The sequence below is a fragment of the Nicotiana sylvestris genome, chromosome 5 (genome assembly GCF_000393655.2).
Source record: "Nicotiana sylvestris chromosome 5, ASM39365v2, whole genome shotgun sequence".
NCBI classification, from domain to species: domain Eukaryota; kingdom Viridiplantae; phylum Streptophyta; class Magnoliopsida; order Solanales; family Solanaceae; genus Nicotiana; species Nicotiana sylvestris.
In genome coordinates, this window is record NC_091061.1 from 5,683,184 (window position 1) to 5,738,936 (window position 55,753).

General features: G+C 37.8%; 3 protein-coding genes across 8 annotated transcripts; all 3 read left to right on the forward strand.

Annotated features, from left to right (window-relative positions):
• Positions 1-16,413: 16,413 nt before the first annotated feature.
• LOC104217360 (uncharacterized) lies at positions 16,414-21,358 on the forward strand. 5 transcript variants are annotated; one of them, XM_070174227.1, is made up of 5 exons: positions 16,414-16,848; positions 17,962-18,233; positions 18,343-18,426; positions 18,503-18,565; positions 18,646-21,358. In XM_070174227.1, exon 5 carries the CDS (start codon positions 19,381-19,383, stop codon positions 20,332-20,334), a length of 954 nt encoding a protein of 317 aa, XP_070030328.1. In that variant the 5' UTR covers positions 16,414-16,848; positions 17,962-18,233; positions 18,343-18,426; positions 18,503-18,565; positions 18,646-19,380; the 3' UTR covers positions 20,335-21,358. The 5 variants fall into 4 exon arrangements, with proteins under 5 accessions (XP_070030328.1, XP_009765890.1, XP_009765891.1 ...); XM_009767589.2 differs by having other exon boundaries at positions 16,414-16,589; XM_070174226.1 differs by having other exon boundaries at positions 18,343-18,565.
• Positions 21,359-26,066: 4,708 nt separating this feature from the next.
• LOC104236103 (uncharacterized) lies at positions 26,067-47,236 on the forward strand. The gene is made up of 2 exons (XM_070145772.1): positions 26,067-26,648; positions 47,033-47,236. The coding sequence occupies exons 1-2, from the start codon at positions 26,067-26,069 to the stop codon at positions 47,234-47,236; spliced, it is 786 nt and encodes a 261-aa protein (XP_070001873.1).
• A 3,285-nt stretch (positions 47,237-50,521) lies between these two features.
• Positions 50,522-54,745, forward strand: LOC104249682 (uncharacterized). Of its 2 annotated transcripts, XM_070146313.1 has the most exons (6): positions 50,522-50,773; positions 51,986-52,068; positions 52,163-52,255; positions 52,350-52,589; positions 53,438-53,560; positions 54,651-54,745. In XM_070146313.1, the coding sequence occupies exons 3-6, from the start codon at positions 52,253-52,255 to the stop codon at positions 54,729-54,731; spliced, it is 447 nt and encodes a 148-aa protein (XP_070002414.1). In that variant the 5' UTR covers positions 50,522-50,773; positions 51,986-52,068; positions 52,163-52,252; the 3' UTR covers positions 54,732-54,745. The 2 variants fall into 2 exon arrangements, with proteins under 2 accessions (XP_070002414.1, XP_070002413.1); XM_070146312.1 differs by having other exon boundaries at positions 51,986-52,255.
• The last annotated feature ends 1,008 nt before the right edge of the window (positions 54,746-55,753 follow it).

Genomic DNA, 55,753 nt, shown 5'->3' on the forward strand with positions numbered 1-55,753 from the left:
TTTCTGCATTCGATCGTAAGGCTGCTTCCACAGAAAAATGAAACAACCTGGAGGCAGTCTTACACTCCAAAACTAAAGAAAATGATGTTGATGAGAAGAAGTATGCCCGGTTGGAGGAAAGGAATAAGAAGGTCATGGAACATAACAAGGTTTTTAGCTCAATTGTTCTTAACCTTGATATTAGCCTCTGGGCCACTAGATCCGCGGGGGACAATATTTCTGCCAAGGTTGACCAACTTAAAGAAGAAATTCAGTGCCGAGCGGCTTCCCTCATTGTTGAGAAAACACATTCTATGTATAGCATGAGGAGAAAAACCTTGGAAGAATCTAAAGTGGGTGTCATTGACTTTGATGCCGAAATCGCAAGGCCCAGTGAGCTGGAGTTAGCTGCAAAAAGAGGTCTACTGGCCCAGCATGATGCTACCGATTCTTATTGTTCCAGTTCTGAGTTCTCGGGAACTGAAGTGGAACCGAAAGGCTAAAATATTGAACCACCGGCGGATCTGCCCATTTCTCTTGGGGCGTAGGTATTTCTCTTTATCCGAGTTCCGGAGATGCAGCAACTTAGTTTATTGCTTTCCTTTTCGAACTTTTGTACTTGTGTTGTTTGGCACACCTATTGTAAATAATAACACTTTTCTGTATAAGTTATTCTTTCTGCGTACTTTTGTTTAAATATTTGCGCAAGTTTACTTTTTGCATCTAATTATGCAAGGTTTTGGGTGTATTTTCCCCCCGAAAGCATTTGGATTTCGGGCATAAGTTCTTCCTAAATCAACTCTTTAACGTGAGGGTTTTCATAAGATAGGGTTTGCGCATATTTGTTTTTTGTGTCTGATTGTGTAAGGCTTTGGTTGTATTTTTCCCAGAAAGCGTTTGGTAGCATAAATTCTTCTGAAATCAACCCTTTAACGTGAGGGTTTTATAAGAGAGGGCCCTCTTATGTTTACGGTGCTCTTGAAGAGGAAATCTCTTGTTCATTACGGCACTAGCATTTGAAGTACTTGTGTAACTTTCAAATAATAAAATTGATTCATCATTCAGACAAGAAACAAGATATAAATAAAAGGACTTTACTTTATTCTTTCTATTTTCAAAAGTACATAAGCATTCATTGTAATAAAAAGAAATTATCATTTCTTGTGGCTAACTTGTACAACCTGTTTATATAGGGCTGGTCGTGCAGTTCTCGGTCCCGATGATACAACTATGTTTCCGGTTTCGTATTGTTGTCGTATCCTCATATCATTTCCCCTAGTGTTCGAATGCGAAGAATGCGAATGTGAACACTAGAAGTTTTACACCTTCGAGGATTCCACTAGTGAATTTCTAGATAATCTTCAATTTGATTGTCACACCTCCTTTTTCCTCACCCCGAAAAGGGATTATAGGGGAGTTTTTTTCAATTAAAGTGACAAACGAAGCGGGATTATTTTATTTAAATTAAGAGTCGCCACTTGAATTAATTTATGGTGTCCCAAGTCACTGGTTTAGAATACCGAATTGAGGAAGTTGACTCTTGTTTATGGTCTGCGAATACAGAAATCTGGGTAAGGAATTCCGTTAACCCGGGAGAAGGTGTTAGGCATTCCGGGTTCCATGGTTTTAGCACGACCGCTCAACTGTTAATATTGGCCTATTTATTTGATTTTTAAAATATCCTTGAAACCTATGTGCGTTTTATCCCTTTTAACCGCTTTAATAAACCAATTATTATACTAATATTTATTTAATTACACGTTGTGAATCATGTCATGGGAACCGTACCCACGATCTACAACGTGTTGATTTTATTAAACAAAGATTATAGTGTGGTCGGTCACATAAATGTACCCCCAAATTTTAGAAATTAAACATCATAACTACGTTACGGGAACTGTACCCGTAGCTATGATAATTATTTAATTAACGCGCCTAAAGCAAACTACGAGATTTCAAGGTATTTTCTACACTAATTAAGATATCGATGTGAGGGCCATAGACTAGGTGATTGTATATCACACCTAAATTTTATTAAAGGAAAACCATTCAACCGCGGATATTCATATTTAAAGCTATTTTGAAATTAAGTATCACAACTACGTCATGGGGAACCGTACCCATAATTGTGATGTTTTAATTACATGCCTAAAGCAAACTACAAAAATTCAAGGCATTTTTACACTAGTTAAGACAATTAATATGAGGGCCATAGATTAGATGATTCAAATGTGTGAATGGCACGCCTCAGTTTTATTAAAGGAAAAATATTAAACTAAAGAAATATTAAACTAAAGCAAACTAAGGATGTTCTTATTTAAAACTGATTTAAACTTAGTAAAAGCTATAGGCTTTGGTCGTTCCCCAATCCCACGACCCCAACAATTCATTCAATCATCCATACATATCAAAATAGGAACGAGCAATTAACACACATAGGAGAAAAGAAAATGAAACAAGATAATAAAAATAAAAGCAGAAGGGTGGACTAAAATATGATAAAAGTTGCATTTAAAATCCCGATTGTATCACTGACCCCCTAATGTCCCTATTAGTTCTAAGCTTCAAACAAACCAAAACTTATCACTGAAGTAGTAGCACATGGTTGACAATTCCAGAACGTTATATTACCCTTTGAACGAATAAATTCAGCCTCTAAATAAAAAAGAATCCAATTGAAACATCATGTCTTCAACAGAAATGACGTGAGATTAATTTATCAAATGTATCAAATGTGATATAACCTTAAGATTTGCCCAAAAAACTTTATGATTAACATTGAGTAAGAATGAATTTCTAATCGCCTAAATGCATGGAATCCAGCGGGAACAGACACACTTAAAGCAAACTAGCAATGAGAAACACTTAAAACTAACTAAGCATAAATAATGTCTTAACTTGGAGCACTCAAAAGTTAAACACGAAAAGGACTCTAATAATTCAAATGAGGTTCATTTTAAAACACATAGAAAAGTCCATCAAAGATCATACCAAACAAACCATTTAAATCAAACCAGATTCATCTCCAGAGATGATGAGCACAATAGCCTATTTATCTCAGAGGCAACACAAACCAAAGGGACCAAAGCTTAAGCGCAAATAACAAAATGCAACTCCGGCAAAGATCACAAATAAAGACATTGATAACTCAAATAACAATTCAACTGAGGTCCAGTTTAAAATATACAGAAAATTCATCCAAAGGTCATACCAGCAAGCCATTTAAATCCATTTGATATCTCTGTTTGAAAATAATAACACATTTGATTCAATGGCAACATAACCTAAAGGGATCAGATCTCAAACAGAAATAATAATATGTAACTCCGGTATCTTAAACCAAATGAATGAGGCTGAGACCAAATAGAAAATATTACGAAGAAAATTCCGAGATTTAACTCACTCTTAATCTCAGCAGGGCAAGACGTGCCCCAAAGGACTTAAAACAGAGCACATTCATCATTTCAAAAGCTGACAGATTCTAGGCATTTAGTTTGTTTTAATCCAAAAATTTCATTATCATTTTAATAATACATCAAACGGGAGGAGAAGATAAGACAAGAACCTGAAAGATGCAAACTTCTTCCTAGAAATCATCGACAACGCTTCGACTACCAAACTCCAAACAAGAAAAACAAAACAGCTAGATCACAATAGGAACCACGAGCTCGATATCGAACAGCAACCAGAAATTCAAACGACCACCATTTTTGGAACCAAAAAAAATCCCAAACTTGCTATCCGAAAAAAAAAACAGTCAAAGAAAGAGTTGAACTATTTTTGTTTTATTTCTTTTCCTCTTAAATGTGAAATCGGAAATCAAAAACTAGAATAAATTTTTGTTTCTTTCTTCTAATAACCAACTAGAATCCAAGAAGGAAAGAAAATTGGAGTTAAAATCCAGAACCCTAATTTCCTTTCCAAAAATCTCTTTCCCAAAATCTTTCTCCGAAAAAAAACCTAAAAATTCCCCTTCAAAAATTGTCCTCCCCTTAAACAAAGAAAACTTACCTTATATACCAAACTCAAAAATCTCTAAGCCTCTCTCAAAAATCCAAAAACCTCCTCTGTTTGTAAACGATTTTAGGGACAAATGGAAGGCGTGGATTGATTTTCATCCATCCATGGCTCCCATTCATCCAACAAATTGTCCAGAATACAAAAATATCGTGCAAATTTGAGGGAATATTCTCATTTTTTGTCAGAAATCCGTTAGGATTAGGGTGACATGGAGGGATGGGACCCGTGAGAGTGAACTCGTCTGAGTTTCATGCAGTTAGAACCAAGTTCGGGCGAGGGAGAAGGTGTGCAGTGTTGGAGCGCCGCTGTTGGTTTTTTTAGGATTAGGGTTTACTTTAGGGAAATATTATAAATGAGCTTATATATTAAGGGGGAGTAGGGCGGGTAAGACAGGTCGAGACGTGGGTTTTGGGCTGGAGAAGGGCGGCTAAGGGCTGGTTGAGGAGGCTTGGCAGGTTTGGTAATTGCGCTTATTGGGGAATTGGGTTAATTTAAAACATGGCCCAATTGGATTTAGACCCCCCTTTTCCAATTTCGAATTCCTTTATTTTTTTCTTTAATAAAAAATCCTAAATAAAAAACCTAAATTAATCTAAATTTTAAAAAATAACCAACTTCCTAAACTTTGTAAAATTCCTAAGTCCTAAATCAAAAAAGAAAAATCAATAATCTGATAATTAAAATGTAAAATGGGTCATTTTTCTGATTTTCCTTTTTAATAACACAAATAATTAACTAATTAATCCTAAAATATAAAACTACAACCTAAATGCAATGCATGGTATTTTTGTATTTTATGATTTTAATAAAAATCAAACATGCACAAAATGCAAACAATTAATACAAATTCTCAGAAAATCCTATAAAATTGCAAAAAATTGAGAAAAAGTTATTTTCTTAGATTTTATGGGAGTAATTCCTATAGGGCAAAAATCACGTGCTCATATTGGTAACAAACTTTGCTTCCTCTTAGGAATTTATGCTATCAAGCCAAAGATTATCTAACAATCCCCCATTGGCTTTCACTTATGAATGGTTAGGTAATCTCTATTCGATAGCAAACTTAACTTCCCAGTAGGAACTTTGTTATCGAGTAAAAGACTAACTAATCGCTCTGTAGTGGTTATTTGCTTGTGTGTCTTGTCATTTAAAGGTCTTATTTGTTATTGCTGAAACTTTCTTCGTAGTATGTTTTTCGTTGCTGCCTCATTAAAAACCTTACCAGAAAAACCCAATTGGGACAAAAACTGGACGAAGGAAAAAAGAGTCCAGCACATATTTTTAGTGTAGGTGATGGTCATCAGCAATAGTATCTTTTGAGGCGTGCCACATTCCAATTGCTTGGCAACTTTTCTCCATCTTGATTCTCTAACTCGTATGACCCTTTTTCGGTGATAGTTGAAACCCAGTAGGGGCCTCCCATGTTGGACCTAGCTTCCACATGTTTAGTTCCTAGATGTTTTGAGTCACTTTCCTTAAAACCAAGTCTCCTACTTTGAAATAGTGGAAGTTGGCTCTTCAATTATACTATCTCTCTATTCTCTGTTTTTTGGGCTGTCATCCTTATATGCGCCAAGTCCCTGCATTCGTCGAGCATCTCCAAATTGACTAACATTCCTTCATTTTGTGCTTCTTAGTTTGATCGGAAGTACCTTAGGGTAGGATCACTTACTTCCACCGGGATCAAGGCTTCTGCCCGTACACAAGATAAAAAGGAGTCTCCCCCGTGCACGATTTGGTTGTTATTCGGTATGCCTATAGTACACCTGGCATCTCTTCATTTCGTTTTCCTTTAGCTGCTCCCAATCTCTTTTTAAGATTTTGTATAATCACCTTGTTCGTTGATTCTGCTTGGCCGTCTGCGTTGGATGATAGGGTGATGATGTGATCCTCTTGATTTTCAAGTTTTCGAGGAACTTTGTGACCTTTCCTCCTATAAATTATGGTCCGTTGTCGCAAGCTATCTCTTTTGGTATCCCAAATCTGCAAATAATGTTCTCCCACAAGAAGTATACCACTTCATGTTCGCCAATCTTCTAATAAGGACCTGCTTCAACCCACTTAGAAAAATAGTGAGTTAAAATCAAAAGAAATCTTACCTTACCGGGGGCCGGGAGCAGTGTATTGATGATATCCATTTCCCACTTCATGAACGGCCATGGTGACAGAACTGAGTGCAATGGCTCTGCCAGTTGATGTATCAATGGTGCATAGCGTTGACATTTATCACATTTTTCAACATAAGCTTTGGTGTCTTGTTCCATTCGGGGTCATTAGTATCATGCCCTTATTAATTTTAGTACTAAGGAATCTGCACCTGAGTGATTTTCGCAGATCCCTTTGTGGACTTCTCGCATAACATAATTAGCTTCGGAAGCTCCCAAATACCGGGCCAACGGGCCTTGGAAAGATTTTTTGTATAGTTGACCCCCCTTGAAGTTATATCGAGTTGCTTTAGAGCACAGTGCCCGAGATGCCTTAGGATCTTTAGGCAATTTCCCCTGTTCAAATGTAGTCAATAATTTCATTTCTCCAGCCCCAGACCAAATTAGTCACGTTTACCTCGTAAAAGCTATCTGTGTCGGGTGCATTAGCTGTATGACCCTACCGGAGTCCAATCCTTTCATTTCGTAGATGAGCCAAGGTTAGCTAGTGCATCTGCTTCGGCATTTTCTTACTTCGGGATGTGCATGATCAAGCACTCCCAGAACCGAGCGAACAGAGCCTGAACCTTCATTATGTATTGTTACATGCGTTCCTCCTTGGCTTCGAAGATTTTGTAGACCTGATTTACCACAAACTGGGAGTCACATTTGATTTCTATGACCTCGAAGTCCACTCCCCAGGCCAATTAGAGCCCTGCAATCAAAGCTTCATACTCTGCTTCATTGTTAGTTAGAGGAACAATTCTTATGGCCTGCCTTAGGGTTTCTCCTGAAAACGTGGTTAATACTATTCCGAGCCCGGAACCTTTTACATTAGAAGCTTCGTCTGTGAACAAGGTCCACCCTCCTAATGTCGATTCTGACACCATTACTGCTTCTTTAGCAGTCAGAGGTAAAAGTCCTGGACTGAAATTAGCCACGAAGTCGGCCAAAACCTGTGACTTAATTGCAGTCCTAGGTTTATATTCTACGTCAAATTCGCTCATTTCGATGGCCCATTTGGTTAGCCTACCTGAGATTTTAGGATTATGAAAAATATTCCGCAGGGGAAAAGTGGTCACCATAGCTATCGGGTAACATTAGAAATAAGGCCTTAGATTCCGAGCGGTGACTACAAGGGCTAAGGCCAATTTCTCCAGATGTGGGTAGCGAGTTTATGCTCCCATTAAAATTTTACTAACGTAATAAATAGAAGATTGTGTACTTTCGTCCTCATGGACAAAAATGGCACTTACCACTACCTCCGAGACTACTAAGTAGATCAACAATTTTTTGCCTTCCACCGATTTTGATAGTAATAGAGGGCTTGACAAATACCTTTTCAAAACCCTCAAAGCCTATTGACATTACGGGGTCCATTCGAAGTTGTTCTTCTTTTTGAGAAGTGAGAAGAAATGATGGCATTTCTCAGAAGACCGGGAAATGAATCTACTCAAAGCGATCAGTCTCCCAATTAGCCTTTGAACCTATTTTACGCTTGATAGCTGGTCCGGGATGTCATTGATAGCTTTGATTTTATCAAGGTTGACCTTAATCCCCCATTGTGACATGAGAAATCCTAGGAACTTACCGGAGCTGGCCCTGAATGCACACTTCTCGAAGTTAAGCTTCATGTTTTGCTTCCTTAAGATGTCAAAACTGTTTTGCAAGTGTTTGAGATGATCACCCCCGTTCAAAGACTTAACAAACATATCATCTATGTAAACTTCCATGGTTTTCCCTATTTTGTTTTCAAACATTTTGTTCACAAGCCTTTAATAAGTGGATTCAACTTTCTTTAGCCCAAAGGGCATCGCATTGTAACAATATATGCCGAAATTCGTGATGAACGAAGTTTTTCCTGATCCTACGGGTTCATTTTGATTTGGTTGTACCTGGAGTAAGCATCGAGTAAACTCATTAACTCGTTCCCGGATGTTGCATCAATCATTTGATCAATGTTTGACAATGGGAACGAGTCTTTTGGGCACGCCTTATTTAAATCCTTATAGTCTACGCACATGCAAAATTTATTATTCTTCTTTGGAACTACTACTACGTTAGTTATCCAATTAGGATACTTTACCTATCGGATTGAACTGATATCAAGCAAACGAGTTACCTTTTCTTTGACAAATTTGTTCTGACCTCGGCAATGGGACGTTTTTTCTGTCTTATTGGAGGGATGCTAGGATCCAAGCTTAGTTTGTGTATGGCCACTTCTGGTGGGATACTTGTCATATCCGCATGCGACCACACAAAATAGTCAACATTAAATTTAAAAAATTCAATAAATACAGACCTGAGTTCGGGGTGCAGTCCTGTCCCCAAGTAGAACTTCCTCTTCAAGAACTTTTCTAATAACGCGACTTGCTCAAGTTCTTCCGGTATGGACTTTGTTGCGTCAACTTCATCTGGTACCTGGAAATACCTTGACACCTGATAAGATTCCAGCAAACTCCCCCCCCTCCCGAATGACTTCGCTTGACTCGAGAGCAAGTGTTGGTTCCTATGATTGCTATGCTACATGCTCCTTCCCTTTGCTACTAGAGAATGAGATTGCATTCACCTCCTTTGTTGTCGGTTGGTCACCTCTTATTTGCTTAACTCCCTCGGGAGTTGGGCATTTCAGCAGTTGATAATATGCCGATGGCACAACCTTTATTTCGTGCAACCATGGTCTCCCCAGGATGATATTGTAACCCATATCGTCGTCCATTACCTCGAAAAAGGTCGCCTTCATCACCCTCTTGACATTCGTAGGCAGCAGGATCTCTCCTCAGGTTGTTATGCATGCCAGATTGAACCCGACGAGGAGTTCTGTGGAATGATACTTCCGTTGAGCTTGGATTTCTCCAACACTCTCCATTGGATAATATTGGCCGAAATTCCTGGATCTACCAGAAAACATTTAGCTTTAAAATCTAGGAATATAGAGAGATTACCAGGGCATCATTATGTGATAGAAACAGTCCATTCACGTCTTCCTCCATAAAAGTAATATCATTTTCAGCGACTTTCCGGAGTGTCTTGTTGTGGTTCACTGATACCTTTGTCTTTTTTGCCACCAAAAATATAACCTTTTAATCTCGTTCCCCCCAAAAATAATGTTGATCGCCAGGCGCGGGGGATCTCTCCTGCTTTCAAAGGCTCCACGTTGTCATGATTGTGACCGTAGTTGTTTTTAGCTTGGTCACTTAAGAGTTCCCTAAGATGGTCATTTTTCAATAATGTTGCCACCTCTTCGCATAGATGCCGGCAGTCCTCAGTTTGGTGACCGTTTGTCCCGTGATATTCGTACCACAATTTAGGGTCCCTTTGACTGGGATCAGACCTCATTGGATTCGGGAACCTTGCTTCTTTAATGTTCCTCATAGCTGATAATAGCTCCACTATGTTGACATTAAAGTTGTATTCGGAAAGCATGAGGTAGGAAGTATCTCGAGAACCTAATGTTTCCTTATCCTGTAATGACCTGATGGTTCGGTCGCGATCAGCTCACCTATTGGTAGCAAATCTATTCGCCGATCGAAAACCTCTGCCACGTCATTCAGCCCATTCATAGGGCAAAATTGACTCCTCGAAGACCATTGATCTGTGTTGAAATCTTCTTTCGAAAAACCGAGCTGATCATCCTTAATCCTTATCTTTGACTCATACCGATTTTGAGCATCCGCCTAAGTTGTTGCCTGGAACTCGAGCAAACTCTCTTTCAATTTTTGGGAAGCGTCGGAACTTCTCGGATTCAAACCTTTGTGCTTCAGCCGCCCATTCATCTGGTATGGCCGGTTGGAACATCATTTCCTTCTAGAACCTGGTCATAAACTCCCACAGCAACTCAGACTCTCCTTGTGCAATCCTTAATATATCGACCTTTCGGGCTTGCACCTTTCTGGCCTGGTATGGGCCTTGATGAAAGAATCTGCAAGTATCTCAAATAAGTTAATGGAATGCTCAGGCAACAACGAATACCATATCAGAGCTCCCCTTGTAAGAGTCTCCCCGAATTTGTTGAGCAAAATTGATTCAATCTCGTGGGGAGCTAAATCGTTCCCCTTTACAACCGTTGTATAGGTGGTGATGTGCTTCTGAGGATCTGAAGTCCCATCATACTTCGACACGTTTGGCATTATGAACCGTTTCGGGATCGATTCTGGTGTCGTGTTTGGTTTGTACGATAATTACGTGTACTTTTTTGAGTTCGACCCTTTCAACACTGGTGGGATGCCCAGAATTTGATCCATTCGGGCATTTACTTTCCTCACAAACCGCATGGGTTTGATTTTTAAGGGATCACTCTCATTGTTGTGATCGGATCCGCTCCCCCAGCCCCATCGGAGTCGACCTCGCCCCTCGGGTATTGTTGTCGACCCTCTGTGATGTTTGATTCGCGGGAGCACCAAGAGGAATTGGACCTTGTCCATTTGCGTTGTTAGAAGCCCCTAATAACGCATGTTTTAGCTCCGTCATGACCTTATCCTGTCTTGTGAGATGACCTATAATGGCCTCCGATTGCTCTTGCAAAACCCTGACTACTTCGACGACGTGCTCTTCTTCTATGTCATTAGGAGTCGCCTTCCGAACATGTCGCAGATATCGGCTGCCTTGGATCGGTGTGACCTCGTTCCCCTCGTTATGGGTATCACTGATAGAATCTTCGTGCTGAGGATGATTTACTTGTTATTGTAACACTTATATCTTCGATTAACCGCCTCTTTATAAAGAGTATAGTTTATTTTCTTGGCAAAGATTACTTTTAGCCTGCAGTCGAAATTATTTATATTCGGTAGCCGTAAAAGTGTATAAATTTTTTATATTTTTTACAAATAATATTATATATATTATGCTGGAATATTTTTCGGATTTTGAATAATAATTTTTCATTCAAATTTATCTTTACATGAAAAAGTGGCTAAATTTTGATTATTTTTGAAATTATGGCTATTTTGCAATTACCGCTTGAAAATTTGGTTATTTTTGAATTTTACCCCTTATTTTCTCACCGAGATCCATTTATTTGATGTAGTTTGGAATTGTTTCTAGTGTGTTTCTAAGGACTGTAAAAATTGCAAGGGCGCCTCTTTTTAACCAGTAGCCGCTTTATTTTTCTGTTTGCACTCGTACCCATTTTTTTGTTAAAAGCCTTTTAAACCATTCTTTTATAGCCGTTACGAAAGCTCCCGAAGAGAAAGAGGTCTTTGCTGCTTTCAAGCGTGAACCAGGTCCAGGTCTTGCATTTGGCATTCCCGCTGTTGACGTCCCATCGAGTTAGCTAGTTAAGGGTGAAAGGGATTTAGGAATGAATAGCACGCAAAGTCCTTGCTAGGAATTCCGGGTAACTTTCTGTATTCCTTAAGGTTACATGTGAAGCTGACTTCCTGCGGTAGCCCCTTGGACCTTAGCCTCTTAAGGGTTGGGTTCTAGTGGCGGGCTCCTGGGTCGTCCGGACCCATATATGGTAAAAGTGGTGGCCTAAAGACTATTTTGCCCTTCTTTATTAAAAGACTACTTTCTCTTCAAGTATACGCTAGTCCTCTATGTTAAAACTAGAATTTTCTAAAAGGAAGCTAATAGTACACCTATGTTATTTCAAGGAACAATGCAAATTCGTTAAGCACGTTTTAGGACTTTTCAGAACCAAAAATGGGAGAAAAAGTTGATTTCATCACCAATAAATTCACTTTCAAATTTTTCTTTTCTTCTAGCACTACAGAAGGATGATCTTAAAAAGTCTTTGCCATTACCTCTTTATAGCGAACATGCATGGAAGAATTCACTAGAAAGAGAATCTTCATCTTTTTCATGATTGATTATACCTGTGATTGCACGTTCCCACGATGTCAAAATATACTGCGAGCCGTTTTGTAACTGGTGAACTTCAGCTTTCGGAGTTGAAGTTTTTATTTTTGTAACTGGTGAACTTCAGCTCTAGAGCTGAAGTTTTTGTTTTGTAACTGGCGAACTTCAACTCTAGAGCTGAAGTTTTTGTTTTTGTAACTGGTGAACTTCAGCTCTAGAGCTAAAGTTTTTGTTTTGTAACTGGCGAACTTCAGCTCTATAGCTGAAGTTTTTGTTTGTAATTGGTGAACTTCAGCTCTATAGCTGAAGTTTTTGTTTGTAACTGGCGAACTTCAGCTCTGGAGTTGAAGTTTTTGTTTGTAACTGGCGAACTTCAGCTCTGGAGCTGAAGTTTTTGTTTGTAACTGGCGAACTTTAGCTCTGGAGCTGAAATTTTTGTTTGTAACTGGCGAACTTCAGCTCTAGAGTTGATGTTTTTTGTTTTTGTAACTGGTAAGTTTTTGTTTTGTAACTGTCGAACTTCAGCTCTAGAGCTGAAGTTTTTGTTTGTAACTGGCGAACTTCAGCTCTAGAGCTGAAGTTTTTGTTTTGTAACTGTCGAACTTCAGCTCTAGAGCTGAAGTTTTTGTTTGTAACTGGCGAACTTCAGCTCTAGAGCTGAACTTTTCACTGACTTTCCATATGATTCGAACGTTGAAAGTATTAGATGGAAATACAGGTGCTCACTAACTTATGTAATCCTCTTGGTCAGAATCCTCCAATTTTGTATACTTCTTAAATACCAAATTGATGAACTAAAAGGTTTCTATCTCCACAGCCCATGTCAATTACTGGAACATTTTCATAATCAACGACTTCAGAAGGGAGTGGTCTATTGGATTGAGGACGGATATAACTTTGAGGGATAGTAGAGTGGCGGATTCCGCTAGATAGAACTTTTGTTTCCATGGAATATATCTGGCTATCCACATCATATTAAAAAAGGGTTTTGTGTTTTGGAAGGGGTATAATGGTCATATTATTACGGTTTTTTTGTTAGTTGGCTACGAAATCAATAGTTTTTAAAAATATGGTACAGGTTAAAAGGTGACATAAATATAGGGTATGGCTGCAAATCGCCCCTAAGGACTCACCAGTACGTTAGCCCATTGCTCAGAACTGGCCGACGGACCTTTGGACTTCCTTGTATTGGGCTTTTATTTCAGAAAAATTGTAGCCAAAATAAAGGGGGTATTATCATTTATAGCCCGCGCTAGAAACTATTTACATTTGATAGCCAAAAAAGTATATTAAATTTGTAGATTTTTTATATATAACATGCGTAATGTATGTGTGTATATATATACAAATAATATATATTTTTTTGGCTATTATTTTGAGAACGGTTATACAGTGTCATTTTTCCAAAATAAAGTAACTCGACATGGATAATTGGTAAACTTGAGAAAGAATGAAGAATTAACATAAATCGCTGCTCGCTCAATCGCTTAAATTATAGTAGTTGACAGATGTATAATATATGTATTATTTATGAGAAAAGTAAATAGTGAATTATCGGCTATTTATGCAAAGATCCCAAAAGGAATCTTTATACAAATAGCCGGTTGAATTCGCTAAGAATCTTGAAGAGGGCCTAATAAAAGGAGAACTTGAACTATGTAACCAACACACATCAATAGGATCTTCTAACTTCCTCGTTAGAAAATTTTCTAAAATCTAAGCTCCACAATTTATTTATTTTTCAAAAGAGATTAGTTTTTTTTTTAAGAAAGTGAATTAATCCACCCCTCATTTTCCTACTCCGAAATGTGAGGAATATTATAAAAATTATTAGAGAGTGAAATGAGATCTTTAGAGTAATAAAATGTAACTGTATCATGCAACGCAATAAGAATGGAAACCAAGACTTAGACCTTGTTCTCGTATATGCCTAAAATTATTATGAAAATACTATGGAAAAAAATCATAATGAAACCAAGCTAAAATGTTAAGAGTTGTTGTCGTGTGATTAGGAGGTCGCCAAGTCATGAAAATAATTTTTTGCAAAATGCAAGGTAAGAAAGTTGATAATAAATATAATATGATTTGACATTTCTCTCAACCCCGCATATAATAAACAAGAGATTAATGTATCGAGTTGCCCTTTTAATGAAGGTGTTTTAAGTTTGAAAGATTTTATAATGTGGTTAAACAACAACATAAGTACATAACTAACTGGAAAATTCTTAAACCTATAAATTTCACTCAAGGTTCAAATCTTGAAATTATAGTCATACAAAGCCACACAAATTTACAATATGAACCACATCTTATCATCGTAAAAATATTTTTTAACTCATATAACAATAGAGTAGCAGTAACAATAGCCCCTCTCATTAAAATCCAACTTATATGTACACCGAGGCGGACCTACGTTGCAGGTTGAGGGGTCACGGGACCCCGTTACCCCGACAAAAATTTTGTATATGTATTTTACATGTGTTTGTTCATACGGTTGGGACCCCTTAAATATTTTCTTTGTGCTCCATGCACAAAAAGACAGACAGAAGGAATGGTTATGGGGGCACGCTATGGTTTCCTCCTTTTGCTGAAGGACGTGGTCAAACAGGTTTAAATCACCTTCCTATTCCTATTGTGTACACTAATTCTTAGCATATTAGAGAACTTTATTTATTATTTTTATATTTTGTTGAAGCCAATTATAATTTAGTATTACTTAATTAATTTTATTCTCTTCAAATTAGTCCCTTAAAATTAAAAATCTTCAAATTGCAACTTATTGCTCCATAAATAAAAAAATACAAATTATTTTGCCACACCTTCTTTTTTCTCCCGAAGAAGGTTGTGGCTTTAATTATTACTTTTATATTTTATTGAATTCAAATGTAGTTTAGTATTCATGCATAATAGTCAAGTTAATTAATTTTATTCTTTTTTAAATTCCTCCCTTAAAATTAAAAGATTCAAAGTTCAACTTATTGCTCTACAAATAGAAAAATATAGATCATTCTGTCACAACCTTTTTTAATAATCACTTTGACAATGTAGCGGATATCCAAAAACTCCGACTCGGCAATGGAAACTAAGAGTTGAGACTCTTTTTTAGTTCTTTGTCTATTAATATACCCTTAATCTTGATTTCTTTCGTAAGTTTTTGTTGATTTTGAAGTTTGAACACCTTTTTGATCATTGACCCTTTTTTATTTGAGAAAAAAAAATCAAAAATTTAAAGTTTGAAACAGATTTAAATCAAATACTTTTCCTTCCCGTAGCACCCATTTTGCGAAAAGAATCTCTCTCTTTCGTTACTTTCTTTTTCTTTAGAACTTCTTTTTGTTTATAATTGGATGATTAGTCATAATACTTGTTAAGATTTCAAAGAGTTGTACATCAAATTTTATTGCTAGTAATTAGTATATAATGGTGCCCCCACTGTGCTAAAATCCTGGGTCCGCCTCTGTATGTACATACCAACAAGGGTTGTAGTGGAGTTGTAAGTTCTCCACCATCCAGTGATATCGGATTCGAGCCATAAATATAAAGTCACCTTTGTTAGAGAGCGTTTTACTCCAATATAGGAATTTTCGATACAAACCCTAATTTCGTTGAGTCCTAATGGCAGTACCGAAGGCGAATACCGGTGAGAAACCAAAAAAAAAAATTATACTATAATTATATACATTAATTGTACACTATAGCTTGATCTGCGTACAACCTCCTTTAATAAGCGTATAAATTAAATACATAGCTTGTAGACACAACTATAGGAAACAGTAATTAAGTATTAGTGTTAGGCATAGTACATTCACTTTAATTAAATAGCTACTTACCAAAGTATATTAAATAATTAAATGCTTGAATTTTAGATAAACGCAAATATATCATAAACTGCCTCATCAATATGGATAACTTAAAAAATGATTTTTTATAAAAAAAAAAAACACTAATAGTATTTGTATTAAGCTGTCTAAATTACACTTCAACAACAATCATATTCAAGTTATTTCACTCTGCCAAGACAGATTAAAGCTTTACTGAAGAATGATCACGATGACTTTTTTATTCCAGAATCAATTCAAAGAAAGGATTTCTCCTAATTTTAAAAATATTGCCGTTTGTTTTAAGGGATTATCTCGGTATAAATTTTGAGATTAATATATTGTTTGATGTATTTATTTTCTTACTACATATTCAAGTTTTTTATGGAATAACCCTAATTAGTGGTTTACATTGCTTATTGTAATTATGTAATCTAAAGGGAAACAAGAGCAAATAATGATATATCTATTCTTATACTATAAATGGGGATAACCAGGCAGCTCGTGGTCAACATGTCTGCCTGGCCCAAAATTATTTCATGGCTGTATTTGCAGCCCAACACGTGTAGCCCAATTTTAATAGCTATCAATTCACCGTTTGATTTCTCTTATTATATCCGACACTTTCCAAGTTTATCTGCTAAGCCCTCTTCTTCAAACGCCTCTTTACTTCATATTTGTGCTCTCTTGCTCCTTCCCTTTGATCTTTGTGTAACCTGCTACTGCAAGCTGCTATGTAAGCTGCTACTATATCATATATGGATAATCTTCTATTGAGAGTAATGTTTATCCATAACAGAGTACTGAAAGGATAGGCTCATTGTACCAGGTATAGATAATCTTCTACTGGGGTAATATTTATCCATAACGGAGTACTGAAAGAATAAGCTCATTGTAGCCGGTATGGATAATCTTCTACCGGGGATAATATTTATCCATAACGGAGTATCAAAAGGATAAGCTTATTATGCCCGATATGGATAATCTTCTATCAGGGGTAATGTTTATCCATAACGGAGTATCGAAAGGATAAGCTTATTATACCCGCGTTATCCCCATTTATAGTATAGGAACAGATTTTCTATTGGGTAATCTTCTTCTCATCTTGTGTTTTTTGTATTGATTTTGTTTCAATCCTTGATAATATTGCAGGTATTTGTATTTTCCCCTGAATAGCGAATAAATTTTGTTCTCAAGGTGTTTGACAAAATTCTTCCCTCAGGATTTCTACTAGATTTGTTATACATGTTCCTGTCTGTAGTTTTCTTTGGTTTCATTATTTGGTTGCATTTTGAGTTAGAGCTTTCATGTACTTCTTTAGTGCCTGAGATATATCAAAGGGCAATGGCTGAGGTTTATGCTAAATTGATCAAGAAAAGGGTTATTTCTTGGTTTTGGTTCAGAGAAGAACAAATTTATTTTCGTATCTTTGTGTTTCCAAAACCCAAAAATTGATTTTGAAACCAAATAACTTCGTTTGGTTTTGATTTCTGAAAATGTCTTGTACTGCATAGAGCAAATGGTCCCCATGCAACTACTTTGTACTTTAATTTTCTTGAGTAGGAGAACTTCTTCTTAAAAGAAAGTGAACACTGTTTAGGACAACTAAGAGTACACAGTAGTAATTTTCTGTCGCAAAAGTAGGACAGAAAATTGACTTGGAAGTTCTTGATTCAGCTTCTCTTGACAAGTATATTTCCAAGATATCAGGCATAAGTCAAAAATAAGTTTGACTGAGTTAATATTGTAATTAACAACAACAAAAAAAAGTTAAATATTGTATAGTTGGTGACAACAATCTTATTACCAGTAAAAGTGAGACCGAAGATTCACTTTGTAGATGAATTGATTAATATCATTTCCCTCTTAAAGAAACATAGTGAATACTTTGTACAAGAATTGATTAATATCATTTTCCTCGTAAAGAAACATAGTGAATATACTCTTTCAGTTGAGTTGTATAAGTTGCTCCATTTATAGCTATTGTAGTTCTCGTGATTGAGGAGTATCTACATGTTCAATTAAACAATCATTAGATGTTGTTACAATTTTTCTTGTATGTAGTGGTCAGAAAATAAAAGTCACATATATTTGAGTCTCAGTAATACTTTTTATTAATCTGATGCTATTCGCTTCAGATGTTACCTCTGCCAGCAAACTATTTCTATTTACTTCGTGTGTTTTAATTTCTATAATTGCAGTTTTGTAGGAATAATGGGTTCTGAACAAAAAAACAAATATGTTTGCTTCGCAAAATTAGAAGCTGAGATGAAACTTAGGCGACATGAAACGTACAAAGTAATATCTGCGGAAAAAAAAGAAGCATTGTTACTACAACGACGAACAAAAAGACGAGAGTTAAAAAGGAGTAGTCTTTCTGAGAATGTTGCTTTTCCTGACGCTACTCCAGCTGCAACTGAGTTTCAACAACAAAATATTCCTCTTAGGAGCTCTTCTTCTGTTTCAAAAACAGGTTAGAATACATCCTTTGTTATTTTATTTTTTTAGAAATGTCCCTTCACGCTTTTTGCATGTGAGTATAATTGAATGACGATAAATATGTGTTGTGTTTCCCCTATTAGCCAACGAGCGTCACGTTGATGCTTTGGAAGTTACATTTGACAAGCGAAAGATTATAAATTATCCCTTCTACTCATTTGAAGTAGGTAAGTATCAAGGATGCAATGTTGACTTTTACATAATGTCTTTATTTATTCATAATTTATTACTTTTTGGCGTTAGGGTCAACGTCACATGCATCTAATGAAAATAGTAATATGAGCTCAACAATGGTTGGGAAAAAAGGTTTGCACCAAACTTTTATTATGATACTGTTGTATATTACTTAATTGGTAATTTTATGCTAATAATACTTAAATATACAGGTTATAACTCAAAAAAAAAAGAGTTATACATACGTAGGTCAGTTATAATCTGATTATGTTCCCTTGAAGACTGTTCCTAACTGTAAATTTTGTGGTGCAAAAAAATTTGAATATGAACCACCTGGATTCTGCTGTAACAATGGTTTGATAAAGTTAGTTTCACATGAGATGCCTGCTGAACTACAAAATCTATATTTAGGGACTACTGAAGAATGTAAACATTTTCGAACATATATCAGAACATACAATAATATGTTTGCATTTACATCACTTGGTGTAAATATGATAAAGAATTAGCAAAAAGAAATCGTGGTATTTATACATTTAGAGTTCAGGGAAAGATGTACCATTTTATAAATGATTTGCTGCCTCCGAATGGAATAGCAAAAAATCTACAACTATACTTCTATGACAACGATAACGAATTAGCTAACAGAATGGCTTGCTCTGAGAAAATTCATGAATCAATAGTCAAAAAGCTAATGAACATACTGAGAATTAATCCATACTCTATTTTCTTAAAATCCCTAATAGATGTTCCAAATCTATCGAACTACAATATTGCACTTAAATCTGACTCAAGTTTGGATTAACATGTATACAATCTTCCTACTACATCAGAAGTTGCAGGGATATGGGTTGAAAAAGAAATCACCGAAGTTAGTTCTGCACCTCATATTCGAATCTACACTCATAGCAACAGATCTCAAATAGTGAATTACTATTACGGATGTTATGATCCGCTATAATATCCACTATTGTTTCCATATGGTCAAAGTGGATGGCACTGTGGCATTAAAAAAATTATACAACCAAAAGATACTTCTAAACGTCGAGCTTATTGTGAACACGAAGAATTACCAAGTATTAGAAATATGTGTTCTGTTGATGGATATCTTGACATGGAAGCTCAAAATCTTGAAAAAGGAAAACAAAAAAAATAATATCTTTGTTCGTGAATATTACTGTTATAAATTCCAAATGAGAGAAGATGAAATAAATGAAACTTTGCATTCTGGAAGATTATTTCAACAATATTCAGTAGATGAACACATAAAACTTGAAACACAGAGATTAGATTTTTTTTCATTTAACCCAGATCTCTTTAGGATAGAAATGCTACAAGGACTCATTGATATTTTAAGACTTGGAGAAAGAGACGCTTCAAATATAGGAAAACAAACATTCCTTCCTGTTACTTTTATAGGCGAACCAAGAGACATGCGTCGATGCTACATGGATGCTATTTCTTTGGTACGACAATTTGGAAAACTTGATCTATTCATAACGATGACTTGTAACCCATCTTGGCCCGAGATAAAAGAGCACTTGCTACCAACTGACGAAGCACAAAACAGACCTGATTTAATTAGTCGAGTTTTTAGGGCAAAGATAGAAGAACTAAAAACAGATATATTAAAAAGAAATATCTTTGGAAAAGTTGCAGCTTTTATGTATAGTATAGAATTTCAAAAACGTGGTTTACCACATGCTCATTTCCTTATTATACTTACTAATGAATACAAACTACTCACTCCAGAATCTTATGACAATATTGTTCATGCTGAATTACCTGATTGTAAAGCTGAAGAAACCTTATATAAACTTGTTCTTCAACATATGATGCATGGACCTTGTGGTAAGTTAAATCTTACAAATTCATGTATGCAAAAGAAAAAAGGTGGTTGAAAATTCAAATATCCAAGAAGCTTTGTTGATCAAACATCAAAAGGGAAAAATTCTTACCCAATTTATAGAAGACGGAATACAGGACTTGTGAAAGTCAAAGATCACTATTTCAATAACTCATGGGTTGTCCCTTATAATCCATTCTTACTTGGAAAATTCAATTGCCACATAAATGTTGAAATTTGTTCAGATATTAAAGCTGTTAAATATATTTATAAATACATTTGTAAAGGACATGATAAAATCGCATTTCACATACATGACAATGACGCAAATGTTGAAGTAGATGAAATAAAAGAATACCAGTCTGCTCGATGGGTATCACCACCTGAGGCTACATGGAGTTTATTTGGTTTCCCTATTAATGAAATGACACCAGCTGTTTATCATCTTCAGTTACATCTTGAAGGACAACAATTTATTTCTTTTAAGAGTGCATCGAGTATAAACTCAATTATGAATAATCTTATGATTAGAAAAACAATGTTAACAGAATTTTTCGCTATGAACAAAACAAATAAAGATGCAATAAAGCTCAATCTACTGTATAAAGAATTTTCATAATATTTTGTATGGTCAGTACAATATAAAATGTGGACCCGTCGGACAAAGGGTAATGTCATTGGACGTGTTGTAACATGTCATCCAATAGAAGGTGAAAGATATTATCTGAGATTATTATTAATGAATATAAGAGGACCAAAATCATATGAAGACCTACTAACTATAAATGAAGTACGTTGTGATATATTCAGAGAATCAACTCAAAAAAGAGGACTACTTCATTGTGACAATAACTTAGCTGAATGTATGCTAGAAGCTGAGAGTTATCAAATGTCATGTAGCTTGAGACGCTTGTTTGCTATTGTCACACCTCCTTTTTCCGCGTCCGTGAGGGTGCGTGGGAGTTTTTCCAATTAAAGGACAGTCGAAACGGGATTTATTTCTTTATTTCAGAGTCGCCACTTGGGAGATTTAGGGTGTCCCAAGTCACCAATTTTAATCCCGAACCGAGGAAAAGCATGACTCTGTATTACAGTCCGCGAACCAGAAATCCGGATAAGGAATTCTGTTAACCCGGGAGAAGGTGTTAGGCATTCCCGAGTTCCGTGGTTCTAGCACGGTCGCTCAACTGTTATATTTGGCTTGATTATCTGATTTTATACAAATATGGACTCATGTGCAAGTTTTATCTTTTTACCGCTTTCATTATTATATTTTTTAAAGAATGTGAACATCGTTTAAAAACATGTCTTTGGATTGGGTCACATAAAATGCATCCACGATCCGGAACATATTTTTATTCAATGTTTTGGGATTTGGATTTGGGTCGCATAAATGCATACCCGTGTTTAAGAATGTATTATTATTATATCGCGCCTAAAGCAATTAGCGATTTATTACTTTGGGGTAGGGCCGTGAAATTTGCTAAAACGACTCCTCCTTAATTCTAAGCAATTAAATGTACATTTATTGAGGGCCCCGCAATCTATACATTTTATTAAGCGAGGCTCATCTCATTTATTTTCCTAAATGGATAAATCTTAAAGCGACTACATTTTGCTATTTAAAATTAGTCTCTAAAATGAATAAAGAAAATCCTAATTAATTACGTTTTTTTATTATTATTATTTAAGAAAACATGACACGCTAATTGCTTGATTCATACAAATATTGATGAAAAAGGAATTTTATTCTTAATTTCGAAAATTATAAATTAAATAAAATTTCAACAACTAATATTCAAAATAAACAAATATAGCTAGATTAAAACTTAGCATTGTTATTTTTTTAAAAAAATATTATTGAGATTAATTATTCACAATCATTTGAAACTAAATTTAACCATAATTACTAAAGCTTATTAGAAAGTTTATTAGACTTAAACGTTCTTCTAATCTTGCTTAAGCTCAAGTCATGCCTTAATGCCTAATTTACGATGTTTAATTTAAATTCGTGTCTTAGCTAAATTTAGCTACTTGTTCATGATCAACCTATAATCTTGAAGCCTTCATAACTAGTGAATTAACCTATTTTGCCGAACCGATTTATTACAGACTAACTTATGATATTATTTTCTTATTCCAGTTATTATTTAGTAATTCATGAAATAGCTTAAATACAATCAACAAAAGGAACAAAGAAAAAAAACGAAATTAAAACTTCAAATTTTCATTCTTCATATGTATTCACGCTTCATATTTCGGATTACAATAACCAGCTTTTCAGTTGTGTACCTGATATTGGAAGCAAAAGAAAATGAATATGAGAATCAGCAGCAGCAGTAAAATCAGTACAACACAGCAACAATAGCCCAGCAACAGTAACAACCCAGTAACGGACCGGTGGAGTAGTAATCCAAAAAAACAAAAGCTTCCAGCTTTGATGAAACAACAATTAATTCTGATTTCAAACAACAAAAGAAAGCAGAATATTTTTTTTAGTTTTTTTTTATTTGAAAGCTTAAATATTTTTCGGAATTTTCTATCTCTTAAATGTTTAGCCTTTTTCTCTCTCTTATTTTCAGATTTGTTTCTCTCTCTCGTATCTGTGTATTTTTCTCTATCTCTCTGTATATTTTCTTTTGATTTCAAGACTTCACATATATAACCCATCCCATAAACCTTTCAATTAATTAAAATCAATACTTTTTCTCTACCCAACCCATTATCTTTCCACTCATCCCCATTACATTAAATAAACATATCACACCACCCCATTTCATTTTGTCCCCCATGCTTCATTTAAAATAATGCAAGATTCCCCTTTAAATTAAATCTTGTCCCCCCTTTATATTAAATAATCATATCACAACCCACCCCATTTTATTTTGTCCCCCATGCTTCAAATAAACAATTACAAAATGTACAATTCCTAAACTACCCCTTCCGACCTTACTGAAATTACCAAACTACCCCTGAACGTATTACAAATTTACCAAACTACCCATCAGCTATAACACATCAATTAATCAAACTTAACCAAAATATAGACAATATGATCAATTTCTAACAATGTTCAAACAACAATATGAACACGGATGAACATCATAACAACAATATCACATGAACATGATTTTAACAACATTTCAACAACAAATCACATGAACACAAATTGAACAACCAAGAACAACTAAAATTTGATTGAACAATATTTTTAGCAACAACAAACCTATTTTTCGGATTTAAACAACAACAACAATCAAACAAGTATATTTAGATTCTTAAATTCAATAATATTGAACTTAAAATCAACTCTAACAACATTACAACAAACAATTCTTATATTAAACTTTAAACAAGATTATGAGACCAATTCAAGAAATAATCACAAATGATAAACAAGAAATCAAACTATACAAAATTCGGATTCAAGATCATCCAAACAAAGTATGAACATGAATGAATCTATTTTAACACAACAAACATGACGGATTAAACGATTAAATCAATATATTCCTTTAACACAACTAAATTCTTTAAACAAATAACAAGATCGACGAAGAAACAATTATGAACTTAAACTTGAACTTAACAATACTAACAATTTCTAACAATACATAAACACATGAAACAAATTGAAGAAATAGTTAATTAAATTTCAATTTGAATCTAACAAACAACAAACTAACAAATATTCACTTAAACAATAATACAAACATGAAATGAATATGAAAACAACTAATTAAACTTCTATTTTGAAATCTGAAAATTAATTTTAACAAAGCACATGAACATGAACAAACTAGAAAAATGATTTCAACGATGAACAACGAACAAAACAAGAATTGAATTCTTTAACGATTTTGGATCCGGAAAATATCAAACAAAAATATGGACAAAAATAAAACTCAAAAACAACTAACCGGAGATGAATCAATGACGAACTTTGATTGTAAACAAATCTGTCCGAGAACGAATCTCGCACCAAGATAACTTGACGTCGAAGACGACTACGAACGGATGACCAAAGAAAGTGGTCGTTTGGCATCGTTTAAAACGAACAATGGCAGCCCGCCACAAGCAGAAGGCAGCAGCAGCAACACTGCTGGAGCAGCAACACGAAACAGTAGCAGCAGCAGTGTCGGAGAAGATGCAACGACAGCCATGGGAGCTCGAGTTCGAGCTCGATGAAGCTCGTCCATGGCTGGACGCGGCGGGCAGCAGTTGTGGTGGTTTGTTTGGAACGACACAACAGCAACATGAAGGATGAAAAACGCAGCAGCAGCAGTGTTGGAGAAGAAGAAAACGCAACAGCAGGAGGAGAAGCAACTACGGGCAACAATGGTGGCATAGAAGTTGCTCGACGAACTTGAAAAACGCAGCCATGGCAGCGAGGGTATGTCGTGGGGGTGAGAGTGGTTGTGTTGTGTGTGTGTTGACGTGAGGGGGGCAGGGGTGTGAGGGGGGAAGGTCTGCCATGGGAGGAGCTTGGGGAAGCTTGAGGAAGAAGAAGAAGATAGGAGGGGGCGGATGGATTTCTTAGGGTTTTCTTCTTCTTCTTTTCTTTTTGGTTTTGTTTTTGTTTTGTGTTTTGAAAAATGAAGAAGGGTGTTGGGTATTTGGGTTAATGGACAGGGGCGACCCAGTTCGAAATGGACTGGGTCGTAGGGAAGATTGGGCCATTTTTTTGGGCCTATGGCTTGAAATCGAAGAAGAGGCCCAATTCCGACTTTCTTTATATTTTCGCTCTCTTTTCTTCTTTTATTTCTCTAAAACTAAACTATAAAAATACTTAAACTATTATTAAGAATTAAATTAAGTTATAAAAGCGCAAATTAACTCCCAATAACAATTAACGCACAATTAAGTAATAATTAAGCATAAAATTGTATATTTGGACATTAAATGCTAAAAATGCAAACGATGCCTATTTTTGTAATTTTAATTTTTTGTAAAACAAATTTAATTACTAACAATTGTAGAATTAAATCCTACATGCGAAAGGCGATATATTTTTGTATTTTTTATTAATTTAGCAAATAAACATGCACAAACAAATACAAATAATTATTCAAAATATCACAAAAATGGCACACCAAGAAAAATTATTTTATTTTTGAATTTTTTGGGAGTAATTCTCATATAGGGCAAAAATCACGTGCTTACAGCTATATTGTTGGTATATTGTGATCCGCTAATCCAAGAGAATTGTGGGAGAAATTGGAGAACTCTATGTCTGAAGACTTCAAAGTTTTACTAGATATCGGAACAAAAAGTGTTCGATATAAAGTTTTAGATTGTCTCAGTGACATCTTACATTCGATGGGACATAACATTAATGAATATAAACTTATCACTGAAAATTTCAAGGCTTCAAAGGCTGCCAAAGAAGGAAGAGAAATATTCTTCGAAAGAAACATAATCGTTACTGAAGAAGAGCTATTATTGCGACAAAAGTAGAACCCTGAACAACAAATGGCATACAATGTGATTATAGACAGAATATCTTCGAACAGAGCGGGAGCTTTTTTTTGTTGATGGTCCTAGAGGAACAGGTAAAACTTTTTTATATCGTGCCTTATTAGCTACTGTGTGATCTAAAAGATTTATTGCTCTAGCAACAACAACCTCTGGAGTTGCGGCTTCGATTCTTCCAGGTGGCCGTACAGCTCATTCCCGTTTTAAAATTCCCATTGACATTGATGAAAACTTTAGTTGCAATATTAGCAAACAAAGTTCACTTGCCTGTTTGATTCAAGATGCAAATTAATTGTATGGGATGAAGTATCGATGGCAAAAAAGAAAATGATTGAAACTTTTGATCTACTTTTGAAAGATCTCTTGAATACTAATGTGCTTTTTGGTGGTAAAGTTGTTATCTTTGGTGGTGATTATAGACAAACTCTACCAGTAGTTCGAAACGGAAAAAGAGAGGATTTTATTCATGAGAGTTTATTATATTCTGACATTTGGCCCCGACTTGAAAAATTGCAACTGTCAGAAAACATGCGTGCAAAAACTGATCCGGTCTTTTGTGAATATTTGATGAGAATAGGAAATGGAAAAGAACCTCTTACTTCTGAAAACAAAATTGAAATTCCAAAATTATTTATTGTCCCTTATACTACTGAACAAGAATCTTTGAATGCATTATCTGAAACAACATTTCCAAACATGCATGCTTTCTTCTGTGATGTATCTTATGTAACTTTCCGTGTTATTTTGATGACGAAAAATGATTTTGTAAATGAAATAAATGATATGCTTATAGGCAAATTTCCAAAAGAAGCCAAAACCTTCGTTGCAATTGATGAAACATGTGAATCGAATGATCAAAGTCAGTATGAAGATTTTTTGCATTCTTTAAATCCTGTTGGTTTACCTCCTTATAGATTAACTTTGAAAGAAAATTGTCCAATTATATTACTGTCACACCTCCTTTTTGCGCGCCCGCCCCGAGGGGTTAAATGCGCGGGTGGGAGTTTTTCCAATTTAAGTGACAATATTCGAAATGGAATTATTTATTTAATTCAGAGTCGCCACTTGAGAAAGGTCTGGCTTTTGGTGTCCCAAGTCACCGGTTTATCTTGAATCCCAAATCGAGGAAATTTTCGACTTTTCCAAATGAAGTCTGCGAACCAGAAATTCTAAGTAAGGAATTCTGTTGACCCGAGGGAAGGTGTTAGGCACCCTCGAATCCCGTGGTTCTAGCACGGTCGCTTAAATTGTTATAATGGCTAAATATCTGATTTAAATACATGTTGTGACTTATGTGCTTTTATTAAGTTTAAACCGCTTTTATTATTATCATTTATTTTTATAGAATTGCAACGTCGTGAAAATGCATCTCGAACCACGTCACAATCAATGCACCCGTGGTCGTCGACACATTTTGACTCCGTTGAGATTCGGATTTGGGTCACATCAATGTGCACCCGTGTTTAAGAAGGTTAAATTATTAAAGGTGCGCCTAAAGCAACTAGCGTATTGTTATTTTGGGAAGGCCGTAAAATTCGCTAAACGGCCTGTCCCGAATTCTAAGTATTTTAATATATACATTTAGAGGGCCCCGCAGCTTGTGCATTTTTGTTTGTCGAGGCTCGTCTCATTTTTATTTAAAAGGATAAACCTACAGTGACTATATTTTCCTATTAAGTTCGTCTCTAAAATAAAAGAAAATCTCTTAATTAATTACATGCTAAAAACGTAACTTATTACTATCAATTTCTGATTAATTACTTATAAAGTAAGAAATCATGCCTTAACAAAAATACTTTGATAGAACATAAGGTTACATATGAGATTGATGAAATGCAATACTTAATCCGAATATTACATACGAAAAGATTTCTTGTTGAACTTAACTGAACTTATTTAGGCTGGATTAAAGGATAACTGGCAAAAATAAAATGTTTTAATTTGACAAAGAATCATGTATGAGTTAACGAAATATGATACTTAATCCGAACACTTCTCGAGTTGAACTTAACTAAACTTACGTGGACTAATCTTGACTAAAAAAAACTAAATGAAACAGGAATAATATTGTATAAGGTCGAAATATACATGCCCATATTAACAAACAAACTACCGAGCTAAAACACAACAGGATAAACTTAGTCGAATATCAGTACATGCTTTCGAACTGCTGAATTATAAACTAATCAATTTTCACAATGCCTGTTAATGTACTATGAATATTACAGCAAATGCTTGAACTTCTTCAACCTTTTTCATTTCATGCTTTCAAACTGTTTCAATTACATCAATATGGGACTTGAAATGTGTACCTGAAAATGCTGAATGTGCAAAGGAGAAGAAGAAGAAGATGTGGAAATCAGCAGCAAAAGAAACAGGACTAGCAATAGCAGCAGGACAGGGCAGCAGCAAAACAAAACGAACAGCAGAAAAGGCTCAAGTGCAGAAATGCAACTATGGCCAATAGAAAGAAATAGCCAAACGAGAGCACAACCCAGTGGAATAGAATCAAGAACTCCAAGCAGACCAAACCAGTAGTGAACCAATGGAAAACACTTGACTAAATAGACACAGCTGGAACTCCAAAGAATCAGAATTGATTTAACAAGTTGAACAACTGAAAAAGCCCAAATAACAACAGGAAGAAACAATTTCTGAAAGTTGATTGTATACTTGCTATCTCTTAACCTCCCTCTATCTGTGCAATCCTATCCTTTTTCAGCTCTTAAGGTTCAATTTTTTTTCCCTAATTCTGTATGTCTCCTTTTATAAGCCTCAGAACTAACAGCCTGTTTTCAGAATATCACAGTACCCCTCCCATGTGCCTTCCATTTCAATTCCAACTTTAGCTAATTAAGTATTAAACCCCATCAACATTCCCTGACAGATTTCACTTTTAAAAGGTTTAAATACTTCTTTAAACTAAAGCCAGGCATGGGCAGTATAATATATCTGACAGCATATGCTGTCAAATTGTTTAAAACTTAAAAGCCTTCTTATGCAGAAAAACAGGCTGTGCACAAGGCACATGAGGTGCACCAATGCACATGCTGTGCACGAGTGCACATGCCTTCCAATTCAGAATTTAAGCACTACTGATCCAATTCAACAGCTATAAGTAAACAAAACTGGTTCTTAATGGATCCAGGCAAATGTTCATCAGAAGCAAATCGATTTACTTTGTTCAGACAGTTGAAACTAATTGACGACATATGTCGACTCGACTATATTAGCATTAACATACACAATCGTAGCCAAAAATCAGACATTTAAACAGTATTGATACATGGTTTGAATTATACTGACTAAACAGAAATACCCTCGAGGAGTCAACTAATCAGTACAAATTTGAAAATCAGCTACTTGCACAACATACACATTATCAGAACAAATGGAAAGACTCACTCAAACAAACAGAAGTTCAGGCAAAGTGGACAAACCAAAGTTGGTAAAATTAAAACAAATATGAACAGACTTTTAAAACAAATCAACGGACTAAAACAAAAATAAGAAAAGCAGAACAAGACTCACCTCAAATCTTTGAAAAATCAAAACCTTGACTTGGATTTGGACCAACCTTTCTTAAGGCTGAATGGACTTTAAACGAAGTGTTTCTCAGATGAGAAACACTTTGATTAAAGTCCATTAGACCTTAATCTCTTCGGTTGAACCAGTGAAGGAGGAACAAAACTTTCAAACTTAGATCTGGGATTCAGGCTTCCCTGATCAGATTCGGACCAAACCAAGTATGGTTTGGTCACGGGGGGTCTGGGGAGTGTCTGGTATGAATTTGAAGCAGATCGGTGTAGATCAGGTTCCGACTCGAATCTTCAAATGAAGATTCGAGAAGGTGGGATAAGATTCGAACTACAGGGTTAATGGATTCATGTTCAGGAAGGCAAGGGGATTCTAGGGTGTTAAGGGGAAGGTCACCGGCATCCATGCCGCCGGCTTTCATGGCGAAAGTACGTAGGGGCGGCTAGGGTTTTAGGGCTGTTTGTTTGGGGACGAAGGTTGGGGTTTAGATAGGGGGGGCAGGGTAGGATTATGGCCTTATATAGTTAATGGGTGGATTGATCTCGACCGTTAGATCAATCTAGATCTACGGTCTGGATCTGATAGCTTAAGTGGAACGGTGTCGTTTCAAGGGTAAAGGGTTGGGGTCGGTCCGGGTGAGACGGGTCGGGTTTATTGATGGGTTATGGGGAATTGATCTTGGCCGTTGATCACTCTGAGATCAACGGCCCAGATCAGGCACGACTCAAACGACGTCGTTTGGACGTCCTGGGCATCAGGTGGCCTGGACCGGGCAGGCCTGGGTCTTGGGCTGTTTGTTTGGGCCAATTTTGTTAAAATTGGCCCAAGTCCGGAAGGGAAGGGGTCCTTTCTTTATTTTTTTTTATTTTTTTATTATTATTTTTTTATTTATTTCCTTTTTCTTATTTATTTTAAAACAAAACTAAGCCAAAAAATCAAATTAAAATTAAATACACACTCAATACAATTATTTGCACACACACTAAAATATTTCAAAACAGGTAAAGTCAAACCAAATAAAATCACGGACGAAGATGCCTATTCATGATTTTCTATTTAACGACCGGATTACGGTTCGAATTATGCAGGACACATATATTTTTTTTGAATTTTATTTTAATAAAGTAAATAAATAAAAATGGGCCGAAGTCACAAATAAATCAACAAGGTGCCGCACAGAAATCCAAAATTATACAGTAGGGCCAATTATTATTTTTATTTCTTTTTGGAGCGATTGTCGTGCGAAACAAAAATCACGTGCTCACAGCTGCCCCTCTTTGTTCGGAAACACGAAGGGTTTTCGTGCAAAGATAAAGTGAGCGTGTATGAGCGATTTTTGCCTATAGACCACTCCGTATGAAGCATTTTTTTTGAAAGATCTGACCGAATCTTGCTTCAAAGATTTCCTACATATCCTGGGCTAAACAGGAATCAGGTCAATGTAGTTCGGGAAGTTTTGGTAGCTGGGACTACCATAAGATTGCAATGCTTGCTGCTACTGCTGCTGCTGTTGTCACTGCTACGTTACTGACTGCCTTATTACAACCAAATGGAAATTGGAAACTGAGCTAACTACTTGTGTGTATGTCAACTGCTAGTTACAAGATTCCTATCTATGATTCTTTTACGACTTGATCTTGGGTCTTAGCTGATTCTGCTTGCAGACTCCGATCTGAATCTTGATTCTTGCAAGTTGCGGTGACTTGTTTAATCTCCGGGATACCGAATAAAATGTGACCGGCAGAGTTCAGGACCTTAGTCAAATGTTGGAGTCGATCTGCTTTCCCTTTACTCTGATATCTCGGGATATCTTCTTGTCTTTTTCTTCTTTGATTCCGAACTGAGATTTAACTCGTGGGTCATTTCGGTCTATGTGGCTCGAGGTCAGACCTGCGGGAGAAAACAAACAAACGAACGAAATTTTCTGCCCCAGTTTCACTAGGAAAATTTCATTAATTATTCACCAGGAAGTTCATAAAATTGATGAAAGAGGATATGCATGCTCAGTTCAGGGCTGGAGCCCTAACACCGGCTAGCTGGGGAGAGGTTCGGTTTGGGGTTTAAAACCCTAACGCCGATCAAAGGAAGAAATTCAGTTTAGGGTTTAAAACCCTAATGCTGATTGCATGGAAAAGCTCAGTTTAGGGTTTTAAAACCCTAATGCTGGCTGAAAGGAAAAAGTTCAGTTTAGGGTTTAAAACCCTAATGCTGACTAAAAGGAAAATTCAGTTTAGGGTTTAAAACCCTAATGCTGATTGCATGGAAAAGCTCAGTTTAGAGTTTAAAACTCTAATGCTGGCTGAAAGGAAAAAGTTCAGTTTAGGGTTTAAAACCCTAATGCTGACTAAAGGGAAAATTCAGTTTAGGGTTTAAAACCCTAATGCTGATTGCATGGAAAAGCTCAGTTTAGGGTTTAAAACCCTAATGCTGGCTGAATGGAAAAAGTTCAGTTTAGGGTTTAAAACCCTAATGCTGACTAAAAGGAAAATTCAGTTTAGGGTTTAAAACCCTAATGCTGACTAAAAGGAAAATTCAGTTTAGGGTTTAAAACCCTAATGCTGATTACATGGAAAAATTCAGTTTAGGGTTTAAAACCCTAATGCTGATTGCATGGAAAAGCTCAGTTTAGAGTTTAAAACTCTAATGCTGGCTGAAAGGAAAAAGTTCAGTTTAGGGTTTAAAACCCTAATGCTGACTAAAAGGAAAATTCAGTTTAGGGTTTAAAACCCTAATGCTGATTGCATGGAAAAGCTCAGTTTAGAGTTTAAAACTCTAATGCTGGCTGAAAGGAAAAAGTTCAGTTTAGGGTTTAAAACCCTAATGCTGACTAAAGGGAAAATTCAGTTTAGGGTTTAAAACCCTAATGCTGATTGCATGGAAAAGCTCAGTTTAGAGTTTAAAACTCTAATGCTGGCTGAAAGGAAAAAGTTCAGTTTAGGGTTTTAAAACCCTAATGCTGACTAAAGGGAAAATTCAGTTTAGGGTTTAAAACCCTAATGCTGATTGTATGGAAAAGCTCAGTTTAGAGTTTAAAACTCTAATGCTGGCTGAAAGGAAAAAGTTCAGTTTAGGGTTTAAAACCCTAATGCTGACTAAAAGGAAAATTCAGTTTAGGGTTTAAAACCCTAATGCTGATTAAAAGGAAAATTCAGTTTAGGGTTTAAAACCCTAATGCTGATTGCATGGAAAAGCTCAGTTTAGAGTTTAAAACTCTAATGCTGGCTGAAAGGAAAAGTTCAGTTTAGGGTTTAAAACCCTAATGCTGACTAAAAGGAAAATTCAGTTTAGGGTTTAAAACCCTAATGCTGATTAAAAGGAAAATTCAGTTTAGGGTTTAAAACCCTAATGCTGATTGCATGGAAAAGCTCAGTTTAGAGTTTAAAACTCTAATGTTGGCTGAAAGGAAAAAGTTCAGTTTAGGGTTTAAAACCCTAATGCTGACTAAAAGGAAAATTCAGTTTAGGGTTTAAAACCCTAATGCTGATTAAAAGGAAAATTCAGTTTAGGGTTTAAAACCCTAATGCTGATTGCATGGAAAAGCTCAGTTTAGAGTTTAAAACTCTAATGCTGGCTGAAAGGGAAAAGTTCAGTTTAGGGTTTAAAACCCTAATGCTGACTAAAAGGAAAATTCAGTTTAGGGTTTAAAACCCTAATGCTGATTGGCTGGGGATAAAGCTCGAGAATACTACACGATCTATTTTTGAGTTTTCTTGTTTTAATAGAAGATAAAAGGGAGTTTTGCGGGAACTTACCTTTTGAGTGAATTCCTTATTGCCAAAATATTTCGTGTACCCGTGTACCTTCTTCTTTGGGCGACACCTGCTTCTTGCACGGTTGTCTTGGATTAAAACCTGTTTCAACTTCTCAGACAAAGAACAACTGTTAGTTCGGAAATGACGGTCGGTTCGGTGACCTTGATTGTTCTCAATTGCTTCGTTGCGTCTTTACTTCTGTTGCGAAGTTCCGCCATTGATTCGATTCGAATGGCGAAACCTTTAGACTACACAGGCTTGTATTTCCGGATTCTGTGATGACTTGCTTCGTAAGGAAGCTCTGTACAACAAAGGAAGCTCTGTGGGGAATATTTTCAAAGTGGATTCTTTGTGTGGATTTTTGTACAATGGGGCTGGGGATTTATTTCAAAAATGAGTTTCCCAGGGTTTGTTGGGGTAAGCTTGTTGGGGAATATTTACAAAAAGACTCGCTGGGGATGTGCTGATGAAATTCCAATGGGGATTTTTTTTTATTTTTTTATACTGGGGAGACTTTGTGGGAGATTGTACAAAAGAGAAACTCTGTGGGGTTCTGTACAGGGGGAGACTCTGTGGGGATTTGTCCGAAGGTGGACTTGCTGGGGGAGATTTCAAGATTTCTCTCTTTTTCTTTACTCCGGGACACCATCAAACGTCATGATTCATCATGCTTGGGCAATCATATCAATGAGATGAGGCGCTTTCCTTCATGAGACGGGATTCCGTGCAAACAAACCATGCCACATGTCCTTTCCGGTGTGTCCTGAACTCGGGGTTAAAATGCAAAAGGGATTCGAAAAGAAACAAAGAAAGGGGAAAATAAATCAGAAAAGGAACACCTTTCTCGGGACGAGGAAAACTTATCTGAGGAAGATAACGCTGGCTTTAAATGACATGACATGCTCTTTGGACTGGACGTCTGACCTTCTAAGAGCTTGCGTTTTCCTGAACCAGAACGGATCTGTGATTCCAAACTGGTGGTACTCTGCCGAAACTTTCTTGGAATGGAGTCATTCTTTTCGGCCAACAGCGCCCTTTTGCGGGTTTTCGCTGGCTGACCTCTCTCATTTCTCTTCCTGTCATCGCTTGATAGCACTCTTTGCGAGTTTTTACTAAACAAGCTCTCTCATTTTGGTTTCTCTACTCCCGTCGCCTCGTGGTGCCCGAAGGTTTTCACCGCCGAGACTCTCTCATTTTATCTTTCTCAATTCAGAGTGTGCTGGTCTCCATTTGTGACGCTTATTGGTCCCCCGCCATATTTGGTAATTGATTTGAAGGCTTGTGCTTGGTAAAGAAAAGGTAGATGATACTAACTTCTAAACTGCTCGACGTGCCCCGGTTTCAATTTCAGGGTGAATGGGATTTTATTGTTGGTGTGACTGAACCTCAGGGAGAGGCTACCTACGTATCCTTTCGGAATCAAGTCAAACGTAGTTCAGGCCTCAATCAATGTTTTGTTTTGTTTTTTTTTTTTGTTTTTTTTTTTGTAAACGACTCAGAAGTTGGTAGGGAGAATTGGGTAGTGTTTGGGGAGTAGTGGGGAATAAAACCTTCGCCATTTTCAAGCGTGTCAGGACCACTTGGAGTATGATCTAGACGTAGTATCTCATGACTGCATCTGCATTTACTGCTGTGTCGGGGTCATTTCCTTCGATATCACCCAAATACAATGCTCCTCTCGGCAATATCTTCCTTACGATGTATGGGCCTTTCCAATTTGGGGCAAACTTTCCTTTTGCTTCTTCATGATGCGGCAAAATATGCCTTAGTACCAGCTGACCTACTTCGAAATTCCGGGGTCGGACTTTCTTGTTGTAAGCACGGGCCATCCTTCGTTGGTATAACTGTCTGTGACAAACTGCGGCCATCCGCTTTTCATCAATCAACGTCAATTGCTCCAGTCGAGCCTTGACCTACTCGCTGTCTTCGATTTCTGCTTCGACAATGATTCGAAGCGAAGGAATCTCTACCTCTGCCGGTATTACAGCCTCGGTCCCATAAACCAAAAGATAAGGAGTCGCTCCCACCGATGTGCGTACCGTAGTGCGGTACCCCAATAATGCAAAAGGTAACTGCTCATGCCACTGTCGGGAACTTTGGATCGTTTTCCTCAAAATCTTCTTGATGTTTTTATTTGCAGCTTCCACAGCACCATTGGCTTTTGGCCGATAAGGAGTGGAATTCCTATGCGTTATCTTGAATTGCTCGCATACATCTCCCATCAAGTGACTGTTCAAGTTTGCTGCGTTATCTGTAATGATAGTCGCAGGAATACCGAAGCGACAGATAAGATTTGAGTGTACAAAATCCACCACAGCTTTCTTGGTGACCGACTTGAGAGTGACAGCTTCTACCCATTTTGTGAAATAATCGATGGCAACCAGTATAAACCTGTGTCCATTCGAAGCCTTTGGTTCAATTGGTCCAATGACGTCCATGCCCCAAGCGACAAATGGCCAAGGTGCGGACATGGGGTGCAGTTCCGTGGGAGGTGCATGAATCAAGTTACCGTGCACCTGACACTGATGACACTTCCGAACAAAGCTAAAGCAATCCTTTTCCATGGTCATCCAGTAATAACCTGCTCTAAGGATCTTCTTCGCTAAGACATACCCGTTCATGTGAGGTCCGCACACACCTGCGTGTACTTCGTGCATGATCTTTCTCGCTTCCTCGATATCGACACATCTTAGGAGATTGAGGTCCGGAGTCCTCTTATATAACAATTCACCGCTCAAAAAGAAACCACTTGCATGTCGCCTAATGGTCCTCTTTTGATCTCCAGTAGCGTGCTCGGGGTATTCTTGTGTCTTCAGGAATTTCTTGATGTCATGGTACCAAGGCTGCGTATTTGATCCCGCCTCGATTACACTGCAGTAACCGTGTCTTTCCTTGATTTGGATTTCCAAAGGATCGACGTGGGCGTTGCCCGGGTAGGGTAGCATAGAAGCCAGAGTAGCAAGTGCATCTGCCAGTTCATTGTGACACCTCGGAATATACCTGAACTCTATTGAGGTAAAGCGCTTGCTGAGGTCCTCCACATGTTGTCGGTATGGGATAAGTTTGACATCCCGAGTTTCCCATTCGCCTTGAACTTGTCGGATGATCAGGTCAGAATCTCCCATAATCAGTAAGTCTTCGACATCCTGATCGATTGCCATATGCATGCCCATAATGCAGGCTTCATACTCAGCTGTATTGTTTGTGCAAAAGAAACGCAGTCTAGCTGTGGCGGGATAATGCTGACCGGAAGGCGAGATCAAAATTGCCCCAATCCCTACACCCTTGGCGTTCACGGCTCCGTCAAAGAACATCTTCCAAACATGAGCTTCCTCCGAGATCACTTCTACGGTGTTTACTTCTTCATCTGGGAAGTAGGTATCCAATGGCTGGTATTCCTCATCGACCGGGTTTTCGGCCAAATGATCTGCTAACGCCTGGGCTTTCATTGCCGTGCGAGTGACATAAACTATGTCGAATTCCGTAAGCAAGATTTGCCATTTAGCCAGTCTCCCAGTAGGCATTGGTTTCTGAAATATATACTTCAAAGGATCCAACCTGCTTATGAGGAATGTAGTGTGGGCTTGGAGATAATGTCTCAGCTTTTGTGCAACCCATGTGAGAGCGCAGCATGTCCTTTCCAGCAGAGTGTATTTGACCTCGTAACCGGTGAATTTCTTGCTCAAGTAGTAGATTGCTTGCTCCTTCTTTCCGGTTACGTCGTGTTGTCCGAGGACGCAACCGAAAGAGTTCTCCAAGACTGTCAGATACAAGAAAAGTGGCCTCCCTGGTTCTGGAGGGACCAAGACTGGGGGATTCGAAAGGTACTCTTTGACTTTATCAAAGGCTTCTTGACACTCCGTTGTCCACTTAATCGCCGCATCTTTTCTTAACAACTTGAATATGGGCTCACACGTGCTTGTCAGCTGGGCAATAAACCGACTGATGTAGTTCAGCCTGCCCAAAAGACTCATCACGTCTTTCTTCGTTCTTGGGGGAGGTAGATCTTTGATAGATTTTATCTTAGTCGGATCTAGCTCGATACCTCTCCTGCTTACGATGAAACCCAAAAGTTTACCCGACGGAACTCCGAAAGCGCATTTGGCTGGATTTAGCTTCAAGTCATACTTCCTTAGCCTCTCGAAGAATTTCCTCAAGTCTTGGATGTGATTATCCTGCGTCCTGGACTTGACTATCACATCGTCCACGTACACCTCTATTTCCTGGTGCATCATGTCATGGAAAATGGCAGTCATGGCCCTCATGTAAGTAGCCCCAGCATTCTTCAGACCAAATGGCATGACCCGGTAACAGTAGGTGCCCCAAGGCGTGGTGAAGGCAGTTTTCTCGGCGTCCTCTTCATCCATCAGTACCTGATGATACCCGACATAACAATCTACAAAAGACTGTATTTCGTGCTTGGCGCAATTATCAACAAGGATGTGGATGTTGGGCAGCGGGAAATTATCCTTAGGACTTGCTCTGTTCAAATCTCGGTAATCTACACATACTCGAGTTTTCCCGTCCTTTTTTGGTACTGGAACCACATTCGCCAACCATGTTGTATATTGGACTACCCGAATCACTCCCGTTTTTAGTTGTTTGGTGATCTCCTCTTTAATCTTGTCGCTGACCTCAGTTTTGAACTTTCGTTGCTTTTGTTGAACCGGAGGACAGTCAGGATGAATCGGCAATTTATGAACCACCAGATCAACACCTAGTCCCGGCATGTCATCATATGACCAAGCAAACACGTCTTTGAATTCAAAAAGAAGTTGAATTATCGCCTCTCGCGTTTTCTTGTCCGTGTGAATGCTTATCTTGGTCTCCCGGATTTCTTCCGGGGTTCCTAAATTTACCGGTTCAGTGTCATTCAGATTTGGCTTAGGTTTATTCTCGAAATATTCCAACTCTCGGTTTATCTCCCTAAAAGCCTCTTCCGCATCATATTCTGGTTCTGGGTTCATTAATTCGCAGTTAAATAACTCATTGTGATCTGGGCGTGAAGTCCGCAAGCATGTCATATTTAAAGCCGCATTATTAGGACTGAAAAGGAAGATAAGAGGAAAAGTAATAAAAATCAGAACAAAAGAAAGAATAGGAAAGCAATGGTGATTTTTTTTTGTATATTTTCTTTGGAAAATTGGAAGACAACAATGTTTACAACTAGGAGTTAAAAACAACAATTGAAAAGAAGGAAACGTTCAAGTTATGTCCCGGAGACAACTTGTGATACAGGAAAGGTGGCAGGACAGGTCTACCCGGACTTCCGTCTAGTTGGGAATGGCGTGATCTCCCAGTTTTGGAGTTTGGCGTTTGGCCCCATGTACATCATCTCAGCAGTGCTCGTGCCTTCGCCTGGTTGAACCATGTGGACCTCGTAGAGCATTTCCCTCATTGCCCCACATATTTCCTCGATTTCCTCAGCTGTGAAGACCTCATCATCTTCTTCTTCAGCGTACCTTGGCCTGACGAAAGTCGCATATAAATCCGGCAGTGGTTGAGGCAACTTCCAGCCCTCATTTCTCCTTTTCTTTGCCCATTTTTCGTCTGCTGGAGTAGGTTTGAAACCTAGTCCAAAAGGTTTCTTGATGACTGGCAAAGTAATGGGTTCTGTTATTCCCTGAAGGGTTCGTCCAAGTCCCTTCCCTGGCCTAAATCCGTGCCGGATCATCTCTTTGGCCACCATGACCGAGGCGTTAGACAAGAAAGGCTGGGGGCAAGGTACTCCCTCTTCGTGCTGCTCTGCCAGTACCACCTCGAAAGCTTGATAGACCGTATGTTCGCTCCCTTCTCTCGGTTCAAGATACGGGATGGATGGGTCCCGATAAATGGCATGTTCGTCTTCCCCATGGACCACGATCTCTTGGTCTTCGTACTCGAACCTCACCATCTGGTGAAGAGTGGAAGGCACGGCTCCTGCCGCATGGATCCAAGGTCTGCCGAGGAGAAAATTGTAGGATGTGTCCATGTCGATCACCTGGAAGATTACTCGAAATTCGACTGGTCCTATGACCAACAACAGGTCTATTTCTCCCATTGTATCTCTCTTGATGCCGTCGAAAGCTCTCACGCAGACAGTGTTGGGTCGGATTCTTCCTGCCCCAATTTCCATTCTTTGTAGCGTGGAGAGCGGGCAAATGTCAACACCTGATCCCCCATCCAGCATTACCCGCTTGACGTAGTAGTCCTCGCATTTAACTGTTAAGTGCAAGGCCTTGTTGTGTGCTGCTCCTTCCGGGGGTAAATCATTCTTGCTGAAAGAGATTTGGTTGACGGCGAAGAATCTTTCTGTCATCCGCTCTAGTTGCTCCGCCGAGGTTTCGACCGGTACATATGCTTCATTCAGGGTTTTCAGCAGGATCTTTTGATGCTCGGTTGACCTCATTAATAATGACAGCATGGATACTTGCTCAGGGTGCTTGCGCAGCTGATCTATCACTTCGTAATCCGGCATCTTCATTTGTTGGAAGAACACTTCCGCTTCTTCAACACTCACAGGCTTCTTTGGAGGGAAGCGCCTTTGTGTGGCGTTGTTCAGTTCTTGGGTATTTGAGTACCCTCCAACGAAAGTATTTTCTGGAAGTTCTTCCATGACCTCCTTACCTTTGTACATTACCAAAGTCTTTTGATAATTCCACGGCACTGTGGACGGGTTGGTCATCGGCTTTTGTGGCACGCGTCTGATAACCACTGGCTCATTCAGCCGAGGTGGTTGAATCGTCCCCCGGACCACATAGGCCCCTTTCGGCACGTACATAGGCTTTGTCTTTTTGATCCCGAAGTTCTGCGTCTTCTCGGCTTGACCTCGCGGTATGTAAAGAATTCCACCCTTTGCTGGTACTACTTCCTTCTCTACCTTCTTTTCAGGCTTGCTCTTTACAACCTTGGCCTCCTCCCCCTTTTCTGATTTCTGGTCTATTTCAGGCCTCTTCCCTGTGTCGACAATGGCAATTATGGCTTTCAAAGCAGGGTCGAACTCTTTGTCTTCACAAATCATGCCGATCAGCGGCCCATTATTGTGAGCGGGCAATGGATTGTTAGTCACATTTGGGATCTCTTCGTCCCTTAGCACTATTTTCCCCTGCTCTATCAAATTTTCGACCACTCTTTTCAATGACCAGCAGTCGTTTGTATCATGTCCCTCGGCCCCTGAATGATAGGCGCATCTGACTCCGGCTTTGTAAGAAGGAGATGTCGGGTTTTGCCTCGTTTGGGGAATTGGTTGCAAGAAACCCAACTGGACTAGCTTAGGGAACAATGTAGAGTATTGTTCACCGATGGGCGTGAAAGTCCGCCGTCGAGGTGGCTCCTGGGGGCGGTAGTTATTCTGCGGGGGTTGTGGGTTATAGTGGTTGCGGTAAGGAGGCTGATTTCTGGGAGGTGGAGCTGGGCCTCGGTTGGCTTGTTGTGGTGGATGGTTATAAGGTTGGGCATTCATGACCATATAAGGTTGATGAGCATATGCCAAATTTGAGTGGGGGTAGTAGTGTTGTGGGGCTCTTTCCGGAAAATGGGGCCTGGGATGACGATACTCCCTTGCTTCAGAGGCTGCCATAGTCGTTTCTTCTTTCTTCTTCCCCCTTGTCGTTCCTCCAGACCCGCTTTGGACGGCCTGGGAAGTTGCCCTTATGGCTGCTTGACTCAGAATCCTACCCGTTTTCAAACCATTTTCCACCATCTCTCCAATCTTGATCGCTTCCGCGAATGGCTTACCCATGGCCGACATCATGTTTTGGAAATAGTCAGACTCTTGAGCCTGGAGAAAGGTAGTGACCATTTCCACTTCATCCATGGGAGGCTTCACTCTCGACGCCTGTTCACGCCACTTAATAGCATACTCTCTAAAGCTTTCCGAAGGCTTCTTCTTCAAATTCGACAGAGAGTTTCGGTCTGGCGCAATGTCGATGTTATACTGGAATTGTTTTACAAAATCTCTGGCGAGATCATCCCATATATGCCATCGGGACATTTCCTGATCCATATACCATTCCGAAGCTATCCCTACTAGACTTTCCCCAAAGTATGCCATTAGCAGTTCTTCTTTTCCGCCGGCTCCCCGCAATTGGTTGCAGTATTTCTTAAGATGTGCAATGGGGTCACCGTGCCCATCGTATTTCTCAAACTTGGGGGTCTTGAAACCCGTTGGCAGGTGCACGTGAGGAAACATGCACAGGTCGGCGTAAGAGACGCTCTTTTGCCCGCTTAATCCTTGAATATTCTTCAGACTTTGTTCAAGGCTTCTCATCCTTTTGGCAATCTCATTTTGTTCTACAACTCTGGGGTTCTGATCCTGTCCTGGTGCGAGCTCGCACAGAGGCGGTAGAGGATTAGTACTGGTAGCGAACATAGTTGGTTCCATTGAGAACGATGGTGCTTGGAATGTAAAAGAGGATGAGTCAAAGCTTGGCTTGTACGTGGCAAGCTGTGCCGTAACTGGGCAAGGCGATGCAGTAAAGATGTTCATGCTTGCATCAGTGGCCGAAATTCGGGGATGAGGCTCAGAAGGTGATCCTGCGGAGAAGGCGGAGGTGGCTGGGTACCCGAATGGGGTAGCAGGGTAATTTATGGGGACATTAGAAGTCCCACCTGACCTGGAGAATAATTCAGGGAATCCGGGGACGACACTTGGCGGCTCTTTCCCATTGTTCCAGTCATCCAGCATTTCCAACATGCGGAGCCGTAGGATTCTATTTTCTTCCGCAGTTGCGGATTCAGGCGTGAGGACGGCTGAGATTGAGCTCTCCTCAGAGACGGGGACTGTTTGCAATGGAATTTCCGAAGACATTTCCACACTTCCTTTTGACCTGGTGAAGTAAGTGTGAGTACTGCTTCTGGTCCTAACAACAGGTAGTTGAACACCTCTCCTTGACCTCGTGAAGTATGAGTGCGAGGCCAGACTTTCACCAAACCAACCGTCTTTTCAAAAACCCTAAAAAAATGCTCAATGACAAACGCACGGTTAATTTGCAGCAAATAACAGATAGTTAATCTCACGTTGGGCATGATGCACCTATACAGTTAAGTGGATTACTATATGTTTGCTATGAGAGCACGCGTCATTCCGACATTTTTTCCTCTTATTAGTTTTTCCCCTTTTTCTTTTCTTTTCTTTCTCTCTTTTGTTTTCCTTTTATTTTATTTATTATTATTTTTTATTTTGCAGTAAAAGAAATGTGACCGGATCCGATGAGGATTGCCTACGTATCACGATGCCTACGTGAATCAGATCATTACGTAGTTCGAAAAACACAAATGATCGTAAAAGAAACAACCTTTTTATTGTTGAAGCAGTCTATTACAAACTACATTTTGCAAAAGAAAAAGCAAACTTTGAAAATAAACCTAGACTCAAAAATAGACTAAAAATCACCCCGATGGAAAAACAAACAGGAGATGCTAAGATACAGGCTTGAACTATGAGTGCATTATGGTTTTGAAAATTGGTGTCCGCGGGGCATCGTTCGGCCTTGCCGCGGTCCTAGGTGTGAGATCCCTCTCAAGTTGCTCCAGCTCATGCATAGTCTGCTTGACATAACCCATTACTGCCGAGAGGACGGTAACGCTGGACATGTTCTCACATCGTAGACATCGTCTGGTGATGGCATGGGCAATGGCCTTGATCCTATCTCTGGTTCGCTTCCTTTCTATGAGTAGGCGTTTTATCTGATCGCTACATATCTCGAATACCTGAGTATCCTGTATATACTGATGCTTCAATCGCCGTACTTCCAACTTCATCTGGGCTATTGAGTCATACCAGTATCTGCTCTTAATTTGGAAATCCCTGGCCTGCTTAACTGCTTTAAACTCAAGTGTAGCCATCTCCCTCTTTATTTTGGAAACAGCCTTCTCGTGGTCACGTTTCAATTGGTTCAAACATCGGCGATGCTTATCTACTCTTGTTTCCCACCGTGCCTTGAACTCTGTCATGACCTTTTCGGATTCTTCTAACCTGTCTCGCCATTCCGTGATCTCTCTTTTCAAACCCTTTATCAACCGCTGGTCTGATTGACTTCTGGGTTGCTCATCAAGAGACAATCTCAATTTTTGGACTTGGGCCTTAAGTTCTTCATTCTCTTGGATCAACCTATTCTTTTCGCTTCGATCCGCCGCGATTTGTACGCTGTTATCGAATTTCAGACTATCCATTTGTAGCTTCAAATCGCCAATCTCTGCCCGATAACCCTTCTCTTTTGCTAACCAGTTCCATTGCCCTTGGGATGATTCTACGAAATCTTTGAGATGCGGCCTCTTAGCCGGTCTTTCGTAAGACAGGCTACCTCTAAACCAAGCGTGATATCCTGGGGCGACTTCCCCTTTTGCCGTATCGATCACACAAGTGTTTGCTGTCAGATGTTGGCATTCACTCCAGATTTGGCGAACTTCTTCTTCAGGGAAATGACCGTTCGGACTGATTTCAATCACTTGGGTACTCAAATCTTCATCTTTCGGTACCACTTGGTACCTCCCAAGTTGCCTCAAAACCCGATACGGTGCATAGGGTTGGATACTTTTCAGTCCCATCAACAGAAAGTGAGGCCGGGTTGCCGGCATGTATATGATTTCCTCGATAGGTGACCATCCGAGCGTCCATTGGATTTGGCTGGCGGTGAGAGTTCGGAGAAATGAGGTCCATGATGTGACTCCCTCAGGTAAATTGAGCCCTTTGATTCTCGTGTAGAATTCTCCAATACAAGTTTTCTCTGGCGAACCATAACCCAAAAGTGAGGAGCGATGACATAAATGATCGGTCATCCACACTTGCAACAGTAGGTTACATCCTTCGAAAAAGTCACCCCTGGCTCGACAAACAGTGAGAGCCCGGAAAATGTCAGCCATAATCATAGGCGCCAGAGTACTTTTATCTTGGGTAAGCAAAGTACTGACAACCCCAGTTATTCTTAGATCGATGTGGCCGTCCTTCCTTGGGAACACTATAAGACCTAAGAAGGCCGTCATGAAAGCCAACTGCCTGTGTTCGTCCCATTTTTGTCGGTTGCCTTTACTACATAGTTTGAAATCCGGCTTATTGAACCCGCCCTCATGACCGTATCTAGCATACATGAGATGGAGACTGCAGAAACCTTTGGCAAGATCTGGATGGTGAAATGTTCGGGGTATTTTCAGAAAATCCAAAAATCGGTGTACCGTGACGGCCCTAGGTGCAATCAAGTACTTGAACCTTAACGGAGCTTCATCACCCCCAATGTATCCCGCTATTTCCTCCAACGTCGGGGTGAGTTCGAAGTCTGAAAAATGGAATACATTGTGCGCCGAATCCCAGTAAGTGACCAATGATCTGATAATATCACCCCGAGGCTGAATGTCTAGTAAATCCGGGAGATTTTTCAGATATTTCCTCACTTTGCCTTGCCCTTCTTTGCCTAAGTCGTTCCACCATAATCGCAACTCAAAAGGGATCTTGGTCATTATTGAAAACGATTCATTTTGTATCGTGCTCATCCTGCACATTTATTTAAGGCGATAAACTTTATTAGACTCAAAAATTAAAATTATCTAGATTTTTTTTTTAATAAAAACGGGAGGTTGGACCCGCCGAGGGTTGCCTACGTATCTCACCCCGTGCGAGAATCAAACCGGCGTAGTTCGGTCATATCGTGAATAGAGAAAATCAAATAAACCTAGCAATCAAGAATAAGTATTATTTTTGGAGAAAGATAAATACTAAAAAAAAGTATTTTTTTTTTGCTTTTTTGCAATATTTGGACTATTAGTCCGAATTTATAAAAAGGGTACTACAAAAGAGACAACACATTTTTAAATTTTTTTTTAAAAAATAAATACCCCTTTTTTCTTTTTCTTTTTTTAAAAAAAGAAAAGAACAATTTTTATATGTTTTTTTAATGAATCAAACTAAAAGACAACTTTTGGTTTTATATTTTTTTTTTTTTTAGAAAAATTCCGACGAGGTTTCGACACTACTTGGACATTGGTTTCATTTTTCCAAAATAAGTAATTATCTCCCTACGCTGCTATTTATCTTTTTTTTTTTTTTAGAAACCGGTCAGCATGCGGAACCGAAGCAAATAAATGCGCAAAACAAATAGGATGCAGCAGGGTGGTCTTTTCATTTCAGGTTGCTTGTCCTAGACGGACCCAACCCCTGTGTTGAGCCCCCTAAGTCAAATGCAACATGATGCAAATAAGCGTTCCTACTAGGGATCCGGCATGAAGTCGAGTTATACTAGGTTTAAACCTTGGTATTTGTTCTAGACTGTGTACCCGAGCGGACAACTCGAGTCGAGGAGGGGCAACTTACCGGGAACCAAAAGGCCGTCCGGCTTCGTAACTTATCCGTCCTCTTTCTTATTTCGGGCATTGACACTAACAGAATAGGGAGTCTCGACCAGCGAGCTTCTCCCCGGAGGTAAGAAGAGAAGGGTTTCGGCACAGTTTATATACAGTTCAGATAATATCAAAGCGGTAAAAGACAACATTTAGCACGTTATGCAAAAAACATGTAATAAAGATCAGATAATAAAGCCAAATATAACAATTATTCTAAGCTCGAATTCTTGAACCCTGAACCAGTGGTTCTGGGTTATGTAGTCCCCAGCGGAGTCGCTAGAGCTGTCACACCTCCTTTTTGCGCGCCCGCCCCGAGGGGTTAAATGCGCGGGTGGGAGTTTTTCCAATTTAAGTGACAATATTTGAAATGGGATTATTTATTTAATTCAGAGTCGCCACTTGAGAAAGGTTTGGCTTTTGGTGTCCCAAGTCACCGGTTTATCTTGAATCCCAAATCGAGGAAATTTTCGACTTTTCCAAATGAAGTCTGCGAACCAGAAATTCTAAGTAAGGAATTCTGTTGACCCGAGGGAAGGTGTTAGGCACCCTCGAATCCCGTGGTTCTAGCACGGTCGCTTAAATTGTTATAATGGCTAAATATCTGATTCAAATACATGTTGTGTCTTATGTACTTTTATTAAGTTTTAAACCGCTTTTATTATTATCATTTATTTTCATAGAATTGCAACGTCGTGAAAATGCATCTCAAACCACGTCACAGTCAATGCACCCGTAGTTGTTAACACATTTTGACTCTGTTGAGACTTGGATTTGGGTCACATCAATGTGCACCCGAATTTAAGAATATAATTTACTTAAAGTCGCGCTTAAAGAATCTAAACGCGTTATTATCTTTGAGGGAGGCAGTGGAATTCACTAAAATCGTCCCTCCCAAACTCTAGATATTTATCATTGTCAATTATTGAGGGCCCCGCAATTTGTATTTTTGTTTGGCGAGGCTCGTCTCATTATTTTAGAAGGGCATCCTACAGTGACTACATTTCTATTATTTCATTTTCAGAGATAGAAGAACGAAGAATAATATGCTAGTTGAAGTATATGTTTTGGCCTAAATTGAACTCCTATCAATTTCTGATTAATTACTTATAAAGTAAGAAATCATGCCTTAACGAAAATACTTTGATAGAACATAAGGTTACATATGAGATTGATGAAATGCAATACTTAATCCGAATATTACATACGAAAAGATTTCTTGTTGAACTTAACTGAACTTATTTAGGCTGGATTAAAGGATAACTGGCAAAAATAAAATGTTTTAATTTGACAAAGAATCATGTATGAGTTAACGAAATATGATACTTAATCCGAACACTTCTCGAGTTGAACTTAACTAAACTTACGTGGACTAATCTTGACTAAAAAAAACTAAATGAAACAGGAATAATATTGTATAAGGTCGAAATATACATGCCCATATTAACAAACAAACTACCGAGCTAAAACACAACAGGATAAACTTAGTCGAATATCAGTACATGCTTTCAAACTGCTGGATTATAAACTAATCAATTTTCACAAGCCTGTTAATGTACTATGAATATTACAGCAAATGCTTGAACTTCTTCAACCTTTTTCATTTCATGCTTTCAAACTGTTTCAATTACATCAATATGGGACTTGAAATGTGTACCTGAAAATGCTGAATGTGCAAAGGAGAAGAAGAAGAAGATGTGGAAATCAGCAGCAAAAGAAACAGGACTAGCAATAGCAGCAGGACAGGGCAGCAGCAAAACAAAACGAACAGCAGAAAAGGCTCAAGTGCACAGAAATGCAACTATGGCCGATAGAAAGAAGCAGCCAAATGACAGCAACACCCAGTGGAGTAGAATCAGAACTCTAAGCAAAACAAAACAGTAGTAACCAATGAAAGGCACTCGACTAATAGACACAACTGGAACTCCAAAGAATCAGAATTGATTTAACAAGTTGAACAACTGAAAAAGCCCAAATAACAACAGGAAGAAACAGTTTCTGAAAGTTGATTGTATACTTGCTATCTCTTAACCTCCCTCTATCTGTGCAATCCTATCCTTTTTCAGCTCTTAAGGTTCAATTTTTTTTCCCCTAATTCTGTATGTCTCCTTTTATAAGCCTCAGAACTAACAGCCTGTTTTCAGAATATCACAGTACCCCTCCCATGTGCCTTCCATTTCAATTCCAACTTTAGCTAATTAAGTATTAAACCCCATCAACATTCCCTGACAGATTTCACTTTTAAAAGGTTTAAATACTTCTTTAAACTAAAGCCAGGCATGGGCAGTATAATATATCTGGCAGCATATGCTGTCAAATTGTTTAAAACTTAAAAGCATTCTTATGCAGAAAAACAGGCTGTGCACAAGGCACATGAGGTGCACCAATGCACATGCTGTGCACGAGTGCACATGCCTTCCAATTCAGAATTTAAGCACTACTGATCCAATTCAACAGCTATAAGTAAACAAAACTGGTTCTTAATGGATCCAGGCAAATGTTCATCAGAAGCAAATCGATTTACTTTGTTCAGACAGTTGAAACTAATTGACGACATATGTCGACTCGACTATATTAGCATTAACATACACAATCGTAGCAAAAAATCAGACATTTAAACAGTATTGATACATGGTTTGAATTATACTGACTAAACAGAAATACCCTCGAGGAGTCAACTAATCAGTACAAATTTGAAAATCAGCTACTTGCACAACATACACATTATCAGAACAAATGGAAAGACTCACTCAAACAAACAGAAGTTCAGGCAAAGTGGACAAACCAAAGTTGGTAAAATTAAAACAAATATGAACAGACTTTTAAAACAAATCAACGGACTAAAACAAAAATAAGAAAAGAAGAACAAGACTCACCTCAAATCTTTGAAAAATCAAAACCTTGACTTGGATTTGGACCAACCTTTCTTAAGGCTGAATGGACTTTAAACGAAGTGTTTCTCAGATGAGAAACACTTTGATTAAAGTCCATTAGACCTTAATCTCTTCGGTTGAACCAGTGAAGGAGGAACAAAACTTTCAAACTTAGATCTGGGATTCAGGCTTCCCTGATCAGATTCGGACCAAACCAAGTATGGTTTGGTCACGAGGGGGTCTGGGGAGTGTCTGGTATGAATTTGAAGCAGATCGGTGTAGATCAAGTTCCGACTCGAATCTTCAAATGAAGATTCGAGAAGGTGGGATAAGATTCGAACTACAGGGTTAATGGATTCATGTTCAGGAAGGCAAGAGGATTCTAGGGTGTTAAGGGGAAGGTCACCGGCATCCATGCCGCCGGCTTTCATGGCGAAAGTACGCAGGGGCGGCTAGGGTTTTAGGGCTGTTTGTTTGGCGACGAAGGTTGGGGTTCAGATATGGGGGGCAGGGTAGGATTATGGCCTTATATAGTTAATGGGTGGATTGATCTCGACCGTTAGATCAATCTAGATCTACGGTCTGGATCTGATAGCTTAAGTGGAACGGTGTAGTTTCAAGGGTAAAGGGTTGGGGTCGGTCCGGGTGAGACGGGTCGGGTTTATTGATGGGTTATGGGGAATTGATCTTGGCCGTTGATCACTCTGAGATCAACGGCCCAGATCAGGCACGACTCAAACGACGTCGTTTGGACGTCCTGGGCATCAGGTGGCCTGGACCGGGCAGGCCTGGGTCTTGGGCTGTTTGTTTGGGCCAATTTTGTTAAAATTGGCCCAAGTCCGGAAGGGAAGGGGTCCTTTCTTTATTTTTTATTTTTATTTTTTTATTATTTTTTATTTATTTATTTCCTTTTTCTTATTTATTTTAAAACAAAACTAAGACAAAAAATCAAATTAAAATTAAATACACACTCAATACAATTATTTGCACACACACTAAAATATTTCAAAACAGGTAAAGTCAAACCAAATAAAATCACGGACGAAGATGCCTATTCATGATTTTCTATTTAACGACCGGATTACGGTTCGAATTATGCAGGACACATATATTTTTTTTGAATTTTATTTTAATAAAGTAAATAAATAAAAATGGGCCGAAGTCACAAATAAATCAACAAGGTGCCGCACAGAAATCCAAAATTGTACAGCAGGGCCAATTATTATTTTTATTTCTTTTTGGAGCGATTGTCGTGCGAAACAAAAATCACGTGCTCACAATTACTACGAAATTTGAATCCTTGTGAAAGTTTGTGCAATGGCACAAGATTGACATGTTGTGATTTTAAAACACATGTTATAAGCGCAAAAATTACAAGCAGTGACTTTAAAAATACACATGTGTTTATTCCGAGAATACCATTGATGTCATCAGAAGATGAAAAATCCCCAGTGCAGTTTAAAAGAACACAATTTCCAGTAAGACTTTGTTTTGCTGTGACTATAAATAAATCACAAGGTCAAACATTAGATTTTGTTGGTATATATTTACGAGAACCAGTATTTTCGCATGGCCAACTTTACGTTGCATTGTCGAGAGCAAATGCTTCCAATTGTCTCAAGATATTAATTCGGCCTCCAAACCCAGATAGTGATGACGATCATTCTACATACAATATAGTTTACGATGAAATTATTCAAAAGGCTTTTCTGTGAATCTTTTACATGTTACTGTATAGCGTCTGTTGAACTAAAGAAAGTTGAGCTTACAGTTTAAACACAAGAACACACGTCTTGTTTGTGGAACATGTACTTAAAAGGTTAGGTTGTGCTTCTATTTCTCCATTTGGGTCTCTCATTTATTTTTTATATTTTGTTTTTTATATCTTAATGCTTGATTTTGATCTGATGTGCATATTTGTTTGTTTTATCTATGTATATTTTTTTTGGTTATATTCGTTTTGTTGTCTGTGATTTTGGGTATCCTTATAATCCTACAAAGCAGAGGAGGTAGTAGGGTAATCGCTAGGTTTGGTATTGAAGGGTTTAATCATATTTCAACAGCTTTAGTACTAAAAAAATTTGCAAACTTCAATATTCAAGAAAGGTTGAAAATGAGTATTTTACAAGCACTGGAAACTCTTGAATAAAATATGTTGAAGAAGAACATTTGAGAAGCACTAGAAGATATGAGGTTCTAATGAGTTGGTTATCATTACAGCAGCATTGTGCACACTAATTTACGCAATGTGTTTGATATATGGCTGAAAATTGAGATAACTGAATAATGTTTTTTTGTTTCTTTTGTTTTTATTTACCATTTTGAAGCTTATTGTTCTTCCTTCTTCGGCATGCATATATGTGAGTTTTTTGCCAAGTAATGTCAAGCATGTTATTTTTTCCTCGCAAATTATTGTTATTATTTTCTTCTGTTTTGGTTGTCTCTTCTTGTGAGTGTATTGATATATTTTTTCCCATTTTGTTGCCCAGTCCTGGGCACATGTTCTGATGTTGCACATTTTCATGGATCTTGAGTTTTTTTTGTAAAGGTAAAGAAATGGATCTTGAAATTACTGAGATATGCGGATCAAAATAGTGTGATCGGAGTTTTCATTTTAGTGTGGTCGGAGTTTTCATGTAAAGGGTAACATGTTTGTCATCAATAGAGATGTGCTTGAAGAGACAACAAGCAATTTATTGCTGCTTGGCTAAAGAAGTTCAGTTATTATCTCAGCCTCTGTGACACATCGTAAGTCCGAATTCGTCATAGCATTTTTCGCTAATATGTGTTACTATATTTATTTCAATTTATGTAATTCTTTCTAACTCGAGTTTCATTTTAGAGGGCTGATTATAGTGAGTTCAAAGTACATAATTTCCTGTGCGGGTCTTCAAAGCTTAATCATTTAAGTACTCCAGACAAAATCCTCAGGCTACAAAGGCTTACGACAACAGTAAAACTGATTGAAGCCACGTTTAAAAGCTTCCGTCTGCAGCCTGATTTCAGACATGACAGTAGCGTCAACTACCAAATAAACGTATTCCTTCGAGCTACTGAAATCCACTTGCAAATTTCATCCAAAGTATTGAAAGAAATATCAACAGATTCTTTTATATTATGCAGATTTTAAAAAACTTGCGACGAGGTTTTCGAAAGAACATCAAACCAATTAGATTTGAGATTTATTCCAGACTTTGTGGAATTCAAGCATCAACCACGTCACATTGCAGCAGAGTTAATTTATGGCACCACTTTGTCATCATGAGCGCCTTTAGTTTTTACGGTTATTAGTGGCTGAATGGATAAAATTTAATCACATTTGTGTTTGAAGTGTTTATTGGTTGTTACTAAGTATATAATAGTTTTGATATGTTGAGTTCTGCTTATTTACTTTTTCGTCAAATGAGAAAAAAGTGATCTTATAGAAATTTGTAGCCTTCTGTTTTCCCTCATCAAAATCATAGCTTCGCATATTTAAGATTTAACTTGTGATTTACTCATCAACTATTATAGGTAAGTTATAAAGGATTAAACAACTATTTTTTTTCCCCTTGGAATGGCATTGTCAAAAATTTATTGATATATTTTTTCCTCTTTTTTGAAGTTGCACATTTTCATGGATCTTGAGTTTTTTTGTAAAGGTAAAGAAATGGATCTTGAAATTACTGAGATATGTGGATTAAAAATAGTGTGATCGGAGTTTTCATATTTAGCGTGGTAGGAGTTTTCATATAAAAGGTAAGATGTTTGTCATGAATAGAGGTGGACTTGAAGAGACAACAAGCAAACTATCGCTGCTTGGCTAAAGAAGTTCAATTAGTATCTCAGCCTCTGTGACACATGGTAAGTCCGAATTCGTCATAGCATTTTTCGCTAATGTGTGTTACTGTATTTATTTCAATTTATGCAATTCTTTCTAACTCGAGTTTCATTTTAGAGGGCTGATTATAGTGAGTTCAAAGTACAACAAGCAAACTATCGCTGCTTGGCTAAAGAAGTTCAATTAGTATCTCAGCCTCTGTGACACATGGTAAGTCCGAATTCGTCATAGCATTTTTCGCTAATGTGTGTTACTGTATTTATTTCAATTTATGCAATTCTTTGTAACTCGAGTTTCATTTTAGAGGGCTGATTATAATGAGTTCAAAGTACATAATTTCCTGTGCGGGTCTTCAAAGCTTAATCATTTAAGTAGACCAGACAAATTCCTCAGGCTACAAAAGCTTACGACAGCAGTAAAACTGATTGAAGCCACGTCTAAAAGCTTCCGTCTACAGCCTGATTCCATACATGACGGTAGCATCAACTACCAAATAAACGTATTCCTTCAAGTTACTGAAATCTACCTGCAAATTCCATCCAAGGTATTGAAAGAAATATCAACAGATTTTTTTGTATTATGCAGATTTTAAAAAAATTGTGACGAGGTTTTCGAAAGAACATCAAACCAATTAGATTTGAGATTTATTCCAGACTCTGTGGAATTCAAGCATCAACCACGTCACGTTGCAGCAGAAGTAATTTATTTTCTTGCACTTAAAAAGTAATAGTAAAATTATTTGCTTTGGATGATGAATTGTTGTTTTTTTGCTGTAACATGAAGTTATGCTTTCCTGCTGCCTGGGGTGGGTGTGGGGTTGGGTCGGGTGGGGATGGTCTGAGAGGCACCAAGCTCAAAAGTTTGTTTCTTGTATTATCTTAGAAAAATCTCTTGTTTATAATTTTTACTGAAAATTGGGGAGAATATAGACTTGAAAATTATGTTTTTACATTGAAGTACATAAAAAAATGATTTTATAGGATCCCGACTATTTCTTTGTCATAACTGCTTTGTTATGCTTTCATTGAGCTGGGGTCTATTGGAAACAACCTCTCTTGTGGGATTACACTGGGTATGTTGTTGTTGTTGTTATTGTTGAACCTGGAAAAGACATTAATCTTGCCCCTTTATGTTTCTATATTATCATGAAGATTTTCGATGCATTGAGATAACTATATCGACGTGAGAATGAAAGGAATCCATCCAATGCTGTCGAATATTAAGAGAAATATGTGCTACTAGGACAAGTATAGTACTATGAAAGTAAAGCTTATAGGATTTAAAAGTCCAATAAATGGATCTACAGGTAATCAAGATAAAGATGGATCAAGTTGTTTTTGATTGACTGCATTGGCCATTGTATGCCTTTAACTTGGTGCTCCTATTTTATAGGATCATCGTACATTTGGACAGAGGTACTATGAGTTTCTTGACTATTTCCGAATTCTTGGACCCATATTTTTGAAAATTTGTGGAGAATCTGCTCTCAACGGGATACCGAATGATTACCTCAGTGTAAGTTGTAATCCTTACTACTGATACTCTATTCTATTCGTGAATGCGTTTTTATAATTCTTGTTTCGTCTTTTTACTTTATTTATCAAGACAGTCAAGTCTTTTTATGCCGCTTCCCCTCTTTTTCTCCGGTGCCCAACTCGCTTTCAGTCTCCCCTTTTGTCATGTGTGGGGTAACATGGTGGTAGGAATTGGAGAAGGAAATGGGAAAGAAATTGATCTTTCATTTTTATGACCTAGGTTCAGTTACTTTAGGCAGCATTTGAAGGAGTGATTGAGCTATATAGCTATTATATCTGGTTCCACACGCATTACAATCGTGGTTTATATGCTTTAGGATCGTTTTAGCACTACTAAAGTTGGTCAAATGTTTTGTATGGGTTTTAATTCAAGTATCTCAGTTCATATCTATTTGAATCTGCTGACGTACTTTATTTAGTTAAAAAGATCAATAAGTGGCAAAGTACAAGTTTTACCTTACTGATAAATTCAAAAATTAGGAATTCTTACTACCTGATACTGTCATGATCATAGTTTTTATAAAGATCCACAATTGAATACAAGTAACTGCCTTCTAGTTGCATTATATGCTAAATACATGCAGGATAAAGTACTTGAAATGTCTTATTCAAAATTTGTATATTTAATCCGGCCAAGTGATTCCATCTTACTACTCAGAGATCTATTTTGTTTTGAGTTATTATTACATAGGCCTAATAAGTATATCTTTTTCCTCTGTTCTTTCAGAGTCCTGAAATCTTCAGAAACGGTTATTTTCATCTGCTTGCTACTATTTTATTTGGGCAATTCATACATTGGTCTGTTTCTTTTTCTATTATAGTTTTCTGTTGATTGTGTTTTGGAATTTCAATATATAGTTTAGATACGTCAGTTTTATCATAACAATGAACGATATTAATTGCGCTCAAAATCACATAGAAAAAGATCCTTTCTTTTTGGTATTATGTTAGGCTTATTGAATTGACGTTGTGGGTCCACAACATTACTCATTGTTCTACTAATAAGTTTCATGTTTCCCCGCTTAAAACATAGTAATGCTAATGCTCCTTTATTTATGTTTCGCTCTTAGATAAGAATGTGCACAACTCAACAAAAGCCTATCAGCTCTAACACGTGCAGGAAAATGAAGAAAACCAAAGTTGTTCAGTAGCTGGCTTGGCACATAGAGAGAAATTTCAAGCAGTTCTATGATGTATAGGAACAAAGATTTTGTTGGTGAATGGTGATCTCTTATGCATAGTTAAAGTTATATGATGTATAGGAAAAAAGATTCTGTTGGTGATCTCTTGTGCATAGTTAAAGTTTAGCTTCAGTGACAATGACATTAAATACTATGCTTTTGCAGTACACATTAAATTAAGTCTTCTCAAATACTTGATTCAGAAGAAAGATAAAATAGCTACAATATTTTTCATTATAGCTAAAATTTAAAAACTTAACAAGTTCTTTGCAATTTGAATTATGTGTTAAGCTAACAAATACCTCCTAATAAATTTTAATGTTGTCACATTTTGGTTCGGACTCTGCGTGTAATTGTTGCTTCTGCTATTCCTTTTGTGAATTTCGACGAAAATAAAAATAATCATGAATTTGCTAATGTGAAGCTTCATCTAGCCATTGGGCCCGGGCTTAGCCCGAGTATAACCTCACTAGTACAAGATATATTCAACTTTTTGAGGAATTTTGTCGAACACATGAAGGGGAAGGAATATGCTTTGGCCCTTGATATTAGTGAGATGTGTCTAAGGGGTCGTTTGGTAAGAGGTATAAGTATAGTGTTAGATAGAGTGTATTAGCAATGCTGATATTAGTAATACTGAAATTAGTTATGATAGCATTAGTAATGCTGAGATTATTTCTTATTCACTTCTTGCTTTGACGTATTAAAGCATTACATAATTTTTTAAAATATTAGTTGCTTGCAAAAATATCCTCTACATTCTTTAACTTTGCACACTTTATTTGACGAGTAATTATGTCTTTAACCATACTTATGCAAGTATTAAAAACCATTGCATCACTAATACCATAGTTTGCTATATATTAGCTATACATAGGTTAAAAAAATATATATCAAACAAGGAATTAATAATGCACAAAGTTAATACTTGCATTGTTTTTTCTAACACCTCCTACCAAACGATGCCTAAGTGTGTTAAAATTTAAAATTAA

Excerpts from the sequence above, each read along its gene's own strand:
- LOC104217360 (XM_070174226.1), top strand. The coding sequence starts at position 19,381 with ATGATCCGCTATAATATCCACTATTGTTTCCATATGGTCAAAGTGGAT.
- LOC104236103 (XM_070145772.1), top strand. The coding sequence starts at position 26,067 with ATGGCAAAAAAGAAAATGATTGAAACTTTTGATCTACTTTTGAAAGAT. Across the intron at positions 26,649-47,032 it reads TTTTGCATTCTTTAAATCCT|GAGAAGAAGAAGAAGATGTG; the intron begins GTTGGTTTACCT and ends GAATGTGCAAAG.
- LOC104249682 (XM_070146312.1), top strand. Across the intron at positions 52,590-53,437 it reads ACCTGCAAATTCCATCCAAG|GATCATCGTACATTTGGACA; the intron begins GTATTGAAAGAA and ends CCTATTTTATAG. Across the intron at positions 53,561-54,650 it reads TACCGAATGATTACCTCAGT|ATAAGAATGTGCACAACTCA; the intron begins GTAAGTTGTAAT and ends TTTCGCTCTTAG.